The sequence below is a fragment of the Zingiber officinale genome, chromosome 2A, assembly GCF_018446385.1.
Source record: "Zingiber officinale cultivar Zhangliang chromosome 2A, Zo_v1.1, whole genome shotgun sequence".
NCBI classification, from domain to species: domain Eukaryota; kingdom Viridiplantae; phylum Streptophyta; class Magnoliopsida; order Zingiberales; family Zingiberaceae; genus Zingiber; species Zingiber officinale.
The window spans coordinates 139680308-139752396 of NC_055988.1; the positions used below are offsets into that span (position 1 = coordinate 139680308).

At 38.2% G+C, this 72089-nt stretch overlaps 1 long non-coding RNA gene across 1 annotated transcript; it reads left to right on the plus strand.

Annotated features, from left to right (window-relative positions):
• Positions 1 to 37099: 37099 nt before the first annotated feature.
• Positions 37100 to 39412, plus strand: LOC122040084. Its single transcript, XR_006128500.1, has 2 exons — positions 37100 to 37330; positions 39162 to 39412. It is a non-coding gene; the product is annotated as an uncharacterized LOC122040084 (long non-coding RNA).
• Positions 39413 to 72089: the final 32677 nt, after the last annotated feature.

A 72089-nucleotide genomic window follows, 5' to 3' on the forward strand; every position in this document is an offset into this window, starting at 1 on the left:
TTTAAAATCATATTTTATATATTAAATTGGTCGAATATGCTCTATATGATTTTAAATCACATGTTTAATTTTAAGATAATATGTGATTTTAAACACGTACATTTTGAAATTTAAGTGGTAGGAATTCCAAATGTAGTTTCTAACCATATTATGGTAGAATTATAGCCACTACTCTGCCTAGATATGGTGGAAAATTACTATTTGAGTTTTCAAACTCTAATATGATGGATGAATTTGTTAGTCTGACCCTACTTCTATAAGGGTTAAGTTAGAGGACCCGCAACCACTAGAAGTCAGATTTTTGGGTTGCTTGCCTGAGCTCTTTCTGATTTATCCAGGCAGATGATGGAAAACTTATATGGGTCAGGTTAGTCGTCCCAGGTTTAGTGTTACTCGATTCATTATTTTTTTTAAGTTAGAGGTCAAGATATCAAAAATCATGAAAAAATTTTAAAAAAATTCTCACTACGATGAAAGTTTCTGATGATGGCGAAAGCTCCTAGAAAACTAAGAACATCAATAAAAGTTATAAGGGAGGTCAAGATGGACTTGGTGAAACTCCTCTTACACAGATCTCGACAAAAAAGAGAAGACGACGAAGAGAGAAGTATACTAGTAGGAAAAAAGAAATGAGTGAGTACTTGTGCCCGCATGAGCAAACACCCTTTTATATTCTCTTAAGAGGGTTAGGATAGTCCTCACCAGACACTCCGCACATTTCTTATACGTCAACCCATATCTTTGGATCATGTCCGTACCATGCACGTTTACCCACGTATTGTGAACGTGTATGTGCCACATTTACCACTTGCCTGTTTGTTGATTCGAATCTCTTGTCGAATTTAGCTCAAATTGAACTAAGGTTGCATAGCTCCACCTTTCTATTTGCTAGCCTGATCCGAGCTTAGTCTTGAGCTCAACGGGCTTGATTCAAGCTCGACCAGGAGTCAGGTCGACTAGTGATGAGTTCGACTATGCGTTGATCTAGTTTGACTTGAGCTAGTCGTCAATTAGATCAACTTGACTTGAGCTTAGTCATGAGTTGAGCTGAGCTGGATTTTCATTGACAGGAACCTAGACTCGCCAAATAGCCCCTGCCGTCTCCACCACATCAATTGTCTTATGCACTACATGAAAGGTTTAAGTCTCCACTAGGTGGACTTACACTTGAATTAACACCAACAACAATTGACATTAAGGATACCCCCAATTAAGTAATCTAATGCTTGTAGCATGAAGGGAGTTAGATTATTAGATATGGATTTAATATGTAGATTTAATAACCTAGTTTGTTAATATTAATGAATTGTTAACGGATATGGATTTCATTGTGGATGGTCCCTATAAGATGAGCTTGGAATATATAAAGAAGAAGCTTAATTGATTTGGGCATCATCTTGAACATTGGTATCAAGAGAGCTTCTTCTTCCTTGAACTCTTCCCCATTGAGAACAAAATTCGGTTGTCACCCACTCCTATAGAAGATCATTCCATACTTGCAGGAACTCCATTAACAAGTAAGGTTCAATGGCTCTTGTAATGAATTAAGGTTAACCTTCGTATGCCATTGGAATCAATTTTTAGTTATTGCCTTATTGATGATACATAATTAGATCCTTAGATGCATCATGTGGTCTCATTTCAATACACTACTAGAAAACTAGGCTTTTGAAACAAAAATTTTAAGACAGTGATAAAATTCGTCTCAAATACTAAGTAATTAAGACAGTAATAATAGATGTCTCAAAATTTTACATGGAGACATTAACTTTAAGACAGTATTTAAGATTTTGTCTCAAATTCAATTAAATAAGACACATAATGTAACATACCAAAAATGTAAATAAGGATATACTAACTAAAATTTTGTTAGTTTAAGGAAAATAAATATAATCCAGTATATAATTTATTAGGAAATAAGTTTATATGAATTTAAGATATTTACTGGAATTTTTCTAGATTTTAAAGCAATCATTTTATATTTTAAAGGTTAAAATTGGGTAAAAAATAAAGCCCATTAATACCTAATTAAAGTGAGGTGTTAATTAAATATATATATAATACCTAAGTTTAGAGCTAAACCTAGGTTTTAATTGCCTAAGGGAATTCCACCGCTCACCTCTCACGGAATTGTAACGCCCGAAAATTCTCAAACTTGCATTAGAATTATTTTATGATTTTTCTGAAATTTTTAGATATTTTTCCGGAATTTTTCCGAGTAGCGGAAGTAGCAAAAATAATTAGAACCGCAAAATATCTTAAGCGGGAATCGAACCCGAGACCTATAGTGTAAGGGATAATGCTAGTAACCAGTTGAACCCAGCAGGGCCGTGCTGAAAGAAGAGGGAATCAATTATATTTATAATTGATTTTTGGATGAATTAATTAGTAAATATAAATAAGGATTTAAGTGAGAAGTTTTAGATTATTTCTCACCGTAGTTTTTCCTCACCCGAAACCTAAAACCGCCGCACCTCTCTTCTTCTCCTCTTCCTCACGCACGGCACACCAAGCCAAGGGGCAAGGGAACATCTTCCAGCGACGACTCCAACACGAAAAAGGTTCTTCTCCGCGAGAGGAACGCGAGGACGTAAGCGGTTCGTCGAACGGAGCAGTTTTCCGGAAAACCTAGCGGATAGAATCGTAAGAAAACCTTGCGATTGAGGTAAGAAACCCCTCACCTGCAGTATAATTGCTCTCGCTTGTTAGTTTTGGCATTAGTTCAGTAGTTCTACAGTTTTCAGTTTTAGGGTGTGCTTTTAGTGCACACCAAGCATTCGGTAGAATGCCCAGTTCAGAAGGATGCACCAGTAGGCGTCCTAACAGCATGTAAAATGTATTAGAAACATTTTATTCAGCTTATTATCAGTTATTACAGCTAAATGGATCAGATATCCATTGGGTGGGCTCCCACAGTAGCCTCTAGGTTCAGATAACCTAGCTCTAGGTTCAGATAACCTAGAACAGCAAAGTAAAATAAAACAGTATTCAATATTTTATTCAGTTGGCACTGTACTTGGATCAGATATCCATGGGCTGGACTCCCACAGTCGTCCCTAGGTTCAGATAACCTAGTAACCCTGCTGGATTCGGAACTTGCAATCCCGGGTCTCGTAGGGATGCGCGCACAGTAGGTACAGTTGCCAGGGCCCCAGCAGCATGTTTAGTATTTTCATCTATTATATGTATAGTTTTCAAATTTGAAACCAGTGATGAGAACACTAATTTAGCTTTCAGTTCAGTTCAGGTTCAGTTTTCATGATTTGAGTTCATGTACAGATTTAGATATATGCATGACTAGTTCAGTTTCATGCTCAGTTTATAAGTATGCCATGTTCAGTTTAAAGCATGTTTAATTTATATGTTATACCATGTTTCAGTTCCAGTTTATGCTTTTATATACCATGCCATGTTGTCATGCTCAGCTCGGTTTTCAAATAGCATGTTTTAAAAGTCATGAAATGCATCGTTGCATGTTTTTGTGAGGTAGATGGTTTCTTACTAAGCTTAAGCTTACAGATACTATTTTCCTTATACTGCAGATACAGGAAAAAGGAAAATGGATTAGCAGTGGAGGCTGGAGGTCAATGCAGATGAGGATGTGTGTGGAAGGAACTGGAATAAAAGACCATCTGGGGATTTAGCATTTACTTTAGCACTTTTCAGTTTATTAGTTCAGTTTCATGTTTTAAGTAATTAGAACTTTTAGAAATTCATACTCTCATGCACTTTAAGTTGTTAAAATGCCATGAACTAGTAAACCTTTCTTTAGCTTAAGTTTAGAATTGTTCTTACATGTTGCTAGAATGTTTATTATGCATTAGATAGTGGTAGTGTGAAGTTTTGGCACGAATCAGTGCTGGAAATAAGAAATTCTGATTTCGTTTCAGACTATCAGAACCTGGATCGGTCAGCAGACCGATCCAGTGCCATTCCTTCTCCTAGATCGGTCAGCCGACCGATCCAGATGGATACAGTAGCCTACTGTATCTCCCTGGAACGGTCAGCCGACCGACATCGAGCAGGTATTCCAGGCGTCTCCGGTGCACGGATCGGTGCAGATCGATCCAGACACACTGATCGATCGCCGGCCGATCCGACCTCTGTTGGATCGGTCCGAACCCGATCGAGAAACCTGAAGCGAGGCAAGTTTGATCGATTCGTGGATCGAGCAAAGACTAGCTGGGAAGTTAGATTCGAGTTCTAGCTCGGATGGGAGGTCAAGTATCCTCCTCGGCACATATACCCTAACCGGAAGGTCTTGAACCCTTCCTTATAACAGCATGGGTGTTGTCGGTTTAATAGAGTCAACTAGTGAAATTTTATTTTACCCGGTTTCTGTAGCATCAGTAGCCTAGGTAGCGATCCGGCTCACGACTTAGTACCCAGGAGTGGTTACAGAGTGGTATCGAGCAAGTTCCTCACTTCCTACACACACATCGACATTGTGCCTCTGACTTCCAAGTAAGAACATCTCTCACTCGGTTTTGTTTCGCTTTCATATCGATTATATGTGCTTTCATGTTTGCTCTCATGTTGGTAGTTAATTAATTCATGTTTATAATAGTATTTAACATGTTACCAGTAGTTAACTATAACATGATAGCCTAGTTATATATATATGTATTCTCTGCTATTTAGAAAATGGTACAAGGGCGTCCGGCTAAGAAAGCATCGGTGAGCCCCAAGAAGCGATTCGGTGCCTCCCCGGACCTTGACACTAGTGGCTCACTGGCGATTAGGCGAGCGGCGAGATAGCCTCCTTAAAGGCTAACCAGCAGACTACCCCCAGTCACTCCAGTGCCGAACCTCACGACTCCGGTAATCACGGAGGTTGTACCGGCTCGACTGCGATGCCGGTCAGTAGCGATGGCGAGGGGCTAAGAGAAAGCTTACCTTATCGGTGGCGAGAGAATTAAGCGAGAACTTCTCGGGCACCGGTGAACCATGCGATGCTCGGGCATGGTTTAAAACATCTGAAAGCACGATGAAGCTTCTAGACTGGCGAGCACGGAAAGGTGAAGTGTGCCTCCTTATGCTTAACAGGACGCATGTGGTGGGGCGGATTAAATCGAAGTGGCGATAAACCGGATGACATGGGCCAACTTGAGAAAGAATTCTTGAGGAATTCTTTCACATGCAAGTCGACGAAACACTATGGCGAGTTCTGAAATTTCGTCGGGGCAACCTATCGAGTTCGAAGCCGTGAAGAAATTCAATAGGTTGGCCCGTCTGTGTCCAACTAGTCAGCTCAGAGAAGGAGCGAGTACGGTTGATGCTGAAGATGCTCGGACGGAGATCGCGATGAATGTGGGTGGTGGCGTTCATAGGCCACAAACCACGGAGGAGCTAGTGAGTAGTGCTCGATCACTGAGCACTATCAGCACAGCATCACCCAGTGAAGCAGGTTTCCACAGAGGCCAAGGGACAAGTGGCTCGGTACTCGTGAAACAACGGGACATAACTCCAATGGAAGGGAAGCGCAAAGGCGGTGACCCAAAGGGGCCATTTGGAAAACATTCAGACATCCCAAGTGTGCTATTTGTGGAAACATCATCCGGAGTTTGCCGCAAAGTGCGAGTTGTTTTGAATGTGGAGGAAGGGCACATGGCTAGCGATGCCGAACAAGACGATCTTCCTCGACCTCGGCCGATACGATATGGAGCTCGGCCAGCGGCTACACGGATGTATCTTGCCTTAGATGGTCCACAGATCGGTCAGGGCGATTAGAAGCCCCCACAACACGAATGCGGATTTTCTCAGACCCGGAGAGGGCGTAGCAAATGCCTCGATAGTTGTCACAGTCGATTTATTTTACGACATAATGCAACTGTCTTATTCGATCTTGGGGCAACCCACTCTTATGTATCCGGCGTTTGCGAGAAATTAGCAACACCTCGGAGGTACTCAATAGTCGGTTCGACAACACTACCCTCGGGAGACATTATGGCATCTACACGGCTCGAGGCGGTGCAGGTCATTATAGCGAGAGAGAACTTTTGGTGATCGATAGTGCTAGAAATGATGACTACGATGTCATCTTTGGAATGGATTTTCTGATCAGATACGGTGCTTCTATAGAGTGCCATAAACAGAAGGTCATATTCAACGAAGGAGTGCAGTTTGAGTACATGGGAAAACTAAAGAAAAGCCAGGAAGTTTCTCTCAGACCGAAAGCACAGCAGCTAATGGATTCGGGATGCATGGGATTTTTAGCAAATATAGTCAACACCGGCCGGGACAAGAACCAACAGCTATCGGAGGTTCGAGTCGTTTGTGACTACCAGCAGTCTTCCCTGAAGAGCTAGCTTAGCACCAGACAAGGAGATTGAATTCGAGATAGAGCTCATTCCGGCACAAATCCAATTTCCAAGGCATCGTATTGCAATGAGAAGGAACTTGGGATCATTACATGAGCTTCTTGACAAGGGTTTCATACTCCTAGTCACTCACCATGGGGAGCACTGTGTTGTTCGTGAAGAAGAAGGATGGAAGCATGCGCTTATGCATAGACTACAGTGCCTTGAACCAGGTCACAATTAAACAGTACCCTCTCCCGGGATAGATGACCTGTTTGACCAGCTAAAGGGAGCCACGTTGTTCTCTAAAATTGACCTCAGATGAGGATATCACCAGGTTAGAGTCAAGAAAGGTGATATACCTAAAACAGCTTTCAGGACCAGATACGGACATTATGAGTTCGTAGTCATGCCTTTCGGTGTGACAAATGCTCCAGCTACTTTCATGGACCTCATGAGCAGAGTATTCAGAGAATACTTAGACAAGTTTGTCATCGTGTTCATCGATGACATTCTTATCTATTCGAGCACTCGGGAGGACCATGCGAGCATCGAAGACAGTTTCACTGGCTGAGAACGGTGTGCGCCAAATTCACGAAATGTGAATTTTGGCTGGACCGGTAGCCTTTCTAGGTCACATCATCTCCAAGGATGGTGTTATGGTAGATCGACAAGATAGAAGCGATAAATGGCGGAAGAGACCGAGGCGCCCGGTGAAATCAGAACCTTTACGGGATTAGCAGCTACTACGAAATTCGTGAGGACTTCTCCGGATAGCCTCCCAGCAGCTCTCACCGGGAAGAACAAGAAATTTCGGTGAACAGAGGACTACAGCTTCAACGAACTAAAGCGGAGATTGACCGGTGCTCCTATTTTAGCTATACCAGGAAACACAGACAGCTTCGACATCTACAGTGGCGCCTCTAAATTGGGATTAGGAGCGATGCTCGAAGCGGCAAGGTGATCGCCTATGCCTCCAGACAACTCAAGGATTATGAGAGGAACTATCCTACTCACGACCTTGAGCTTGCGGCATGGTGTTCGCTCTCAAGATTTGGAGACATTATTTGTACGAGCTCAGTGCGAGTGTATAGAGATCATCAAAGTCTGAAGTATTTCTTTACTCGGAAGGATCCGAATATGCAGCGCAGATGGTTAGAGCTGGTTAAGGATTATGACATAGATATCCTCTACCATCGGGAAAGCTAATAAGGTAGCGAGGCCTTTTCGGCGGAAGTCGGTGCTACCTTATTATCTTCAGACTATGTCACCACCCTAAGGAAGGAGATTACGACTTTTAGTCTCGAGCTTATAGTCGGGCGCTTTCCGCTATGTCCTTAGCATCTACCTTGCTTGATGATATCCAGACAGCTCGGGGCGGGATCACGAAATCGAGAAAATCAAGCAAGGGTTAGCGAATCGAAGTGGAGAGTTCGAGTGTCCGCGATGGGGTAGTGTATTGTGGTGGCAGACTTTGTGTTCCAGATCGGGAGGAACTACAAGCAGATTCTAGACGAGGCTCACGGGACTCCCTATGCGATGCATTCTGGTTCCACCAAAATGTATCGGGATCTAAAAGCGATTTTGGTGGCACAGGATGAGCGAGATATCGCCAGAATCGTCGACATCTGTCTAACTCGGAGGGTTAAGGCGGAACATCGGCGACGAGGAGGAGTTGCGGTAGATCCAGTTCGGAATGGAAGTGGGAGGATATCTCTATGGACTTCATAGTGGGATTACCCGAACCACGAATGGTTTCGATGCCATCGGGTAATAGTCGAGTTGACTAAATCGGCCCACTTCTTAGCTATCGAATATCCTATTCCATGGGCGACTAGCTCGGTTGTATCTCAAGGAGATTGTCAGGCTGCATGGAGTCCCACGAACCATTATATCAGACAGAGACAGCAGATTTACATCACACTTCTGGAAGTGTGTACAGTCAGCTATGGGCACCCAGTTAAAATTCAGCACAGCCTTCCATCCTCAGACAGATGGTCAGACGGAGCGAGTAAATCAGGTACTCGAAGATATGCTCCGGGCTTGTGCCCTAGATTTCAAGGGAAGTTGGTGCAAATATCTAAGTCTAGCAGAATTTGCATACAACAACAGTTATCAGGCCACTATCGGCATGACACCTTATGAGGCACTCTATGGGCGGAGGTGCAGATCACCAATCTGCTGGTATGAGAGTGGTGAGCAGAAGGAACTAGAGCTTCAGACAGATCTAGTAGCAGATACCACAGCAGCCATACAGCAGATTCGCCAGAGGATAGAGACAGCACAAAGCCGTCAGAAGAGCTATGCTGATACACGACGCAGACCCCTAGAGTTTTCAGTTGGGGATACAGTTTTCCTCAGAGTAGCTCCCATGAAGGGAGTCATGCGTTTTGGGAAGAAGGGCAAGCTAGCTCCCAGATATGTGGGACCATACCTTATCACGAAGAGAGTGGGCAAGGTAGCATATGAGCTAGAGCTACCTCAGGAGATGTCATCCGTCCACAACGTATTTCATGTCTCCATGTTGAAGAAGCATATTCTAGACGCCACCCAGGTGATTGAGCCCCAGTTGGTACAGGTCCGTGATGATCTCAGCTATGACAGTCGGCCTATTCAGATAATAGACCGAGCAGTAAAGAAATTACGGAACAAGGAAGTACCATTAGTCAAAGTCAGCTGGCAAAATCACACAGCAGCAGAGGCGACTTGGGAGACAGAGGCCAGCATGAGACAGAAGTACCCAGAATTGTTTTAAGTTCGGGATGAACTTTTTATAAGGTATGGGGGATTGTAACGCCCGAAAATTCTCAAACTTGCATTAGAATTATTCTATGATTTTTCTGGAATTTTTAGATATTTTTCCGAAATTTTTCCGAGTAGCGGAAGTAGCAAAAATAATTAGAACCGCAAAATAGCTTAGGCGGGAATCGAACCCGAGACCTATGGTGTAAGGGATAATGCTAGTAACCAGTTGAACCCAGCAGGGCCGTGCTGAAAGAAGAGGGAATCAATTATATTTATAATTGATTTTTGGATGAATTAATTAGTAAATATAAATAAGGATTTAAGTGAGAAGTTTTAGATTATTTCTCACCGTAGTTTTTCCTCACCCGAAACCTAAAACCGCCGCACCTCTCTTCTTCTCCTCTTCCTCACGCACGACACACCAAGCCAAGGGGCAAGGGAACATCTTCCAGCGACGACTCCAACACGAAAAAGGTTCTTCTCCGCGAGAGGAACGCGAGGACGTAAGCGGTTCGTCGAACGGAGCAGTTTTCCGGAAAACCTAGCGGATAGAATCGTAAGAAAACCTTGCGATTGAGGTAAGAAACTCCTCACCTGCAGTATAATTGCTCTCGCTTGTTAGTTTTGGCATTAGTTCAGTAGTTCTACAGTTTTCAGTTTTAGGGTGTGCTTTTAGTGCACACCAAGCATTCGGTAGAATGCTCAGTTCAGAAGGATGCACCAGTAGGCGTCCTAACAGCATGTAAAATGTATTAGAAACATTTTATTCAGCTTATTATCAGTTATTACAGCTAAATGGATCAGATATCCATTGGGTGGGCTCCCACAGTAGCCTCTAGGTTCAGATAACCTAGCTTCATCAGCTGATCCAACGCGGCAAGTAATGAAAGGTCGTTACTTTTATTCGATTTTGGATGCGTCCTTTAATGTTCTATGATAGAGTCCTAGTAACCTGTTTGAATACTGTTCCTTCGTTCTGGTGCCATTGGAAGATATATATTAACATTGGTTGCATGTTTAGTATTTTCATCTATTATATGTATAGTTTTTAAATTTGAAAAAGATTGAACACTAATTTAGCTTTTGCATGGTTGATCTTTTTTTAGTTCATGTACAGATTTAGATATATGCATGACTAGTTCAGTTTCATGCTCAGTTTATAAGTATGCCATGTTCAGTTTAAAGCATGTTTAATTTATATGCTATGCCATGTTTCAGTTCCAGTTTATGCTTTTATATACCATGTCATGTTGTCATGCTCAGCTCGGTTTTCAAATAGCATGTTTTAAAAGTCATGAAATGCATCGTTGCATGTTTTTGTGAGGTAGATGGTTTCTTACTATGCTTAAAGCTTACAGATACTATTTTCCTTATACTGCAGATACAGGAAAAAGGAAAATGGATTAGCAGTGGAGGCTGGAGGTCAATGCAGATGAGGATGTGTGTGGAAGGAACTGGAATAAAAGACCCTCTGGGGATTTAGCATTTACTTTAGCACTTTTCAGTTTATTAGTTCAGTTTCATGTTTTAAGTAATTAGAACTTTTAGAAATTCATACCCTCATGCACTTTAAGTTGTTAAAATGCCATGAACTAGTAAACCTTGCTTTAGCTTAAGTTTAGAATTGTTCTTACATGTTGCTAGAATGTTTATTATGCATTAGATAGTGGTAGTGTGAAGTTTTGGCACGAATCAGTGTAACGCCCAAAAATTCTCAAATTATTTTTAGAAATATTCTATGATTTTTCTGGAATTTTAGATATTTTTCCGGAATTTTCCGAGTATCGGAAGTAGCAAAAATAATTAGAACCGCAAAATAGCTTAGGCGGGAATCGAACCCGAGACCTATGGTATACGGGATAATGTTAGTAACCGGTGAACCCAGCAGGGCCGTGCTGAAAGAAAGAGGAACCAATTATATTTATATTGGAGTTGGGTTTAATAATCCGCTTAATATAAATTAAGAACTTAAGATGGGTTTGGTTTAATTTGGTTCGGCAGCCCTATCCTCACAAACCTCACGCCACTTTTCTCCAAACCCTCACCGACGCCAACCTCTCTTCCTCCTCTCCTTCTCTCGGCGCCACAACAAGGGAAGCCTAGGGTTCTTTCTCTAGGGCCCCAAGGACACTTTCCGGCGACGATTCCAACACGAAAAAGGTTCTTCTCCGCGAGAGGAACGCGAAGACGTGAGCGGATCGTCGAGAAGGTCATCTCCACCGGAATTCTAGCGAATAGAATCGTAAGAAATTACGAACAGGAGGTAAGAAACCCCTCACCTGCAGTATAATAGCTTCCGTTTGAGTTTTTATGCTTTAGTTAGGATGTATGCAGATTTTTATCGATATCTAGGGTGTTTTTAACTCTCTTCGCAGATTAGGGATTTAGTTGAGCACCTCTAGATGGGCCGGGCATGTCTTCCCTCTTCAGATAGGAGGTTGATGTTGTCGGGTGCCTAGAGGCAGTCTCCCTAATAGAAAGGAGAGTTAGGGCACACTAAGTGTTCGATAAAATAGCTAGTTTAGTAAAAATGCACCATATGCATCTTTAATAGCTCAGTTAGATACATTAGAAGTATCTATTCAGTATTCTCAGTTTATTACAGCTTATATGGATCAGATATCCAATGGGTGGGCTCCCACAGTCGCCTCTAGGTTTAGATAACCTAGCTCTAGGTTCAGATAACCTAGAAACAGCAAAATAAGCAATTAGTAGCTATATTCAGTATTTTATTTTCAGTGGCACTGTACTGGATTAGATATCCATTGGGCTGGGTTCCCATAGTCGGTCCCTAGGTTTAGATAACCTAGTTCTAGGTTTAGATAACCTAGTTAACCCTACTAAATTCGGGACTTGCAAACCCGGGTCTAGTTAGGGATGCGCGCATAGCAAGTACAGCTGCCGGGCCCAAACAGCATGATTATGTATTTTCACTTATTATGAATTAGTTTTCAAAACTCAAAATTAGTTATGTTAGTTGAGTTTGAATTCAGTATCAGTTAGTTCCAGCTCAGCTCATTATATGTTCAGCCTAGTTTTTCTATGATTTGGGTATGATAGCTCTATGTTCAGTTCATGTTCACATGCTTTAGTTGATAGTATGCCATGGCTAGTTTTGATTGCTATGTATTGTATGATATATGCCATGTTTTAGTTCAATCAGTACATATTTCAAATGACATGTTTTAAAAGCATATTGCATCGAATGCATGTTTTTGTGAGGTAGATGGTTTCTTACTAAGCTTTAAGCTTACAGATACTATTTTTCCTTATACTGCAGATAAAGGTAAAGGAAAGATGGACTAGCAGAGGGAGCTGGAGGACAATGCAAAGGATGGTGTGTGTGACAGGAACTGGAATAAAAGATCCTCTAGGGATTTGCGTTTAGCAAATTAGAAACTAGTTCTTCCTTAAGACATTTTCTTATACTTTGCTTTTTATGCATTTCTAGTTGTTAAAGGTTATGAGTTGATGAACCTTGCTTTAGCTTAAGTTTAGAATTGTTACTACATGTTGTTAGAATAGTTATTATGCATTAGGTAGTGGTTGTATGAGGTTTTGGCACGAAGCCGTGCTGAAATCAGAGTTTCTGATTCGAAATCAGAAACCCCTGATCGGTCAGCAGACCGATCAGGGAGTCTCTGATCGGTCGGTAGACCGATCAGGGATCTGGTTTCTGCAACAAAACCTTCTGTTCGCTCCCTGATCGATCCGTGGATCGATCAGGAGCTGGATCGCGACTCACTGATCGGTCAGCAAACCGATCAGTAAGCCACTGATCGGTCTCACTGACCGATCAGGGACCAGCTGGATCGGTCGGCAGACCGATCCAGCAGCGTACAGAAGAGGGCAGAAGCACGGAGGCTCACTGATCGGTCTACCGACCGATCAGGGTGCTCCTGGATCGGTCGGTAGACCGATCCAGCTACATACAGAAGCTATGGATCGGTCAGCCGACCGATCCAGAGTCTCCTTCCGTGCCAGTGTCGAGCTGGATCGATTCCTGGATCGATCCAACAGCCCAATCGATCCATGAATCGATTGGAATGCTTGATTACAGCTAGCAAGTCATCCGGGAGGCATAGATTGTCTTCCCTAGCATGTGTACAATTATTAGGTACATGTAGGGCGTTCAGTTTCAGCGTTCCCAGCAATTAGATTAGAAAAATTCAAATTAGATCAGTTTTTCGCACAGTCAGTACAGTACAACTGTAGCGATTCGCCTTACAGCCTAGTAGTAGAAGGTGGGTCGTTACAATCAGTGCTGGAAATCAGAAATTCTGATTTCGTTTCAAACTATCAGAACCTGGATCGGTCAGCAGACCGATCCAATGCCATTCCTTCTCCTGGATCGGTCAGCCGACCGATCCAGATGGATACAGTAGCCTACTGTATCTCCCTGGAACGGTCAGCCGACCGATCCAGCATCGAACAGAAGGTATTCCAGCGTCTCCAGGTGCCTGGATCGGTCTGCAGATCGATCCAGACACACCTGGATCGGTCCGCAGACTGATCCAGAAGGGCACAGAAGCAGGACAAGTTTGATCGATCCGTGGATCGAACAGCAGCTAGCTGGGAAGTTAGATTCGAGTTCTAGCTCAGATGGGAGGTCAAGTATCCTCCTCAGCACATATACCCCAACCGGAAAGGTCTTGAACCCTTCCTTATAGCAGCATGGGTGTACCAGTTGTCAGTTTAATAGAGTCAACTAGTGAAATTTTATTTTACCCAGTTTCCGCACAGTAGCATCAGTAGCCTAGGTAGCGATCCGGCTCACAGCTTAGTACCCAGGAGTCGGGTTGTTACAGGAATCCCCAATCCTCTTCCTCTCAACTTCACCGCCGCAACCCAAGCTCTCGATTCGGGTCGAGATCTTGGCTGATTGTTGACGCCACGCCGGTGATCTCCTCTGTGGACAAGCCTTCCTCTCCGTCGCGTCGTCCTGTGGCTAAGGCTCCTGGCAGTGGCAAAAGAAGGAGAAGGCAAGTACATCCTCTATAATGATATGGGATCGGTGAGGTAAAGGATAGGTAGCTAGGTAGGTTGATAAACTTGCCAACAAAGTCCGATTGATGGATTGTGTAAGAGATCGATTTCTTTCCGCGTTGTTCTTGATTCGGCTTGAGGTTTCGTTGATGTTCTTGCTTGGTTCGCATTGCTTCTGGATTTTTTTGCCAGTGCATTCTGTGGTGATGAGTTCGATTTTTCCCAGAGTGTTCTGCTCATGGTTCTTCTAGTGTCCGATGGGTTGTGATTGAGTTTGGATTCGATTTCTTATGTGAAGTGGATGTTACGAGTTTACTGTGTCACACTTGTTTGCTTAAATGCTTGACTAAGATATCGATTGGTAGAATGAGTTGTGATCGAGCTTTTGTGAAGTTCTAGATTCGGTTTCAGATTTCTGTCAGGTCTTGATTTCAGATTGGGTTTCCATGAGGTTTTTGCTATGGTTTGTGGTTGAAATGAGTTTTGATTGGTTTCTTCTTGTCAATTTGAGCTTGGAATCCAGTTTTTGGTAGCCTTGATTAGTTGCAATGATGTTAAATTTGTTTTTGCGCATCTGGAAGTTTTGGAAAAGGTAGTTGGGATTTTTATAGGGTCGGTTGTTTTCGAGAACACTGGATGAAATTGAGCTTTGATATGGAAATTACCTTTCGAGATTGTTTTGTTCCTTTGTTGTGGTTTTTTATTTCTGTTTTGGTTCTTGATGCTGCCCGTTTGTGTTCAGTAAAGATTGGATGAAATGGGAATGTTATGAGACTTCCCTGCATCGTTGTTTTTCTGTACCCAAGCAGCTGTGGATTTCAGTTTTCTTAGTTACCCTTAAGTGTTCTTCAATTGAGTTGGCATTGGGTTTCCTCTTCCTGGTAGTAACAAAGATGAGGGGTTTTTCTTTCAATGGTGTGCACATCTTCTAGTTAGCTGAATTTTATTCCATGATAGCTGAACTTGGGTAGTTGTGATCCATCAATTCTGTGAAATTTGAACGTTATTGCACTATTGAAGTTTAATGTAGTTGCTTCACCTAACTGCTTAGGAGGTGTAGAATTATGGAAGAACTAGAGTTGTAGTCCTTTTTTATTATGCATGAGTCTTTATTATTCGTTAGTTATCCTATGTTATACATGATTTATGAATTGTTGTGAATAGGTATAACGTGGATTGAGCATATTTTCTTATACGGCTAATTGGATGGGTATGAGCATATGTGGTGACAGTACGGGTTGGGTGCCCCGGGATGAGCTTCGGGAAGGGCCCTTCCAAATATGACTGATACTGTAACTTATGACTGATACTGGAATTTATTGTTAGTTTCGGCTATATGACTGCATGTTCTCTAGGAGGTACCTCTAGGGTCATGGGACTGTTTGACTGGCTCTATTAGTGGTTACTGGATATGTGACATACTCACCCCTATTAGCAATGTAGGATCTTTCACATATTGCATTTTTCCTTCGCTCTACTGTATTTGAGTTATGTTTCATGTTGGTGGGAAGCTTAAACCGAAAGGAAAAGCATTGGATGTGAAGGGAGGTGGCGTGAAAAAGAAGAAGAAGCATAACTATGAAATAGATTCCAAGACTGAAAATCAGGAACTTACAGAAGGTTGATTCTTACTATTTTTTTTCTCTAGAAAATATTTTATAATCATACCAAGCAATTTCAAGATTATTCTGTCCTACCTTGGCCTTTCATGAGATGTTCTTGTTTTCTGATGCTTATTAAAATCCACTTTATTTGAGAAGGGATGTAATAATTTTTTAAGATTGCTTATGGTATCATACAGGTGGGAGTTCTGGATTATCAACTGATCTAACTGAAGTCCTCACTAAAGCCGAGAAGGTTGGGTCTGATGGACAAGCCCCATCAGTCGATGATCACTTGACTCCAGCAGAAAGGTGATATATTGAATAGAGGGAGAGGATTAATGCGAAAAAGCTGGCGAAGACATCAAACAAGTCTCACCGTGATTGCATCCAGGATTTCAATCAGTATATGGCAAATCTCAATGAGCATTATGACATTCCAAAGGTGGGTCTGGGTTAACTATATGTGTACTATCTTGAACGAACTACTAGATTTAGAAATCAAAACATATCTTTACTTTATTTAAATAATTAACTTTTATAATAAATTTTGATAGTTTTGTGATACGTACATTATTTTTTATTTAGGTTGCAGATAATATTATTTCACATGAACAAGGAATGGATAACCAACAGGTACATTGGTACTTGTTTTCATAAGATTTTTTTTTAATTTTATTAACAATTTTGGTGATGTAGTAGTGTACATATTTTTAAGCTGTAGATAAATTTATTTTACATGTGCAACAACTTGAAAGGCACAAAGATATTGACAAACACATAAACCACCATTTCTTATTACGAGATGGAGAGGTTTGTTTAACTTGGGGTTGTTTATGTTGTATATATATAGTTGCAATAAAGAGAATTATGTGTTAGATGATGAGATTTCTTATTGAAATGTTATATTTATTGATTTTTTTTAACAGTATATATTATAAATCATCTTTACCTCTAATAAGAGTTTTTTTTTATGTTCAGGATTCTGGTGAAGAAGGATTATAGAAGTTATCTTTAGATCACGAGGAGTAGTTCTTTAGACTTCTTTTGTGTAACTTTCATGGGAATAAGTATTTTTTTATTATCAAATTAGTGATAGATATATAGATATTTCTATTATTGGATGAATATTGGATGCATTTCAATTAATGATTATAGAATTTTATATTGTGGATATCATTTTTAATTTATAAAAAGAGTTTTTTCTTTTGTTTTGAAATGATAATTTAATAAATTTAATCTAGATTAATTTGTATAATAAATGTTCTTTAAAGATTATTAATTTTTGTCATAATTGTTGCATCTAACAAGTTAAAATATTAGGGACAGTAATTTACTGTCTTCACTTCTATTTGAGACATCACATTACCATCTTGATTTAGTGTCTTTAGTTTTTCACAGGATAAGACATAACATTTGAGACAAAACAATAACTGTCTTAAATACTTTTGAGACAATTGAATAACTGTCTCATCACTGTCTTAAATAACATTTGAGACAGTACAACTGTCTCAATATTTTTTTGAGACGCTTGTATTAGGGACGACTACATTACCGTCTCATCACCGTCTCAAAAACATTTTGAGACACTAAATTTATAATTTAAGACATATTTTGCTGTGTCTCAAAAGCCTAATTTTCTAGTAGTGATATATCTATAATGCTTTCAATTGGTATTAGAGCTTAGAATTAGCTTATTATTGTCTTTTAAGGCATAAGAACTATTTTTGACTATTTGGTATATATACATGGATTTTACATTCGATTCCATTTGGATGAGTAAATCGATATATATCTATCAAATCTAGCATTAGATAGACTAGGATTTTAACCTAGATTTTGAGTTTTTTTTTTCATTATTTGAGAAGAACATGAAGTATGACAGCGAATTTAGGTTTTTTTGCCACCATTATCGAGAGAAAATTGATGTGTGCAAGTTGTAGAAATTGAATCTCACAACCATCAGTCAACTGATAGGCCAAAATTTAGGCACTCGATTGATTGACATCAGTTGACTATTATAAGATTTTAGTCAACTAATGTGTCCAAAATCATAAACAGAGAGTTTTTGATTCTATTGGAGCACTTGACCGATTTCTATCAGTCGACTGATGCTCATAAGGTCAGTCATAGACAATTGGAGCACTCGACCGATTGTTATCAATTGACTATTACAAGGACCCAATCAATTGATGCTCATAAAGTCGCGCACAGAATGCTATCAACTCAAATAAAGCACTTGACTGATTGCTATCAGTCAAGTGCTATAAGGTCCCAATCAACTGATACTTATAAGGCTGAACACAGAATGCTTTTGATTCGATTGGAGCAATCGATTGATTGTCATCAGTCGAATGGTGCTCAATAACTTGGGCATAGAAGCTTTCTAATTCGACTGAAATACTAGACTACTATGGTGCAGTTGACTACAGATATAAATCAGTTGGCTATTGTGCCTAAAAATTGGTACATACAGACTATCAGTCAATCGATGACATTACACAGTCGACTATCGATAGTATCAGTCAAATTATATCCGATATAGTGGATTGATACCTGTAAAATACCGAAAATAGGCAAATATTAATAAGGAAATTTTCCGGAATTTTTAGAAATTTTTCGGGAATTTTTCGGAGCTCGTATGGACGAGTTAACGGGGATAAAAACGGGGCCCGGAAAAGCCTGTTTAGGATACCCTGTTTTAACGAGGAAAAGTTTTAATTTTTCCTTTTCCTTTTCTTTTTCTTTTTTTTTTCTTTTCCTCTGGTTTTCCCCGACGCCGAACTCGCGTGCTCTTCTTCCTCGTGCGAACCCAAGCCCTAACCGCACGGTGGTTTTCTTCTTCCCTTCCACTTATATTTCTTCTCCTTTGCCGAACCCTCCTTCCCTCATCTCTCGCGACGCCGGCCTTCTCCACCCGACAGCACCGCCGGTGCTCTTCCTCCTCACTGAGCGACGCGCCGCCGCCACCCCTAGCCAACGCCGACTGCCGCCGACCGTGGCCTAGTTTTCCTTCTCACCGGCACTTGAGTACCACCGCCGGTGTTTCCCTTGTGACCGAGCACTGCCGACACCGAGCCTATCCCCTCTTCTGTCCGCTGTGCCCTAGCTAGTATCCGGCGTCGCACGAAACAGTGCCACCAGCCGGTCTCCTCTTTGACACTGTCGCTCTCCTTTTCCTCTGCGCTGCTGCCGACCCTGGATTGGGTAACTTCAGCCGCGTACCTTAGTCCCGAAACCGCCGTCGGCCACATCCCGATTGATCCTAAATCTGAGCAGATAAGGTGAGTTGGGTTGTGTAGGATCTGTGATTTCCACTGATTGATCCTTTTTCTGATCAGTCTGATTTCAGCAGTGATTCCAGCTTTGAGGTGAAGTTTTGTGCTGTGGTTGGACAGTCACTCCATACAGTGGCTATTGGTTCTTGTAACGACGGTGAATTTGAGGTAAGGTTTAGGATATTGAACTTTGAGTAGATTGATTATGTTTATGTTTGGAATAGGTAGATTTGATTAGGTTTGGATTTAATCTAATGGGTTGATTGGGGATTTAGTTGCTAACCCTAATTAACTATTAGATTTAAAAAGGTAAATTGAGGATATGTGATTAGGGTTTTACCCTAAATTTAGTCCTAGGGATTTTATTTAGCTGTTCTTATGAAGTAGCTAAATAAAATATTTGTATATTGTTTGATACAGGACTTTGAAGCGAGACGAGTATCTCGACGTCGTGGACCAGATTGGACTTTTCTATTTTCGGAGGCGGGTACTTTTGACTTATTGTCTTTGATATGCTTAGTAATGAAAATAATATGTTGCATGAATTGTGTTTCTTATTTGTTTCGGTTAATCACTGCCCAATACATGTTACCTGCTTGATTGTTTGTTTGTTTGCATCTCGTATTGATACCTATCTGATTTCACATGCTCATGGGTAGTGATATAACCATGTTTTACCATGTCAGGACCTAGGTTTGATACCTTATTTGATCAGTATACCTTGATATGATTTATTCACTATGGTGCCCATTGTTATATGCCTAGAGGTTGGTTTAGTATATTACCATGCTTAGTGACATGCACCATTTGCATGATCGCATGCTGTGCGATAGATTGCTCCATTATTGTCGAGCACTTTGTCAGTTTTCATCACTGTTCGGTGCTCTGTTGTGACGCTCATGGGTAGCGTGACACAGCGTGGTAGCACGTCAGTTTGACTCTTCCGGTGCTCCGTTGATCCGCTCAGGGGTAGTGTGACGCAGCGTGTAGCACGTTAGAGATTCCTCCCCGTCATAGTGTACCGGGAGATAAGAGCATTGCGCTCCCCCATTTATGATTTGGGGTAGGAGTACGTATGTACTCCGACAGCATCCCGTCCACTCGATCACTCATCAGGAGTAGTGTTGTTGAGTGCACGGTCGTCACAGCCCTACCCACTTGGTCCCACTTATGTTGTGAGTTGGCTGACTGGCGTCAGGGGTGACCATGACATTGACATCATATGCATGATGCATTTATTGTTTGTGATTGTGATTGTTGCATTTATATGCTGCATATTGTTTGGATACCTATGTTTGACATGCATACAGGTCTTCTATACCTTTCGGACTGTTTGTCCTTATACCGGGTCCTGGTTAGTACATATTCTCTCCTGTCTTCTTCGGTTTGCATTTACCTTTATTTTTATCAGGAGACTGTACGCATGATTAGTGCTAGGTGTTATTTCTTTACTTTGCATATCAATTGTACCTGCTGAGTGTTGGACTCACCCCGCCTCCATTGTTGTTATATTTCAGGATGATGCTGTCAGGAGAGAGTTCTAGTTGCTGGTCCCCTGAAGACCCGAAGACTTACGGATCTACTGGTTTTGTTTATTTTCTTTTTGACTATGTTATAGACTTGGTTTGTTTGGATACTTGGACTTTGTATGGATTTTGAGATGTTGATGGATTTTTGGTATGATTTGGATTTTATTCTACTACATGCCTGCCTGGACGGCAGAAGAGGTGAGTTCGTCGGATTTGAGCTTTACGAGTGTAGTGGAGTAGGGTGGATTTCGAGTCAGGGTATTATCTTTCTGTTTACTTATATAAACTGCGTGGTGATGGTTTATTTTGTTGTTATTATTCCAGCCGCATGTGGCTGAGGTATTTAGTGCTTGTAGGAAGTTTCAGATTGTCCACCGTACAGGGGAGATGCTGCCGAAATTTTCTCGGACAGGGACTCCTCTGGGGCGTGACAATACCTGTTTACTTGTGTTTTCAGCAATTTTCCTATATCTTTCTTCGTACTTGCTACTTAGTGTAGTTAATACTATCGCTAAAGCTAGAAATAAGTGTCTGGTACATGCTACGCAGTCCCGTTGAGTTACCTATGTTGAGTGTTCATATGTGTTTGGTATGAATTATTAAAGGTATCTTGTTGATTATGCCTCTGTTGTATGTGCACTTGAGTCTGGTATGTATTATTAGAAGTATCTTGTCGATTATACCTATTTTGTAATATGCACACGTGTCCAACATGTTTAGTTGGAAGTATCTTGATGATTATACCTATGTTGTGAGTGTACATGTATTTGTCGTGTGTTCACCTGTGCTGGTGTGTATCATTGGAGGTATCTTGTCGATTAAACTTGTGTTGTGGCATGTGTATACATGTTTGATGTGTACTATTAGAGGTATTTTGCTGATTATACCTACGTTGAGTGTTCACACATGTCTAACATGTACTGTTGGAAGTATTTTGTTGATTATACCTATGTTGTGTGTACATACGTGTCGGATATGTATTGTTGGAGGTATCATGTTGATTATACCCGTGTAGTATGTGCACACGTGTCTGGTGTGTACTATTAGAGTATCATGTTGATTATATCTATGTTGTTGTGTGCATATGTATCTAGTATGTACTATAAGTGTTGCTGCTTATTGTATATATTGTATGGTGGATACCTGTTGGATCTATTCATATCTATAGACTTAAGTGATAGATTGGTCATGTACTGGTTTTACTTATGTTGATAGAGTTGTTGCATTGATGATGATTGTATCAGTATCATGATTATTTATATCATGTTTATCATTGCACTATATGCATGCTGATAACCATTGCTCTCTTGTGATATGAGCTAGTTTGATGGCCATTGCTCCCTTATGATATGAACCACTACAAAAAAATACAGTTTTATCGACGGAATTATCCGTCGGCCTTCCGTCGGTATAATAGGTTACCGATGGATTACCGACGGGAATACAGTTGTCGGTAACCGATTTGTCGGAAAGGCCATTACTGACGGAAATAGGACCTTCCATCGGTAATAACATACCGACGGACCATAATTCCGTCGAAATCATTGCCGGAACAGTGATGTTTGTCCAGGAATAAACTACCGACGGAAGATGGCTTCCGTCAGTAATTACCGACGGAAACAACTGTTCCGTCGGTAAGTACCGACGGAAACTGGTGTTTCCGTCGGTAATATATCGATCTACCGACGGAAACACTTATTTCTGTCTGTAGATTTTTCCGATATTTACCGACGGAATCTAATTTCCGTCGGTATTCCGTCGGTAAAGTAAAAAAAAAATTCCAGATACTGCCTGTTTTGGCAATTTCCATATATACAAATTCCAAATATACAAACCATCACAGATATAATTTATTACAATCAATCCACACAAACATATATAATCCACACATAAATTAAAGCATCACATTTACACAATCCACAGTTAAACAATCATAACATTCTAACACTTCATTGATGCAACTTCATACAAACATATAATCCACACTTACATCGTATATATATATATAACAATCACATATAAACAATCACTTTTACATAATCGACACTTAAACAATCACAATATCATAACAATTCATTTATATTGTTAGAAACAATTATAATCATGTAAAACAAACTAAACTGAATAATATACCATAGTGCATATATAAATACTGTCAAAATGATACATACCATAGTGCAAAGTTACAAAATACATACCATAGTGCAAAGTTACAAAATACATACCATAGTGCAAAGTACACAAAATAATACAAGAATGAAAGATAATGCTAGAAATCCCTGTCAAAAGACAAATATGAAATGATCATGTTGATATATAAATAAACATTTTTGCATATATGTATATCGAATTTTATATATAATAAAATGATACCTGAACAAAAAATGAGCATATGATCATATGAAGAGCCAGTATGTAAATAGAGCTGAACATGACTCCTGAAACATATATTAATAAAATATTTAGAAATTAAATGAACATATTATACCAAATATAAAAATGGAATAAATATATTACCACGGTCTATCTATGATAAATAAAAAACTAATAAAGTGTAATTGAACATATCTCAGAAAATGCTAATCATCACCGGCTGATGGATCTTAAGTCTCTTGTGACTCAGAACCATGTGACCCCTGGGTGAAATTAGCCACGATCTGGCGCATCTGGGCCATGAGATCATCATTACTCTTGTCACTATCAGCTCTCCTCTTCTCCTTATCAGCTCTCCTCTTCTCCTCATAAGCTCTCCACTGATCCATATCGGTCATCCTCTCATCCATTGATTTCAATTGAGTGCGCAGTTCTTAATTTTCATGTCTTAAGGACTACATCTCACTAGATGAAGAGGAACTAGCACGGCCGACCGGATTTCTCAAACAATCAAATGCAACTTTTGCTTGAGAGCCCAGGCCATAGAGGGTAGAGTTTTTTGTCCTTCCACCGACAACATCATAATAAATCTCATTTAGAGCGTCGGTGGATAGAGATTGTGAATCTCCCTCTCTACTGATGGCTGAGATGCCTGAGCCACCCTTTCAGTCATTTGTTGCTGTAAACAAATAAATAATATCCAATTTAATCAGTATTGTTGACTACTAATTAAGATAGAAATGAACAAATGTAATAAAGTTAATAATCTTACATGGAGAGTCTGAGATCGAGAATCAACAAATGATCCATCCTTCTTCTTATGGGTCTTGAGAAAGACCTCCATACATGTGGGTTGTCGGGCAAGCTCGCGTTCCTATACACAAAATATTTTTGGATAAAATTATACAAGTTTGCTAATAAATACATAATTTGTTACAATATATAACTTTAAATTTTACTCACCAGATCCATGGTATGCTCTACAATAGATCTGGATCCTGACGTATGCCGAGCGGTTCTGGTGCTTGTGCCACCTGGTTCTATATTTCTATTTGCTTTTGCCTTTTCAGCATTTGCCTGCCATCTTTCTGCAGCTTAGGTGGCCGTCCATGCATTCCATATCGCCTCGGAAACATACGCAGGTCTAACACCCTTCTTTCTCATGTAATACATATGGTCTCTGTATAGTTTGGCACAGTATGTATTCCATGTAGATTTAAATTCTTTTTCATGCCCATCCTCCCATGTATACATTTTCTGCAATTATAAGTTAAGCATTTAAGTTAAGTGATAACTATATTAACTATAATACCAAATATATTAAATTTACTTACCACAAATTCATTATAGTAAAATAGCTTCATATCCTGGTCTACATGCCTCCATGTAGTACCAGACGCGCTGACTCGTTCTTTGAATTTTCCCGTGATATATGTGGCAACTCGGTGGCTATCTGGAGTGAACTTGCACAAAATAATTTTACTCATCGGAACCAGGTTGAGATACTGGTAAAAATCTATAACTATCTATTTGCTCAATAATTTCTTCACTTGAAACATGGGTTGGAGGAGATTTTCTGATTACAACATTTTTTAAAAAGAATTTCTTATTTCGCCTAAAAGAGTGATCAATTGGTAAAAATTTACAGTGATTATCAAACAAAGATACTTTCCCACTGTAAGGTAATGAAAATGCATCAGAATCTATCATACAGTGTGGACAAGCTAATTTACCAGCCGTGCTCCATCCCGACAACATTGAGAATGCTGGAAAATCACTGATTGCCCATAATAATGCAGCATGCAGCATGCAATCTAAAATTAGTTTTACTTGCAACATTGTAAGTCACTGACCCTACATTCCATAATTCATTCAATTCGACAATCAGAGGTTGCAAGAAAATATCTATCTTCTCTTTTGGATTTGTTGGACCAAGAATAAGTACTGTAAGGAATATAAATTCATCCTTCATACATATCCATGGCGGTAAATTATACGGTATTAATATAACTGGCCAAGATGAATATTGTTGCCCTGACGGACCAAATGGCTGAAATCCATCAGCGGAAAGTCCCAGTTTCACATTACGTGGTTCAATTGCAAACGAGGGAAATAAAGCATCAAGATGTTTCCATGCAGGGGAATCACAAGGATGACACATCAGCGCTCCATCGTGCTCATGTTCATGATGGCACATCATGTGGCAAGCTGTAGCAGTAGATGCATACAAACGTTGAAGTCTAGCGGTTAACGGAAAATAATACATCACTTTCCAAGCAATTTTTTTCTTCTTCTGCCCTAGTATACGAGTACCATGCTTATAACGAGGGTGTGTACAGATTTTGCATTCACGTAGATCATTGTCTTCATTCCAAAATATCATACAGTTGTTTATACAATAATCAATTTTCTCTACAGACAAGCCTAAACCTTTGACTAATTTCTTTGTATTGTAAAAACTATCAGTCATTATGTTATCAGCAGGAAGCAATTCTGACATCAATTGACATATGTCATCATAACATCTTTCTGGAAAATGATGTTCTGCTTTCATATTCAATAACCTAGTAGTAGCTGATAACTGAGAATGACTAGAGGGAATGCCTTCCCACACTTCTCTTTCACTAGCTTTTAACATATCATATAGTTGCTGATATTCATGTGTTGGTGTTTCATCTATATTGGAATAATAAACTGCAACATTCATCGCATCGTGAACCATTGACTGCATTACAATATCATTAGTTGAGATATCAGGAGTAGTATAAGTTGTGGCAGATGACATCCCACCAGAAGGTCCAATTGATTCATACACATAAGGCTCCCTGTGACAATACCAATTATAGTAATTTGGTACAAAACCATTTCTACATATGTGAACCTTCACGGTATCCTCATCACGAAAAGCTCTATTCCTACATTTCTTAAGATTACACGGACACCGTAACTCATCACCATTCATACATTTTGGATGACTCTTAGTAAAGTTCACAAATTTTTCAACTTCAGCAATAAAATCATCTCTAATAAACTCATTTTCCAAATGATTGTACATCCAAGCTTTGTTCATAGACATTTTGACCTTAAACTAATAAATTGAAAATTAGCAAATATTAACGTACAAACACATTACAAATGAAATAACTATATTATGTTACAGGTTAATATACGAATATATCTAAATTAAACTATGCTAAATAATATCAAGTACAATTTACTAAAATATACCTGAAAATGTGTAGGTCAACCGGAGAAGAGTAGCAGATGCTATCTGTTTACAAAATAAAAATACCTTAGTACAAAATTTTACTAAAAATTAATAAGTACAAAGCATAAACTATTACTACCGACCAACACAGCAATGTCCAACGCAGCAACGATTACCAAGGCAGCGTCTGGAACAGCCGACTCACTAGCAATCGGCACAGCGGCCAGCGGGCCGCTGGCGGCCGGCACATGCAGCGGCCCGCTGCCGGCCGCCACAGCGGCCCGCTGCCGGCCGGCAAACCCGCCACCGAGGGAAGGGGAACGATAAAAACCCAAAGAAACAGTGAGATTCGACTTACCGGCCGATCAGAGGAAAACCTAGCTAGATCGCCGTCGTCGTTCGTGCGCGTGGAAAGAAAGGGTCGACCGCGGTAGGGTTATTAAGGCATGTTTACTGACGGAATGCTTTTCCGTCGGTAAAACCTAAGTTTACTAAAGGAATACTTTATTCTGTCGGTAAACTTAGGTTTTACCGACGGAATAAAGTATTCCATCAGTAACATTAAAGGTTACCGACGGAAAGTTTTCCCCGTCGGTAAAACTGTATTTTTTTGTAGTGAACTAGTTTGATGACCATTGCTCCCTTATAGTTGGAGCCAGTTGACAGTGATTGTTATACATCTGGACTTGCATGTATCCTGTCGTCCAGCGCTCCCACTCCGTTATAGGTTGAGGTCAGAGCCAATGATTATTATACATCTGGATTTGCATGTATCCTATCAATTAGGGTTCCCTTTCGTTGGAGGTTAAGGTCAGAGTCAATCGACGGTGAGTGTTATATTCTAGGCTGCCCACAGTGATCTATGATAGAGTGATCTCACGCAGTCCGTAGCTAGATAGCTACTTCTTGTCCGCCCATGGTGATCTTTGATAGAGTGATCTCGCGCAGACATGAACCCTGACATTTCGGACTACCTATAATGATCTGCGGTAGAGTGATCTCACACAATCCCTAACTAGATAGTTACATGTCTGATCACTTATATATTTATGGTGGAGCGTTGCTCCCACGTATGATGGTTTGTTTGTGGTTTTATACTTGGGTTATTATACCCTGGGCTACTCATAGTTATTTGTGGTAGAGTGATCTCGCAGCCCGTAGCTAGATAGCTACTTTCTGTCCGCCCACAATGATCTGTAGTAGAGTAATCTCACACAAACAGGGACCTTAACATTTCAGACTAGCCACAGCGATCTGTGGTAGAGTGATCTCTTGCAGTCCCTAGCTATATAGCTAGATGTCTCAGGTATTTGTATTGCTTGTGGTGGAGCGTTGCTCCCACATATATTGTATTATTTGTGGTGGAGCATTACTCCCGTATATGTTGTATTGCTTGTGGTGGAGCGTTGCTCCTATATATGATGTATTGCTTGTGGTGGAGCGTTGCTCCCACGTATGTTGTTTGCTTGTGGTGAGTGTTGCACTCACATATGATGTATTCTTGTGATAGAGCATTACTCTCACATATGATGATCTATTACTATTATATATACTGATACATGGTTAGACTTTGTGGTACCCAAGTTGATCATTATCTAGCTCTACTCATTGCATTATTTATAGTTGAGTAGGTTGCTCATGTTGTAGATGCATGCCGTATTATTGGTGTAATTGACCTCTAAGGTTTTAATGTCCGACAAATATGTTTAAGTATGTTTAATGGAGTTTGATCATTAGAAGTCCTAGTCATGGCTAGGCAAGGATGGGAAGTCAACCGAGCGACTAGTCCAAACTGTGGTTAGGCAAGGGAAGTCCTAGTTGTAGGCTAGGCAAGGAAAATCTCAGTATATCATGGAAGCCAAGTGGATTCAATAGGTCTGGAGGACCTGCTCCCTGGGTAGCCGAATATTGAGGCAAGGGAAATCTCGGTAGATCGTGCAAAGACAGGTGGATAGTGTTAGTGCAGCGGAGACCGGCAAGAGGGGGGTGAATTGCTGAAAACAAAAAGTAACTATACCCTCCTCGTACTTTCAACTCAGTTAGTACAATAGTTAACAAAATAATAAAACAGTAAAAGAAAGACACAGAAGAATTAACCTGGTTACAATCAAGGAGGTTGTTAATCTAGGGCGATGAAAAAGCGCACTAGAAGAATCTCTCCTTTGCTGAAGGCGGAGAAGCCTTTTACACTTTCAAAAGCTCAGAACTATTGCTAGGAAACACTACAGATTGAATGCTTGAGTTGTTGTAAGCAATTCCTAGCTCCAGGGGCCTTTTTATAGCTCCTGGAAAGTCTATCCCGAGGGTCCAAGGCGCCTCCAGCTCGGTCAGCGGATAAAACTTTATCCGCAGCGCAAACGGTCAAAACAGACTGTTGAAGGCGCCTTGAACAGGCTTGAAGGCGCCTTCAAGCTTGTTTAAGGCGCCTTCAAGCTTGTTTAAGGTGCCTTCAAGCTACAGTAACTTCTGCTACAGTAACTTTCTGCTATAGTAATTTCCAGCCTCTTTTGACTCCTTTTCTTCTTCGCTTTGGCTTCCGAAGCTCCGTTCTTTTGGGTGATTACGGCCAACTAGAATAGGGCTCACCCGAACCCAATTCCCGGCCTTCTCCTCGAGCAGGCTTCCGTCCGGCTTAACATCCCTCGAACGCCGCACACGCTCTTCACGCCCACCGGAGTACTCTTCCGCAGCTCTCTCGTCCTTCGGACGCACCGAGCCCGTCGGCTCCCTTCCCGTGTTGTCCTTCTCGCTAGCTGCGTCTTCCGCTCGACTTGTGCTTCTAAGCTCCTGCACACTCAGACACAAGGATCAAATACAGCAGGACCTAACCAACTTGGTTGATCACATCAAAACTACCACAGGGTCCAACATATAGGTCTCGAGGACTTGATCCCTTGGTAGCCGAATACTGAGTCTTGGTGAGTGAAGCCAGGTGGAGAAAACCCTAGGGGGTGGTAGCCTTAGGTCTTGGTGAGTGAAGCCAGATGGAGAAAATCCTAGGGAGAGATAACCTTAGGTAACGAGAAGTCGTGGAGGAGTAAACTCCAAGCAAGGTTGATCGGCGGATCTTAGTGATTCTAAGTTTAGTTTTACCATAGCATTCGGTATTACTATTATTGCTGCTAACTAATGTAATATTGCAGGAAAGACCTTAGTGGATCAGGTGATCAGACACTGAGCAGAGAAAGTCCAAACAAGTTTGGAGGACCAATGTTTGGCAGGTAAGTTGAGGTAAGCAACTGGAGGAGTGACAGTGAGATTGTGTTTCTGTTACGAACAACCTAAGGTCGCTGATCCAACTGAAGAAACCGAGAATGTTTCCAATTTGAGATCAAGACAGTTCTACTGTCTAATACTACTCATACATTCTACTATTCATATATAGTTGTGCTAAATTTGTTTTGCAGGAATATTATTGTTATATCGACTAACTTTGTGTTGCAGAATCATATGACCCCTTGAACTTCAAAGGGTGGTTAACTTTTGGCTCAGAACTCGGAATCAGACTCTGTAAGTGGCCACACATCCAGTACTCAGAAACCTTCATTTTGCCAAGGGTTAAGTCGACTGAATAGGAGGTTCAGTCCTATTCAGTCGACCGAACGAAGGTTCGATCGACCAAACAGGCAAAATTGGCAAAACAAATCAAGCTCGCAAACATGGTATCATAGCATGATCGGTCGACCGAAAATGAGGTTCGGTCGACCGAACAATGAAAGCATTAGTAGAGCATTAAGTGCAAATCTCAGTGAGAAGGGAAGTTCACCATTCGGTTGATCGAACAAGGTTATCGGTCGACCGAACCATTAAAGATCAGTTAATGCTCGAAGATTAGATCTTAGCGAAGAAGGAAGGGAGTGAGTTCGGTCGACCGAACCTAGGGATCGGTCGACCGAACATCGATGATTCTTATAAAAGAGAGCTTGAGGTCTAAGGCTGTGTAAGGTTTTTGGTTCAAAATTAATCACTGTGCAAGCTTCTACTGATCATGCTACTGCTCTACAACTCGCAAGTTGCTCCATCCAGAAGTGCCGACCAAGCTTCGTCTTTTGTTATCGTTGGCACATTTATTTATACTTGCATTGTACTTAAACTCTTACAAGATAGTAGGGTGTTACTATCTTGCATATTGTACGCATTGCTTCTTTCCGAGGTTTTCAGAAAGAAGGGCTTTAGTGGATTGCCCATCGGTGCGGTCAAGGATCGCAGGCCTTGGAGTAGGAGTCGACCTAGGCTTTGAACCAAGTAATCGAACTGAGTATTTTACATTCCGCTGCATATTCTGATTGTTTTTAAAATACGATAAGAAAAGTTTTAAGCGCGATATTCATCCCCCCCTCTATCGCACTATTCAGATCCAACAATTAGTATCAGAGCCTCGTAGCTCTAAAAATACTTAACCATTTTTCAAAGCACTTTTAAAACTTTTCTTTGTACTTATTTCTTTTCTTTTTTAGAATTCTCTCTCTTTTTTTTTCAGCACTACTAATCGCAAGACGAAAGTCTTGGAAATATTTTTCTTTTAATTTTTTGATTGCAAGAATGTTGATGTCATATCAAGAAGGGCGAAGCATCTACGACCCTCCACCGTACAATCAAGTCAACTTCAATTCTTGGAGGCAAATGATGGAATGCTTCATTGGAAGCAACAATTTTAACAACTGGATTGTACTGAGATAATCTTCTCAAAGCTCAGAAGCAAACACAAAGGTAATAGACATATTAATTAGTGTTTTGCCTAACAAAATTTTGTGTCAATTAGAAGATTACAAGAATGCATTCGAGTTATGGACAAAATTGATCGAGCTTCATGAGACTCCGTCGAGGCTAGAAGATCAAGGTGAAAGTGAGCTTGAATCAGAGTTTGAATCTAGAGAGCTATCCTCAGAGCCAGGCCTAGAAGAACAAGACCAAATCAACTTCATCGCACTAGTGGCTAAGGAGGAGGCCGATGGATCTGAACTCGAGTTAGAACAAGTGTCCAAGTCCGAATCTGAGATGACAATGGCCAAGGGGGAGAATCCTAACAAGGATTCGGAAGGTAAAATTGTCAATTCTAAATTTAAAGATCACATAACATGTTTTGAGTGCAGTAAAAAAGGACACTACAAAAGCCAATGTCCAAAGAACCGATCTGCACAACCGGAGGCAAAGGAGGAACCGATGCCTAGAGTCCGGAAAATGAAGGACTACATCGAATGTTTCAAGTGCAAAAAGATGGGACAGTACAAATCTCAATGCCCGGAAAGAAGAGCCAAGGATACAGGGGGATCAATTAAGGTAAAACAATTTATTTTACATGAAAAATTGCATGCTTTTTGTTTGAATTGTTCTATGAATTTAAAAAAGCATGAAAATCATACATTAACATTACTTAACAAAACTAATTTAATTAATAAAGATTTAAATAATTCAAATGTAATTAAAATTGATCATACCAACCCAAACCTTAATCAAGACCTAGATCTAATTAATCAAAATTTATTTATCAAGATAATTTGAATTTAAATCAAAATAATAGTTATCTAAAATTAATTAACAATAAACAAAATTTAATTAAAAATTCAGAAAATAAAAATAAGAAATTAAACTATAAATTAAATACAAAATTAAATTTTAGAAAACTAGAGTAACAAAATAATCTTTTGAAAAATAAAATTGATAAACTAGAAAACATTATTAATAATTTTATAAACTCACAAAATCTAGATTTAAGCTACAAATCAAAACCAAATCTAAAATAAAACTTCTATAAACCTAATTATAATCATGTATCATTTAATTATAAAACTAATCAATAGTAACAATAATATTAAAATAACAATAATAAAACAACAATAACAACATCAACAACACCAACAATTAGTATCATGCATGACTTGTTTGAATTGTTTGAGTTGTCATGATCATGCATACTTATCTGTTATATACCATGTCATACATCTTCTCTTTATGTTGTTAAGTCTAGAAGGTTAGTTATTAAAGGTTTACCAAACCCTAACAACATAGCATTGGAATGGATTGGGATGATAGTACGTCAAGGAAACTTTGTCAAAGACATGTCTAGGCTGAATCCTGTATATTCTACCTAGTGCACTAGACTTAGTGGATCTGACCAAAACTATCCCAGTCAAACATGGGCTAGTTAGACCAAAACTTAGTATTAAGTTTTTTGGGCAGGACTATTTCAGAAAATATTCAGCAAATGGTCTACCGTTGATACACAAGAAGGTCATATGTCTTGTCACTGAACTGAAAATTTATCCTTAGGAAGCTTGCTTAATTAACCCAAAGCTAGGTTTGAATCTAACACGGGTTCAATAACCTTTTCCTAAATAATCTTTCAATTAAAATAAAACTTAATTAAAATTATTTTAAAACTTAATTAAAACTTAATCCAAGTTATTTTAAAACTTAATTAAAATTTAAATAAAAAATTATTTTAAAACTTTAATTCAAATATTAAACTTAATTATGAAAACCTAATTAAATTTAAATTACAACTTTAAATCTCAAATTTATTTAATATAACTAAACTTAATTTATACTAAAATTTAAATAAACTTAATCTAAACTTAAACTTAAATTAATTAAGTGTAATTTTAAAAGCAAACTAAATCAACTTTAAATTAAAACTAAATAAATTGATTGATTAACCCTAATCTTTAACTAATTTACATTAATAGACATAATTAATCTTTAATAACTATAATCAATAAATAAAATACTTTAACCTTCACCAATATTAAATCAATAATTAATAAGTTTAACTTAATTTTATTAATCATTAACTTTACAATTTAACTTAATTAAATCTTAATGAATTTCAACTTGAAATCTTAAGTTTAATCAACAAATTAAGTACTTTAACATTAAACAAATTTAAATTAATCTTTACCTAATTAATTTATAAGAAACTAATTAAATTAACCCTTAATTAATAATAATTCATGATCAATTAAACCATAACTATTAATTATGAAACTTTAATAAAAATTAAAATAATAATCATTAATTAAAAAAATTATACTTAATTAACTTTAAATTAATCCTTGATTAATTAGTTAATCCTAAACTAATAAATTAACAAAACATTATTAATTCAATTAATTCATGCTATAGTAATAATAATGTTACCATTAATATCAATTTAATTAATCTTAATAATTTAACCCAAATTTAACTTAAAATAATCAAAGTTAAACTAAAATTCAAATTTTTAAAGTCATCTCACATAATTATAGAATTACCATATTTGAAAATTTAGAATGGGTGAGACGCTAAGAAAATTAAATTTTAAAATATTTTTTAAAAATGTTTTTGAAAACCTATAAATCTATTTTCTTAAAAATATTTTTAAAACTTTGATTGATGATCTATTGGGTGTATTATATATAAATTATTGTTCATCACCTAAGTCTTTAAATCTCTAAGTCACTCATGACACTTAGACACATATAGAAAAGTCTTTCTTGTGGGTAACAAGGATATCTAAAAAGAATGCCTAATTAAGGGGGAGACACTACACTGAAAAACATACTGTCCAAACTAATTTAGGTCTTTCCAAAATAGTATTATTATGCTTAGTTAGACTCATTAGAGGATCATTTTTAAGAAATACTTTTATATTTAATCAAAACATTGTACTTGTATATAGGCACATACCTAATTTTGTTATTTATTTGATTAAAGTGAGAGTATTATTATAATCAATTTAGAACCTTAAATTGATGATATTTAAAATCTATACCATCTGCGTAAAAATTATCACCATTCTACTCTTAGTGTAATGAGATTAAGAATTTCAACTGCTCCCCTTGATATGCTCCTCAAGTACATATTAACTAGATGATACATGTACTTATGCTTAAATAGGATAATTAACCATTCTCACAATTATATTATGTGTTAGTTTGAACTTGGTATACACAATTAACCTAACTTCTAATACTTGTACATGTTAGAAATCTTTTAAATTCAATAAATCATATAATTAAATAACATATGAGATCATTTGGGGGAGAATTCTTGTACCATCACAAATTTGAAATAATTTTGATGTTGTGCATACTAAAGAGAATATGTTTGATAATATTTTATATGTCATAATTGTGGACATAAAAACAACTAAATATGTTAGAAAATAAAAACTATTTGCAAGTTTAAGAACTGAAATTCTTAGATGGTAGATTGAGCGTCTTACTTCGATGATTTGTTTTTGAAACCATCACATATGCTGTAAATTCTTTACAACATTCCAAATGAAACTAGGGCCACCAAACAAAATTGTCAATGAGTTTCTGAAATTCTCAATTTTCCTCCAGAGGACCACCCTCCTTAATCTTTACCAAACTAATTAACCATTAATTAGTCTCTTAAATTCTCAACTTTCTCCCTAATTAGAAATTACCTAGTAACTAATGTAGGAAATAGAGTTGAGTAGTGTGACGACTAATTATTAAGGAGCTGGGATAAATAAAAAAACGTACATAGGTAATATTTTTTTTTAGGGTTGATCTAGAGTCCAGGACAACTCTACTTAAGATCCGTCATTACCTCTAAGCTTGGATGTATGTGGACTCACACACACTTTATACTAATCACTATTTCTCACAAATATTAATGGACAAAAATTAAAAGGGAACTTTAAATTTTACAAATCATCAAAGGACGCTCCCTTTTCAACCAAAAAACAAATAAAAATCAATAGGATGTCCTTTTAATATTTTTATTCCGAAAATATCCCTCAACCTAGCATTATTGTAGAAGCTACTATAATATGTAGAAACTACTGAGTTATTATTATAACATGTAAAAACTATTGAACAACTACTACAATGTATTTAAGGTGAATTTGGGATTTATGATACAAGGTTTAGGGACTTTGGATATTATTATATCAAAATACGATATATGAACTTGGTCAAAATTATTTATTTTATCAAAATCACTTTAAAATGATTATAAAAACTATTATATAATTGCTATAACCCTAAACCTTAAACTCATCCTAAATATGTTGTAATAATTATTTGGTAGCTTGTACATAATGTAAACTAGAAAGCCTAAATCTTAAACTCTCCTAAATACATTGTAGCAATTATTTGATGGTTTCTGCACGTTATTGCAGTGCTAGGTCAGAAGAATATTGTTAGAATAAAATTATTAAAAGAGCACCCATTTAATTTATTTTGAAAAAGAGATGTCCATTTAATATTTGTCTCCGCTGGCCTTTTAATTTTTGCCCAATATTAATGGCCGCAAGTGAGATCTTTACTAGTTGTTTGGAGCCCAACCAATCGAAATATATTTAAATAAATATATTGTAATAATTAATAGAACGAATGCATAGATGAATGGAGAGTCATTAATAGGAAATTAATCAGCATATATATTGGTTGGAGTGAGGAGACAAATTTATTATGGTGTGTGCTGTGTTGGTTGTACTTATAGTCTGCTTAGTGGTGATATTAATTATTATGGTCCGAAGAGCCATTGTTTTTCTTAGCTGTCTCTCTCCTCAGCCAACTCTGACAGTATTAATGGTCTCTCTTAATTAAGCTCCTCGCCCAAAAGCGGTGACTTGGAGAATTCAATACTGTGCCCTTTTTATTTAGGGCGCATAATTGTTTAATTAGGTGAATTATATATTAAAAATATTTTTTTAATTAATTTTTCAATAAAATTATAAATCTTTAGAAAAACATAAAAATAGTCATGTAACTTTTCATATTTGCAAGTCGAATGGTACTTGACAGACGAAAAGAAGTCTGAGATTCTGAGTTAAATATAGAGTTAGGTCAACAGATATGCATTCTTAGTATCAGGGATCACGAAAGATCTCATAATCTTGGATTTTGAGTAGTCTTTTACCTAGATATTTATTCAACCAAAGAAAATATCTTTTTAAGGTTATAATTAATATTGACTAGCAAAGAACACATTCTGCTTACAAGCAAATTGTTGAAAATTTTATAACTATTGATGGGAGATGGATTTCCTTGGCGTCGATCCAATAGTTGGATTCAGTTAGTCATTTCAATAATGAGTCGATGATTTTAACCGGTGGAACTCAATATGACGATATAAATCTTGTCCCATTTAAACTCTCAACATATCTTTTCAGATATCGAGGCACCATTTTCAGATAATAGGCGTACTCTTCTCGGTATTGTCGTTACCAATTTAATCTCGTAAGTCATCAAGTTATCCTTTTGGATATCGGCACACCCCCTTTAGGTAAACTTATCCTTACATATAATAATATTAAGGTTGAGGTGAAGACTAGATTTTCTTTCCTTAAGACAATATTGTCTCATCTTATAAGATACAACGACTTATGTCTCGAAATAAGAGCACTCCAAATTTCGATCCTTGTTGAACTTTCAAAGCCTTGAAACTCATAAGAGAGGAGAGGGAAGAGAACTCAAGAGGAGAATTCATAACTTGATTTTTGAGTGTGTTAAATCAAAGAAATGGATTTTCTTTTATAAGGATGAAGGGTTATTCTTAAGAGGTGAAAGATTTCTTCTGAGAGGTAAAAAGATATGGAATGTATCTTTTTACTTAAACCTTTTCAATTATCATTAATGTAACGACCCAATTTTCCCTATTTCAAGTTCTAAAAGTCCATAAAAATATTTGGAAATACTTTTAAAATATTCTAGAGATTTTTAGGAATTTTTAGAGTATTTTTATGTAATTTTTGGAGGTCGTTTAGTAGGATTACAAAAAGAAAGAAGTTTTAAAAAAATAACGTTGAAGGTGAGATTCGAACCCACGACCTTGGGTCGGACTGACCCAACCGGACACGACCCAACCAGCTGAGATACACGGTTTTGTTAACCTTATATGGAGTGAATAATATTTAAGCAGTAGTTAGTGAATAGAGAATAAATAGGAAGAAAAATAGTTGCAGCCGAGACTCGAACCTGCGAGCCGCGCTTTAAGCAAAACACAGCCAACCAACTGTGCCAACGAGTTTTGTTAATTAAGGAAAGAACGGATTATATTTAAGGTATAGTTAGTAATAGAAAACCTAGTTATAAAGGGATTAAGTTTTCCCTTTCTCGCCGAAAACCCTATTCGCCCTTTCTTTCTCTCGCGACGGCGCGCGACGGTCTCGGGCGGAAACGCAGCAAGGTTAGGGTTCTTCCTCCGGCGGCCGGCGAGGGGTTTTTTCCGAGAATCCTTCTCATCCTCGTGATCTCCCCGACGTGGAGAGCCCGTGGACGCGTAGAAGGTGCTGTGATTTCGAGTCTCGCCGAATCCTAGCAACCCTTTTCTTCGGTTGTAAGTCCAAGAACGCTCGGTGAGTTGCTTCTCACCTGCAGTAGGAGTTGTTTTCGGACCTCGTTCTTCTCGGTTTTGAAACATGCTGTGGGATTATGGTGTTGTGCTTTTTGCCGTGAATCTCAAAGAATAGGAAAGAATTTTTAGTTTAAGCATATAGTTTAGTTTTGCCTCCTCTATTAGATTCTTTTGGTTTTCTTAAACAAATACAGATTGGATTTCTGTTTTCGTTTTGTTCTTCCTTATTGCTAGGATTGGTTTATTTTTACGTTTGCTGGATTAGCTGCCTCTTAAATTCTGCTGGGAATTGGTTACTTATGTTACTGTGTTGCGGTATTAATTTGATGCTGGGAAGGATCAGCAAAGGTAGTAGAATTCTTTTGTGGTTTAACAAGTATGCACAGGCTTGTAGTTAGAAAATTCTGTTATGAGTTTTTGTAGTTTAACAGGCATGAACAGCCGACCCTTTAAGCATCCCAGTATCTAATTCATCACTGATTTACTAATTAAGAATAGCCTCTTATAACTAGCATTTTTTTGATTTGTATTTCCTTGTTTTAATGGGCATGAATGGATATATCTATAGTAGCATGCAGATTAGTTTTCCTTTCCTTGCTACCATATTGAACATGAACAGCTTAAGCTTAAAGTATGCATAATTGATCTTTTTTTTAGCAATTCAGTTCTATTTCTTGAGCATTTTACAAGTACGAACAGCACTTTGTAGCAATTCAGATTTAGTACTTATTGTTGATTTAGTAGCATGAGCAGCCTTGCCATTTTTAAAGTATCAGTTTAACATGAACAGTAATGATTCCTATCTTTAGTCTTTTGCTATTGGACTAATATGAGAAGTTATAAGCTAAGAAAGACCAAGACTTTAACTTGATCTCAATTTCAGAAGTTTAAGATCAAAAGCGCACACAAGGTGTTTGCTTAAATGCCAAGTAAGGGCAAGTATAAAGAAGTTATATAAGAAAGTATTTTACTTTTAAAGGGCATGTACCGGACACAAGATCCAAGGGATGGGCTCCAAGTTGCCCCTAGGCACATGGCCTAGAAGTATCTTAGTAGTTTCGGGATTAGCTACCTCGATTCTTATTAAGAATGCGCGCAAAGTGGTACAATGCCGGGCCCAAGAGAAGTTGATTATTATTTTCAAGTATTAAAGTATAAATTTTAAACAAGTGAAATAAAAGAATAAATTTAGAGTAAATGAAGTAAGTTTCACTTTGTTTTAAAGATCAGCCGGTTTAGCTTTCTTTTATGCTAAGCAGCTTTTACATGTTTAGTTTCTTACATGTTATTTATTTGCTAGTTGATGAGCATGTTTAGCTTTACATGTTCAGTAGTTTTACATGTTTAGTATCTTTACATGTTCAGTAGTTTTACATGTTTAGTATGCTTCTTTTATTAGTTTATGAGCATGATAAACTACACATGTTTAGTATTTCAGTTAGTATGCTTCTTTTATTAGTTTATGAGCATGATAAACTACACATGTTTAGTATTTCAGTTAGTATGCTTCTTTTATTAGTTTATGAGCATGATAAACTACACATGTTTAGTATTTCAGTTAGTATGCTTCTTTTATTGGTTAGTGAGCATGAGTAGCTATACATGTTTAGCTTTTCAGTTAGTTGATTTCTTTGCTATTTATGAGCATGAGTAGCTATACATGTTAGTTTTTCTGTTAGTTGGTTTCTTTGCTATTTATGAGCATGAATAGCTTTACATGTTAGCATTCAGTTTTAGCATGTTTTTATTTGTATGCATGCATATCGAGTTTTTGTGAGTAGATAGCGCTCACTAAGCTTTATGCTTATAGACTGCACTTCCTCCTACTGCAGATAAAGGAAAGGAAAAGATTTAACAAGGAAGGCGACAAGGTGGTGGTGATGGAGGTGTGTGATGGCTGGACTATGGGGGAGATCAAAAGTTTACTAAGGAATTATCAAGACTTTTCTGTTTAGAGTTCTTTAGTTTCCTTTAAATGTTATTATGAGTTAAGATTGTTATTAAGTTTATTCCGCATTTGTAGTTGGGTTCTACTGTATGGAGTGGTATTGTTGTTTGCTATCGTTAGGATAGTTTCCTCTTTTTTTGTGATATTATACTGCGTGGTTGTGAAAATATATGTTCCAGCCGCCTGTGGCTGAGTATAGTATGTTTGTATTTTTGATTTGGTCACCGGTACAGGGGAGACTCTGTCGAAATTTTTCGGTAGAGTTTTCCTAGAGATTTATAATAAACCAGTTAAGTAGAGTAGTAGATAAGTAACGGTCACTCTTAGAGAGTAGTAGTAGTAGTAAGAAGGGTGGTTGTTACAGTTGGTATCAGAGCAGGTCCATTTTCCAGCAACACACACATCAGCATCATCCTTGCCGCCTTCAAGTAAGAAAGTATTTAAGTTCTTTCTTTATTGCTTTCTTTTATTATTATTATTTGCAGTATGGATGGATTGTTTATAAGTGATTGAGTAAGATAAAAGTTTTATTTTATTATTTTTTTTATTTTTTTTTTTTTAGCTATTTCCTTTCTTAATATATAAATGGGTATGTTTAGAAAGGGTAGAGAAATCATCAAATTTTCTTATTTGTTTAACTAGATGTCGAGAAGAGGACGTCCCCGTACCGCTCGTGTTGAGGACCATGTTCAGGAGAATGAGGTGCCAGGCTCAACTGAGCCCAATCTTTCTGAAGTTGTTGCCCAACTTCAGAAACAAGTAGCTGAACAGCAGCAAGTAATTGCCAATCTGATGGCAAATCAGCAACCAGTCCCTCCTACTCCTCAAACAGTAACTGTGGAGACTCCAGTGGTAACTGAGGTTCCACCAGCTGCCCAAGGAGTCGTCACAGCACCCCAGAGACAAGAAGCCTACCTCATACAGTGGCTGAAACTAAAACCAGAGAGTTTCTCAGGTACAACTGAGCCCTGGGATGCCCAGGCTTGGTTCAAAACACTGGAGAGCATCATGGAGCTTCTTGACTGGCCAGAAGTCGAGAAAGTCAAGTGTGCCTCCTTCTGCCTGACTGGAGACGCACGCATGTGGTGGGAGAGAGTCAAAAGCAAGAGGGCAGTCAATCAGATGAGATGGATTGATTTTGAGACAGAGTTCTACGACGAGTTCTTTCGCCAAAAGATCACCAACAAGCACTACGAGGAGTTTATGGAGTTCAGACAGGGGGATCTGACAGTGGAGGAAGCAGTTAAAAGATTCAACAGGCTAGCTCGTCTCTGCCCAGAACTAGTAAGTACAGAGAAGGAGCGAGTCAGACTAATGCTCAGAATGCTGAAGCCTGTGATATCACTTAATGTGAGCAGTGGGACTCATCAACCCCTGACTGGAGAAGAGTTGGTGAGTAGAGCCTTAGTAGCTGAGCACTACCTGAGCAGCATGAAGGCACAAAGAGAGCAACACAAGCCAATCAAGATGGAGACCAAGACTGGGGGAAATCAGAAACCCCAGTCAAATAATCAGAACTGGAAAGGCAAGGGCACTAAAAGAAAGCAGTGGAATTCAGGAAGTAACCAGAAGGGAGGACCAGAAATCAAACAGACTAAGCTCCTTCCCTGCCCTAAATGTGGGAGAACACATCCAGGAGCCTGTCTTTTGGGTAAGACTGGATGTTATTCTTATGGTCAAGAAGGACACATGGCCAAGCAGTGTCCTAACAAGTTCAAAGCACCCCAGCCACAGCCAATACAATATGGAGCCAAGCCTCAACTACATTATATGCCTGCAACTCTGGAAGGACCTCAGATCAGCCAAGGAAGGTTGGAAGCTCCACCAGTTCCAGCCTTTGACAATGCCAGAGTATTCTCCCTTACCAAAGAGGAAGCTGCTAGTGCCTCCACGGTCGTAACAGGTCAAGTAGTTATTTTTCAGCATATAGCTACTGCACTATTTGATACTGGGGCGACCCATTCTTTTGTATCCATACCTTTTGCCAAAGAATTACAGGTACCTACAGAAAGCATGAATTCCAAGTTCCTGACAACCCTACCTTCTGGGGAAGTCATGGAATCTAGTCAGTGGCTTCGGTCTGTACCAGTCAGAATTTCAGACCGAGAGCTATGTGTTAATCTGGTAGTCCTCGCTATGCAGGATTTCGATATCATTTTGGGTATGGATTTCCTCAGCAAGTACAGTGCTTCAGTGGACTGCCGCAGAAGAAAAGTGATCTTTAGTCCAGAAGGTGAACCATCCTTTGAATTTACAGGAGTACCAAAGAGGAAGACCCAGAAATTCCTCTCTTCTCTCACAGCTCACCAGATGTTAGCTAAAGGGTGTGCTGGTTTTCTTGCATTCATTGTGAGTACAGAGGAAGAAGAAAGACCTAAGCAGGAGGAAGTTCGGGTAGTCTGTGAGTATCCAGAGGTGTTCCCAGAAGAGCTACCTGGACTACCTCCGAATAGAGAGGTGGAGTTTGAGATTGAACTGGTTCCTGGTACCGGTCCAATTTCAAAAGCTCCATACCGTATGTCCCCAGCAGAGTTGAAAGAGCTACAAGAACAACTTCAGGAGCTGCTTGACAAGGGTTTCATTCGCCCTAGTCACTCACCATGGGGAGCTCCTGTGTTGTTTGTCAAGAAGAAGGATGGATCTATGCGGATGTGCATAGATTATAGGGCTCTAAATCAGGTGACCATCAAGAACAAGTATCCACTGCCCAGGATCGATGATTTATTTGATCAATTGAAAGGTGCAACAGTGTTCTCCAAGATAGATCTGCGCTCTGGGTACCATCAGTTGAAAGTGAAGGAGAGTGACATACCCAGAACAGCTTTCAGGACCAGATACGGACACTACGAATTCGTAGTCATGCCTTTTGGTGTGACTAATGCACCTGCAGTCTTCATGGACTTGATGAATAGAGTGTTCAGAGAATACCTCGACAAGTTCGTCATTGTGTTCATAGACGACATTCTAGTCTATTCCAGAACTTCAGAGGAGCATGACACGCACTTGAGAATAGTTCTGCAGACCCTTCAACAAAAGCAACTCTATGCTAAATTCTCAAAGTGCGAGTTCTGGTTGGAACAGGTGGCATTTCTAGGTCACATTGTTTCAAAGGAAGGTATTCAAGTAGATCCAGCCAAAGTAGAAGCGGTCAGCAACTGGAAGAGACCCAAGAATGCCAGGGAGATCAGAAGCTTCCTTGGTTTAGCTGGGTACTACAGGAAATTTGTGGAGGACTTTTCCAGGATAGCCTCTCCACTTACAGCCCTCACCAGGAAGGACAAGAAGTTTGAATGGTCAGATAAATGTGAGCAGAGCTTTCGAGAACTCAAGAGGAGACTGACCAGTGCTCTTATCCTGACAATTCCAGAAAGTGACAAGAGTTTTGACATCTATAGTGATGCTTCCAAGATGGGCTTAGGAGCTGTACTCATGCAAGAAGGAAAAGTCGTAGCTTATGCTTCCAGACAACTCAAAGACTGTGAGAAGAACTACCCTACTCATGATCTTGAGCTGGCAGCTGTGGTTTTTGCACTTAAACTCTGGCGACATTACTTGTGTGGAGTTCAGTATAGAATCTTCACAGATCATCAGAGTCTTAAGTACTTCTTCACTCAGAAGGACTTAAACATGAGACAGCGCAGGTGGCTGGAGTTGGTCAAAGATTACGACTGTGAGATCCTCTACCACCCAGGCAAAGCTAACGAAATGGCAGATGCACTAAGCAGAAAATCCAGTGCATCCCTGATGTCTTTGTCATCATTAGCCCTACCACTGCAGAAGGAGTTGTCAGATTTTGGTATGGAAATTATTTATGGGCAACTCTCCGCATTGACCATAGAGCCAACCCTACTTGAGGATATACAGAGAAAGCAAAGTGAAGATCCTAATATCCAAAAGATCAAGCAAGGGATACAAGAAGAAGGAAATTTGGAGTTTCGAGTATCAGACAGTGGAATTCTTTATCAGGGGAGCCGCCTTTGTGCCCAATGATGAAGAGCTGAGAAAGAAAATTTTAGAAGAAGCTCATAGTACACCTTATTCCATGCATCCTGGTCCTACCAAGATGTATCAAGACGTGAAACAGAGGTTCTGGTGGTCTGGACTCAAAAGGAATGTTGCTAAATATGTCAGTACCTGTCTGACATGTCAGAAAGTCAAAGCAGAGCACCAGAGACCAGGAGGAGTCCTGCATTCTCTTCCAATACTAGAATAGAAGTGGGAAGACATATTCATGGACTTTATAACAGGTCTTCCAAGAACCACAAATAAATATGATGCGATATGGGTAATAGTAGACAGAAGAGTTATGCTGACACACGCCGTAGACCACTTGAATTCCAAGTAGGGGATTCAGTCTTTCTTAAGGTCGCTCCTAAGAAGGGAGTGATGAGATTTGGCAAGAAGGGCAAATTAAGTCCTCGTTATGTGGGACCTTACCTGATCACAGAAAGGATTGGGAAAGTAGCTTACAAGCTGGATTTACCACAAGACACGCATGTCAGCAATACACCATGTGTTTCATGTCTCCATGTTAAAGAAATGCCTCCACGACCCTAGCCAAGTGATTGAGCCTCAGTCAGTGCAGATCCAAGAGGATCGTAGTTATGAGAGTAGACCTACACAGATAGTGGATAGAGCAGTCAAGAGACTAAGAAGCAAAGAAGTACCACTAGTGAAGGTCGTCTGGCAGAACCAGAAGCACGAGGAAGTCACTTGAGAGCGGGAGGACAGTATGAGACAGAAATATCCAGAGCTACTCTAAGTTCGAGGACGAACTTTTTATAAGGTATGGGGAATTGTAACGACCCAATTTTCCCTATTTCAAGTTCTAAAAGTCCATAAAAATATTTGGAAATACTTTTAAAATATTCTAGAGATTTTTAGGAATTTTTAGAGTATTTTTATGTAATTTTTGGAGGTCGTTTAGTAGGATTACAAAAAGAAAGAAGTTTTAAAAAAATAACGTTGAAGGTGAGATTCGAACCCACGACCTCGGGTCGGACTGACCCAACCGGACACGACCCAACCAGCTGAGATACACGGTTTTGTTAACCTTATATGGAGTGAATAATATTTAAGCAGTAGTTAGTGAATAGAGAATAAATAGGAAGAAAAATAGTTGCAGCCGAGACTCGAACCTGCGAGCCGCGCTTTAAGCAAAACACAGCCAACCAACTGTGCCAGCGAGTTTTGTTAATTAAGGAAAGAACGGATTATATTTAAGGTATAGTTAGTAATAGAAAACCTAGTTATAAAGGGATTAAGTTTTCCCTTTCTCGCCGAAAACCCTATTCGCCCTTTCTTTCTCTCGCGACGGCGCGCGACGGTCTCGGGCGGAAACGCAGCAAGGTTAGGGTTCTTCCTCCGGCGGCCGGCGAGGGGTTTTTCCGAGAATCCTTCTCATCCTCGTGATCTCCCCGACGTGGAGAGCCCGTGGACGCGTAGAAGGTGCTGTGATTTCGAGTCTCGCCGAATCCTAGCAACCCTTTTCTTCGGTTGTAAGTCCAAGAACGCTCGGTGAGTTGCTTCTCACCTGCAGTAGGAGTTGTTTTCGGACCTCGTTCTTCTCGGTTTTGAAACATGCTGTGGGATTATGGTGTTGTGCTTTTTGCCGTGAATCTCAAAGAATAGGAAAGAATTTTTAGTTTAAGCATATAGTTTAGTTTTGCCTCCTCTATTAGATTCTTTTGGTTTTCTTAAACAAATACAGATTGGATTTCTGTTTTCGTTTTGTTCTTCCTTATTGCTAGGATTGGTTTATTTTTACGTTTGCTGGATTAGCTGCCTCTTAAATTCTGCTGGGAATTGGTTACTTATGTTACTGTGTTGCGGTATTAATTTGATGCTGGGAAGGATCAGCAAAGGTAGTAGAATTCTTTTGTGGTTTAACAAGTATGCACAGGCTTGTAGTTAGAAAATTCTGTTATGAGTTTTTGTAGTTTAACAGGCATGAACAGCCGACCCTTTAAGCATCCCAGTATCTAATTCATCACTGATTTACTAATTAAGAATAGCCTCTTATAACTAGCATTTTTTTGATTTGTATTTCCTTGTTTTAATGGGCATGAATGGATATATCTATAGTAGCATGCAGATTAGTTTTCCTTTCCTTGCTACCATATTGAACATGAACAGCTTAAGCTTAAAGTATGCATAATTGATCTTTTTTTTAGCAATTCAGTTCTATTTCTTGAGCATTTTACAAGTACGAACAGCACTTTGTAGCAATTCAGATTTAGTACTTATTGTTGATTTAGTAGCATGAGCAGCCTTGCCATTTTTAAAGTATCAGTTTAACATGAACAGTAATGATTCCTATCTTTAGTCTTTTGCTATTGGACTAATATGAGAAGTTATAAGCTAAGAAAGACCAAGACTTTAACTTGATCTCAATTTCAGAAGTTTAAGATCAAAAGCGCACACAAGGTGTTTGCTTAAATGCCAAGTAAGGGCAAGTATAAAGAAGTTATATAAGAAAGTATTTTACTTTTAAAGGGCATGTACCGGACACAAGATCCAAGGGATGGGCTCCAAGTTGCCCCTAGGCACATGGCCTAGAAGTATCTTAGTAGTTTCGGGATTAGCTACCTCGATTCTTATTAAGAATGCGCGCAAAGTGGTACAATGCCGGGCCCAAGAGAAGTTGATTATTATTTTCAAGTATTAAAGTATAAATTTTAAACAAGTGAAATAAAAGAATAAATTTAGAGTAAATGAAGTAAGTTTCACTTTGTTTTAAAGATCAGCCGGTTTAGCTTTCTTTTATGCTAAGCAGCTTTTACATGTTTAGTTTCTTACATGTTATTTATTTGCTAGTTGATGAGCATGTTTAGCTTTACATGTTCAGTAGTTTTACATGTTTAGTATCTTTACATGTTCAGTAGTTTTACATGTTTAGTATGCTTCTTTTATTAGTTTATGAGCATGATAAACTACACATGTTTAGTATTTCAGTTAGTATGCTTCTTTTATTAGTTTATGAGCATGATAAACTACACATGTTTAGTATTTCAGTTAGTATGCTTCTTTTATTAGTTTATGAGCATGATAAACTACACATGTTTAGTATTTCAGTTAGTATGCTTCTTTTATTGGTTAGTGAGCATGAGTAGCTATACATGTTTAGCTTTTCAGTTAGTTGATTTCTTTGCTATTTATGAGCATGAGTAGCTATACATGTTAGTTTTTCTGTTAGTTGGTTTCTTTGCTATTTATGAGCATGAATAGCTTTACATGTTAGCATTCAGTTTTAGCATGTTTTTATTTGTATGCATGCATATCGAGTTTTTGTGAGTAGATAGCGCTCACTAAGCTTTATGCTTATAGACTGCACTTCCTCCTACTGCAGATAAAGGAAAGGAAAAGATTTAACAAGGAAGGCGACAAGGTGGTGGTGATGGAGGTGTGTGATGGCTGGACTATGGGGAGATCAAAAGTTTACTAAGGAATTATCAAGACTTTTCTGTTTAGAGTTCTTTAGTTTCCTTTAAATGTTATTATGAGTTAAGATTGTTATTAAGTTTATTCCGCATTTGTAGTTGGGTTCTACTGTATGGAGTGGTATTGTTGTTTGCTATCGTTAGGATAGTTTCCTCTTTTTTTGTGATATTATACTGCGTGGTTGTGAAAATATATGTTCCAGCCGCCTGTGGCTGAGTATAGTATGTTTGTATTTTTGATTTGGTCACCGGTACAGGGGAGACTCTGTCGAAATTTTTCGGTAGAGTTTTCCTAGAGATTTATAATAAACCAGTTAAGTAGAGTAGTAGATAAGTAACGGTCACTCTTAGAGAGTAGTAGTAGTAGTAAGAAGGGTGGTTGTTACAATTAAATAATTCAATTGATTAATCTGATTAATTATTTACTTAATCTATTATAAATATTAATTAATCAATTAATTATATCACAATCGTGATTAATTTTTTAATCAATCAATTAATAAAATTAATTATAATTTCACACACCTCAATGGTTCTGCATACTCGATTTAGCGTTCATATAATCTCATACTTGAATTCAACTCGTGTGCGAGTCAAATTTCCGTTGATCATATCAGACCATCCTTTCGTTAAACATTAATTTCTCATTCATTCAAGAAATTGATTTACGATGATCTACTCGCGAAGTAGCCATCTTATCCATATTGATTTATTAGTCACCAAAATCAATTTTCCAGCAATCCCCCACATACACATACATGAATGGAAATTATAGATAAGTTTCAAGTCTCACATAAGGGTTTTATCAAAAGTTTATCGCATCAGAAGAGGTAGCTTGTGAGTTTAAATCTTCCATAGTGGAATATGATCGGATTTATTTGGCTGTCCAATGAACTATCTTGAATTGTTCAGCCGTTGGTGTAAACCAAGATAATCATATCCTGCCCCTAGGCCTTTACTAGTTCTCTATCATGTCCATTTTAACCATGGATAAAGTTTGGGATTCATAAGTGTTTCATTGAAGCGGCTCGTCTTCACACTTATATAGGTAATCTCCTATTATGAGTATCCTGTAATACCATATTATACACTTTACGGTATAATATAGGTGTGAGTTTAAACCTTCTATATATAGTGGAATACAATCGGATTTATTTGGCTGCCCAATGAACTATTTTGAATTGTTCAGTCGTTGGTGTAAACCAAGATAATCATATCCAACCCCTAGGCCTTTACCAGTTCTCTATTATGTCCATTTTAACCATGGATAAAGTTTGTGATTCATAAGTATTTCATTGAAGCAGCTCGTCTTCACACTTATATAGGTAATCTTCTATTATAAGTATCCTGTAATACCATATTATACACTTTATGGTATAATATAGGAATCATTAAAAACTTTTGTTCATCCTTTACTCATTTTACATGTTGCATCTTTTGTCTCTAGAAATGAGTTGGAGTATTTACTCCTAGGTGCCTCAAATCTTGTAACCTAGTTATTACTTTTGAACTATAATCTTGGGATCTCTAGTCAACATGGTTGGATTACCTCTACTTGATTTAAATATTGAATTTTAGACTTATTCCCCTAGACATGCAGTATAGTCTGATCTCTCGATAGACCTTTTTTAACTAGCGGATCCACACAATTCTCCATATTCAATGGAAATTTCACCACTAGAGATCTATTACTTTAATGATATTAAGTCATTTTAAGACTTACCATTTTACACTAGTATCTTTCTCATAATTTCTTAGATACCATAATGTATCATATATATTGACACACATCGATGCATTTGATGTAATTAATTCTTTGTGCCCCAAATTTAGATATTTATATCCAAATACCCTCACATTTATTGGTTCACCCTCACATTTATAGGTTTTATTGGAAGGTTTGTAACCTTTCAATGTTGTATAAAGATTTTTCTTTTTTATTTCACTAGGACTTGTGGTTTGTCGAGAGGACAACTTCTCCTATAATTTTTAGGATAAACCTAAAACTTATCAACATAACTTTTATCACCATTGTTGAATTGAGGTGAATTTGATATAGTTGATTATTGGATGTTGCTCTTTCTCAAGAAACATTCCTTGAGCAATATTCTGCATTCTCTCCCTCAATCACCATAAATAATCTTGCTTAGTTGATTTTTCTAACCACATTTCTAGTGTTTTTAAAATACTTCAAATGCCTCAATCTTACTTAAAAGAAAGTATCCATAACTCTAATCTTTTAATTTCACCAAGTTAAAAATTGGGGTTGTCTAATTAGGATGATGACTAGATTGCACTTGTTCTCAAAGTGCTCAATCTATAAAATATGCATTACTTGGTCTTCCAATTTCATCAAGCTAGAGATACAATCATTTGATTGGAGTGTTAACCAGGATTACATTTACTCTTTAAGAGACACTCGACTCAAGAAGTATAAATCCCTTGGTCTTTCAATCTTATTGAGCCAAACTGTGGTTGTCTGATTGAAGTACCGACTAGGATTGTTTTTACACATCAAGAGACACTCGACTCAAGAAATATACATCCTTTGGTCTTCCAATCTTGTTGAGCCAAAGTTGCAATTGTCTGATTGGAGTGCTAACCAGGATTGTATTACCCTTCAAGAGACATTCGACTCAAGAAGTATATATCCCTTGATCTTCCAATCTCATCGAGCCAAAACTGTAGTAGTTTGATAGGAGTGCTAATCAGGATTGTATTTACTCTTTGAGTGACACTCAACTCTGTTAGGGTCGATTTGTAGCTAGAGGGGGGGGGGGGGGGTGAATAACTCATCACACTTCATTTGTTTGCTTGATGATGATGATATGCAGCGGAAAGAATCCGAAACAAGATGCTAACACGTAGATTTACTTGGTATCCACCTCAAGAAGAGGTGACTAATCTAAGGATCCACACACAACACACTCTCCACTAATAAAAGCACTCCTTCTCAGTAACTACCGAAGGCGGAGAAGCCTTGTACAATCTCTCAATACAACAAGAAGACAAGAAGAAGCAAATACAAAGAAAACCTTACAAGATTTTACACAAATGAAACCCTAGCTAGCTTCTTCTTCTTGTGTGAAACGACTCTTGACCTTGGAAGTACAACAACACTTTGCTCCAAGAAGCTTCAAGAACTGGCGTAAACTTGTGAGAAATGATCACAAGAAGTGGAGAGTAAAGAGCTATAGAATCACCGCGAGAGAAGAAGGCTTTTGTGTGCTTTCCTTTGCAACGGTCATATCTCAATCGATTGACCAATCAATTGGGGAGGTTTGAATCGATCAGCTGATTGATTCAGAGAGCCTTTGTGCTCTTCTAGAAACTATCTGAATTGATCGACTGATCGATTCAGACTTTCTCGCGATTGCGAGAGAAAACCAGCCTCCAATCGATCGACCGATCGATTGGGGTATCCAATTGATCGGCTGATTGATTGGGTAGCATTCTGTGCTCATGATTTTACTTCCCAATCGATCGATCGGTCGATTGGACCAGCCTTCAATCGCAGTCCACCTTCAATTGATCGACTGATCAATTGATTCACAGTTCAATCGATCGGCTGATCGATTGACCTTCCTTTGACATGCTTAACTCAAGTCCAAGGTTCTCAAACCTAAAATCCGATCAACCGTGACATGTTGGGACTTCTTCATGCATAACATCCGGTTAACCTTGACCTATTGGGACTTCTTCACCAAGTGTCCGGTCAATCCTTTGACCCACTTGGACTTTTCTTCTCGTGCCAAGTGTTCGGTTAGCTTTGACCCACTTAGACTTACCGTCTCGTGCCAAGTGTCTGGTCTTCCATGACCCACTTGGACTTCCTTCCACTAGATGTCCGGTCACCCTTGACCCATCTAGATTTCCTTGTGCCAAGTATCCGGTCACACCTTTGACCTACTTAGACTTCCCAACACTAGGTGTCCGATCAACCTTGCCCCACCTGGATTTCCACGTGCCTGGCTTCACTCACCAGGTCTTTGCATCTGCCTAGCTTCACTCACTAGGACTTTCCATCTGCCTAGCTTCACTCACCAGGACTTTCCATCTGCCTGGCTTCACTCACCAGGACTTTCCCACTGTCTGACTTCACTTACCAGGACTTTCACCTAGCTTCACTCACTAAGATTTTCCCACTGCCCGGCTTCACTCACTGGGACTTTCACCTACCTAGCTTCACTCACTAGGTCTTTCACATGGCTTCACTCACTAGGATTTCTCAACTGCCTAGCTTCACTCACTAGGTCTTTCAGCTGTCTAACCTCTAGTTAGGACTTTCCTAGTCAAGTATCCGATCAAACCTCTGACTTACTTGACTCTTCTTCTCATCTAACTAATCAGTCCTAGACCAGAGGAGAATTGTATCAACAATCTCCCTAATCGAATGATTACTTCTGCAATCTCCATATATTGTTAAACATCAAAACCTAAACATCAAAACTCAAGCTTGAGCCAACTCATGCTTAGTCAACCTGGTCAACCTTGACCCAAGGGATATTGCACCAACAATTTCTCTTTTTTTGATGTTGACAATACCTTTAAGTTAGGCTAATCCCATAGCCTCAACTTCTCTTCATGCCAAATCATGAATGAGGGTTTTCTTCATTCTCTCCCTTTCCTAGAGTGCAAACTCCCTCTTAAGGTAATGAATGCCTAACTTAAACCCTACATTCTCCCCCTTTGGCACACATAAAAAACTCTTTCCCTGAAGAGTTACTCATACGTTGTTCACAACTTCACTCATTATTTATAATACCACAATAAAGGTCTCATACCTTTCATTGTGTCCAATGCTCAACCTTGAGCATTAAACCATTTCACAATGCTCATCTTAGAGCATTTTCTCTAAAGAAGGTAAACCACCTTCCATGGTTTTAAAAAATAATTTTCATGCCCTTAAAGAGTGGCTCTCACTAAAGACATGTTCCAAACTTCTATCATTGTACCAACAATAACTTGGAATCCCTAAACCTTTAGGAAACCCAAAAACTTGAAGTTTTAAGGTTTAAAAGATTCAATATTGAAACCAACCTCATCCTAAACTTTAATCTAGTGTTCCTTAATCAATTCTCCTTGTTTTCATCATGAAAACTATCTTTAAATGTATAAATATATTTCAAGGGGCTAGGAGTGTTTAAACAGACTAAAAATGACTTAAAGTGCTGAAATCAGACTTTTCCAGCCAAAATCAACCTTTTCAATCGATTGGGCTGGGACTCAATCGATCCACTAATCGATTTAGCAAGGTTCTATTCGCAGAAAATGCCTTTGAATCAATTGCCCAATCGATCCAGGCATGAATGAATCGATCGGTTGATCAATTCAGTGAGCTTCTACTCATGGAAAACATATCCCAATCGATCGGCTGATCGATTGGGGCTCTGATTTCCTAAAATTAATTTTAGCAAAATTCAGAAATGCCCTAAAAATTTTACAAAATTTTAAAAATCATGAAACTTCTTGTAGATATTCTTTATGATATATACTATCATGGAAAAATAGTTTTCTAGGAAACTACACCTTATTTTCAAAGATTGACACAAAATTGAAAACTTGTAAAACTTCAATGTTTCTTTCAAGTTTGTGTCTAACTTTTCAATGATGATTACTATCAAAAGATAGCCTTCACCAAGGTTTTCCAAAGTATATTTAAAATAATTTTTAAAACCAATTTCTAACCATATTCTTCGGGCTCAATGCACATGACTTGTACATTAGCTTTCCTAATGATTGGAGTATACATACTTATGTGTTTTGATGAAGTCAAAACTTAATAAGATGCATTAAATCAACATCTTGAGTCTTGTTCATCATCCTAGCATCTCACTTGTATCTAATGTGTACTAAAACACATACAAGTCACCTTATAGTCTTTGTGAGATGCAGATTTTAGTTTTTCCCTAAACTAGGGATCATGCAGATCTATCTAGGTATTTTAGGAATTATGAACATTCACTCAAGATATCACTTGTTAATAAATGCCATTGTCCTTAATTACAAGGAAATTAAAATGATGCATGATGATTTATGGTATACATCAAAATAAGTAATTTTCAAAAGAAAATATACTATAGGTATATGATATATATATGACATGACATGACATTTTTATTTGTTTTTCATAACAAGTATGAATGCAAAATATGATGCTATGACATATGATCGGCAAACAAAGCATGAAAATTTAGCATAAATAAAATATACCTAGACATTCTATCTAAGTATCCTAAATCCTTAGCTAAACTAAAAATGATCCTAGATTTCCCTCATTTTCTCAAGAAAATGCCAAAACCCAACTTGGCATTTCTTTTGATTTTCCTCATTTGTGCCACTTTAAATTAAATCCACTTTCTCAAAGTTTGGCACATTTTACTCTTCCAAAGAGTAATCAATTAATCCTCTTCATTTTCAAAGGTTAACAAAAACCTTGAAAATGCCTCAAGTGCCAACTTTATCAAGGTTGGGTTAACCACCCTACCCATTTATAGTTGACACTCTCTAACCCATCTAGGGCATAGAGAATATGCTCCTAGGAACCCAAAACCTATTGGTGCTCCTTGTATGCTCTAAGTATTCACTAGGGATAACTTCCCTAGCTACCTACCTAATGACTTTTAGGCTTCTTAGAAGCCTTGGTCACTTTCTCTAGGTTAACTCTAGGGATAGCTTCCCTTGTGACCTTCTTGGAGACTTTCTTTGACTTCTTAGAAGTCTTAGTCACATTGCTCTTGGCAAAAATACTTCTAGGGATAGCTTCTCTTATATCTTTGACTTGACGCTTAGACCTAGGGTTGATTCCATAACTATGTGGAACCCTATGATATGAAGACACATTCTTCTTGGCCTTAGATTTGTATCCCAAACCTTTATGGCCATAGAATGACTCTTGTTTATCTAAACCTGGGTTTTGCTCATTTTGACCCTTAAGAATATTTTTCATTTTCTTTAGGGTCTTTTCTAATTTATCAAGCCTTGGCCTCAAGCCTTGGTTTTCCAACCTTAAATCCTTAGATTTTGGTTTTTCTTGATTCCTATGAACATTTTTGTTTTTAAGCCTATATCTAAAATCCTTAGAGTTATTGCCTAATTTGTTTTCTACCCTTCTAACTTTAGGTTGTGTGGTTTTAACTTGATAAGCTACATGTTTTTCCTTAATTCTATTATGCTTCCTATTTTTATGATGAATAGTATTAAAATGATATAAACTAGACCTAGCATGCTTTTTATCATGACTTAAAGGGATAGGCTCAACAAATGATACCTTGGGGTTGCTTTTGAGAGCTCCCCCATGACTTGAGCTTCCTCCCTTGACCTTGACCGGTTTCTTCCCCTTTGGACATTGGCTCCGATAATGTCCTTTTCAATGGCACAAGAAACACACAATGTGCTCCTTGCTTTTCTTTGTCACGAGGTCGGTCTCCTTGGGCTTCTCCTTGCCCTTAGGTGCTACTTGACCCTTTTTCTTGGTCAACTTAAGGTACTTACTTTTGTAATGCCTTCTTTCCCTACACTCAAAGCAAATTATATGATTTTAATTATTAACAATTGAAATTGTTATTACTTTGCTTGTAAGGGTGGCACATGATCTTCCATTTGATTTTTCTTGATTTGTGGAGGTGACTGTTGGTTGGTCCTAGGAAGATCGTACTGGTTCCAGTGTATAAAAATTTTGTACAAGTCCTGAACCTTTCCTAACAACCTATTGTGTTCTTTAGAAATTAAATTCGAAATCACAAACGGAACTTAACATTATTGATTCCAAATTTAACTTATCTGTTCTTAATGGTTTAGACTTGGATCACAAATGATGCTTAACATTATTGATCCAAATCCACCTATGTTATAAATTTAATTAAATATTAATTTCTATAATTAGCTTCCAGGACTGCATGGCGAGGTACTAGGCCTTCTTGGGTATGGGATCATCCACCACCGCCTAGACAAAGCCTTTTAAAGAAATCTAATATTTAATTTCCTTATATAACTCTAGATTTAACGAAAAGGAACAATCGAATCACAAATTCTAAAAAACAAAACAAAAGAAATACAACTTCGAATATCTAATCCGAAAATCTAGAATCACTAGCCTCTTGTGTTTGGAATTCATACAAAGAAAACTAGTATGATACGGAAAACAATTACTAGTTATATCTTTCTTTGTAAGCAATAACCTCTTGATCTTCTACCATATCCCTCTTCTTATCTCGGATGTTGTGTGGGCAACGATCTACCGAGATGAGAACCACCAAGCCTCCTTTCTTCTAGCAAGATTCGACCACCAACCAATGAGCTCCAAGGGATGCAAGAGCAAAGCCTCCTTTCTCTCCTTCTTCTCCAAGCTAGAACCGGCCACTAAGGACTCCTTTTGTGTTGATGCCGCAGGCCACCAAGGAGAAAGAGAAAAGGAGAAGAGCAAGGAGCTTATGGCTGGCCACCACCAAGGAAGAGAGGAGAGGAAAATAGAATAGAGTTATCACTCATGAAGGCACCCCTCCCTCTCTTTTATAATCCTTGGTCTTGGAAAATAAGGAAAATTTAAATAAAAACTTCCTTATTTTCTTTGCCATGAAAAGGAAAATTTAATTGATTAAAAATAATTTCCTTTTCTTACATTAAGTGGACGACCACCTCATAGCTCCAAGCAAGGAAAGTTTTAATAACACAAGAATTAAAACTTCCTAATTTGCTTCCAATATTTTAATAAAAATTTCTCTAATAATTTTTCCCTTCATGGTTGGTTATAAAATAAAATTTTATAAAAAAATCTCTCTATTAAAACATGTGGGTGATTTCCAAAAAGGAAAGTTTTCTCTAAAATTAAAATCTTCCTTTCAATTTACAAATAAGGAAAGATATCAAATCTTTTCTTAATCTTTTGTAGAAACTTATAAAAGGAAATATTTAATTTTAAAACTCTCTTTTAAATCATGAACATGATTATAAAGAAAGAAAGTTTTATCAAAAATTAAAATCTTCCTTTTAACTATAAATAAGGAAAGATATCAAATCTTTCACTTAATCTTTTGTAGAAAGTTATAAAAGGAAAGATTTAAATTTTAAACTCTCTCTTTTAAAACCATGATATCCACATAAGAAAAGATTTAAAATAAAATCCTTTTAATTTTATTAGGGTCGGCCACAACAAGCTTGGACTCCAAGCTATGGCCGACCCCCTTATCTTGACTCAACCCTTGGCTTAGACAACCCAAGCTTGGACTCCAAGCTTGCTTGGCCGGCCACCTAAGGGTGGGTAGGAGGTGGGTATAATTCTCTATATACAAGAGGCTACGATAGGGACCGAGAGGAGAATTGGTTTTGGTCTCCCGATGAAATTAAGCTTCTCGTATTCGCCCTAAACACCCAACTTAATTTCATCAATAATAATTCATACCACTAAAGAATTATTATTGAACTACCACACCAATCCCAAATTACATTTTGGGCTCCTTCTTATTATGAGTGTGTTAGTCTCGCTGTGTTTAAGATGTCAAATGCCCACTAATTAAATGAGTTACTAACAACTCTCTTTAATATCGTAGTCCAAGAGTAGTACCACTCAATCTTATTGTCATGTCGGACTAAGTCCACCTGCAGGGTTTAACATGACAAACCTTATGAGCTCCTCTTGGGGATATTATCAACCTAGATTACTAGGACACAATTTCCTTCTATAATCAACAACACACACTATAAGTAATATTATTTCCCAACTTATCGGACCTTTTGATTTATCGAGTTAAATCTCACCCTTTGATAAGTTAAAGAAATGAATACTAAATATATGTGCATGTTATTATATTAGGATTAAGAGCACACACTTCCATAATAACTAAGGTCTTGTTCTTTTATTAAGTTAATATAAAAAGAACTTACCTTAAATGGTCATGCTCAATACACTCAGAGTGTACTAGTGTAATTTTATAGTTAAGATAAACTAATACCAAATTACACTACGACTATTCCAATGGTTTGTTCCTTTCCATCTTAGTCATGGGTTACTGTTTATAATTTATAAAGAACTGATAACATGATCTTCTATGTGTGACACCACACACCATGTTATCTACAATATAAATTAATTAAACAATTACACTTAGCATATAAATGTAGACATTTTTGACCAATGTGATTCTTTATTTCAAAATAAATATTTACAAAAGCTAAGCTTTTAGTATACACTCTAACAGTGACACCATCTTCTTCTTCTTCATTTGACCCGGAGGTAGAAGTCTCTTTTTGCTCCAATGTCACTGAATGACTCTCCCCCTCAATCCTAGAGGTAGAGGCCTCTCCATCTTCATCCTCTTGCACGTGAAACAAAAAGTATGCTCTCTCTTTGCTCTTTTGGTTGCACTCCTTTGAGGATGAAGCTTCTTGGACTTCTTCTTCGGAAGTTGAGCATCTCTCAATTTTAGAGTCCTCTTCCTCTTGATCTTGATCCAATGAGTCACCCTCTTTGGATTCTTCTTGATTTGGTACAGTGGAGGGGACCTCATGGAGTTTAGTCAATTTGCTCTATAGCTCATTGACATCTTCAAATTCTCCTATTTGCTTCAAAATGTTGCTCAGCAATATGTTGACCAATACTTTGGTCACTTTGTTATTGGCCTCGCTTCTTTGAATTTGCTCTTGGCTCCTTTTACTTTTCATGAGAATTTTCCCTTTTGAATCTTTTGGAGCTTCAAATCCTTCCATTAGAGCATACCATTGCTCTATCTCCATCATGAAGAAAATTTTGATTCTTGATTTCCAAGAATCGAAGCTTGTCATTGTGAATGGTGGAGACACCCTTGTGTCGAATTCGAGTCCATCTCAGAATTCCATCTTGAAGTTGAGCCTTTGATGAAGTCTTTGACTTGTTGAAATTTGCTTCAACTTCTTCTCCCTCTACCTTATTGCCCTTTCCGGTGATGATTCCGGTGAAGAGTGACTTGGCTCTGATACCACTTATTAGGGTCGATTTGTAGCTAGGAGGGGGGGGGGGTGAATAGCTCGTCATGCTTTGTTTGCTTGCTTCATGATGATGATATGCAGCAAAAAGAACTCGAAACAAGACTCATAACGCTAACACATAGATTTACTTGGTATCCACCTCAAGAAGAGGTGACTAATCCAAGGATCCACACACGACGCACTCTCCACTAATAAAAACACTCCTTCTTGGTAACTACCAAAGGCGGAGAAGCTTTGTACAATCTCTCAATACAATAAGAAGAAAAGAAGAAGCAAATACAAAGAAAATCTTACAAGATTTTACACAACTGAAACCCTAGCTAGCTTCTTCTTCTTGTGTGAAACGCCTCTTGACCTTGGAAGTACAGTAACACTTTGCTCTAAGAAGCTTCAAGAATTGGCGTAAACCTGTGAAAAATGATCGCAAGAAGTGGAGATTAAAGAGCTATAGAATTGTCGCTAGAGAAGAAGGCTTTTGTGCACTTTCCTTCGCAACGGTCATATCCCAATCAATTGACCAATTGATTGGGGAGGCTTGAATCGATCGGCTGATCAATTCAGAGTGCCTCTATGCTCTTCTAGAAACTGCCTGAATCGATCGACTGATTGATTCAAGCTTTCTCGCGATCATGCGAGAAAACTAGCCTCCAATCGATCGACCGATCGATTAGGGTACCCAATCGATCGGCTAATAGATTTGGTAGCATTTTGTACTCACAATTTTATTTCCCAATCGATCGATCGATCGATTGGGTAGCCTTCAATCGCAACCCACCAATCAATCGACTGATCGATTGAATCACAGTTCAATCAATCAGCTGGTCGATTGGCCTTCCTTTGACTTGCTTAACTCAAGTCCAAGGTTCCCGAACCCAACATTCGGTCAACCGTGACCTGTTAGGACCAGGGGTGTAAATGAACCAAGCCACTTGCGAGCTATTCAAAGCTTGATTCGATAAAAGCTCGTTTGAACTCGTTTAATGAGGCTCGTTAAGATAAACAAACCAAGCTCAAGCTTCGCAATATTCGGCTCGTTAGCTCGTGAACACGTTCGTTAAGCTCATTAAGCAACTTTTAAATAAAAATAATAATAGTTTTGATATTGAATTTATAGATTTTACACTCTACTTATAAAAAATATATACAAATATATTAAATTTATTTATTAGAATAAAATTATAAATTTTAATAATAATATTATAATTTTCTCTAAATATATAATTTAGTTTTTAATGAATATTTAAATTTATGATTTATATTTATTAAGCTCGTTTAGGCTCGATAAAAGCTCGAATAAGCTCGTGAGCTATGAATATATTTGTTAAATAAAGCTCGAGCTCGGCTCGATTATAAACGAGCCAAGCTCAAACATTCAAGAGTTCGGCTCAGCTCGGTTCAATTACACCCCTAGTTGGGACTTCTTCATGCTAGCATCCGGTCAACCTTGATCTGTTGGGACTTCTTCACCAAGTGTCCGGTCAACCCATTGACCTACTTGGACTTTTCTCCTCGTGCTAAGTGTCTGGTCAACCTTGACCCACTTGGACTTACCATCTCGTACCAAGTGTCCGGTCTTCCATGACCCACTTGGACTTCCTTCCACTAGATGTCCGGTCATCCTTGACCCATTTAGATTTCCTTGTGTCAAGTATCCTGTCACACCTTTGACCTACTTAGACTTCCCAACACCAGGTGCCCGGTCAACCTTGACCCACCTGGATTTCCACGTGCTTGGCTTCACTCACCAAGGCTTTGCATCTTCCTAGCTTCACTCCCTAGGACTTTCCATCTATCTGGCTTCACTCACTAGGACTTTCCATCTGCTTGGCTTCACTCACCAGGACTTTCCATCTGCTTGGCTTCACTCACCAGGAGTTTCCCACTGTCTGACTTCACTAACCAGGACTTTCCCACTGCCTGACTTCACTCACCAGGACTTTCACCTAGCTTCACTCACTAGGATTTTTCCACTGCCAGCTTCACTCATCAGGACTTTCACCTACCTATCTTCACTCACTAGGCCTTTCTCCTGACTTCACTCACCAGGATTTCCCAACTGCTTAACTTCACTCACTAGGTCTTTCACCTGCCTAACTTCTAGTTAGGACTTTTTCAGTCAAGTATCTGGTCAAACCTCTGACTTACTTGACTCTTCTTCACATCTAACTGATCAGCCCTAGACCAGAGGAGAATTGTATCAATAATCTCTCCAATCAGACGATTGCTCCTGTAATCTCTATATATTGTCAAACATAAATTCAAACATCAAGACTCAAGCTTGAGCCAACTCAAGCTTAGTCAACCTGGTCAACCTTGACCCAAGGGATATTGCACCAACAGACTCAAGAAGTATACATTTCTTGGTCTTCCAATCTCATTGAGCAGAAGCTGTAGTAGTTTGATTGGAGTGTTGGCCAGGATTGTATTACTCTTTAAGAGACACTCGACTCAAGAAGTATATATCCCTTGGTCTTCCAATCTTATTCAGTCATAGCTATAGTCGTCTAATTAAAGTGCTGACCATGATTGCATTTATACTTGTAAAGACACTTTGACTCAATTTCTTAGTCAATTGCAACACATGTAATGTAATCCTTCTAACTCATTTATTTTGACATCCACTTAGGTCTCATTGAGTTAGACTTAAATCTAGCTTTTGGCCAAGTAGGTTTGATCTTTTATCTGAAGTCTTTCTTTAGTCTTCTTTTTGGATAGTTTAAACTCACTATCCTTAACTTTGTGATTTTAGTCAAACAACCCCCACAAAGCCTCGACCATCATAGTTATATTATACCCATGGTGTAATTTTATTGTCCATCCTTTTAAGACATGGTTCTTGCATAGGAAAATTCTATTCTTCCTTGCAAATAATTCTCTCATTGCTTAAGGTTCACTTTTAGATGTGCTAGGACATCCTTTGATAGTAATCTTAAAAAGTATATTTCCTTCAAGTAATACAGTGTCTTTTACTATCATCGCTTGAAGACGATTACAGAGAATTTCTCTTATTTCTCTCTAGTAGAAGTGGGACCCACGATCGCCATAACTGCAAATTTCATCTTAAGATTGTTAAAATTTTATAACTATTGATGGGAGATAGATCTGCTTGGTGTCGATCTAATCGTTGGGTCTGGTTAGTCATCTCGACAATGAGTCGATGACTCTAACTGGTGGTGCTTGTATGATGACATGTGCTTTGTCCCATTTAAACTCTTGACATACCCTTTTGGATATCGAGGCACCCTTTCAGATAATAGATGTACCCTTCTCGGTATCGTTGTTACTGACTTAATCTTGTCAGTTGTCGAGTTATCCATTTGGATATCGACATACCCCCTTTGGATAAACTTATCCCTATAGATAAGAATATTAAGGTCGAGGTGAATGCTAGGTCTTTTTTTTCTTAAGACGATATTTCCCTGCCCAGGTGCTTATGATTTATCAGCAATCATCTCCTAAGATATAACGACTTATGTCTCAAAATAGGAGCACTCTAAATTTCAATTCCGATCAAACTTTGAAAGCCTTGGAACTCTTAAGAGAGGAGAATTCACAACTTAAGTTTTGAGTGTGTTGAATGAGGTTTCTTTTATAGGGATGAATGTAGGGTTGTAAACGAGCTGAGCTGAGCCGAACAATAAGAGGCTCAAGCTCAAGCTCAGTTCATTATCCCTGAGCTCGAGCACAGCTCTAGTTCGATTCGAGCTTTAGTTCGAGCTCATTTAAGATAATTAGCTATATATATATATATATATATATATATATATATATATATATATATATATATATATATAAAAGATAAACAAGTCTCTTAACAAATATATTCGTGATCCTCTTAACGAACACATTCGCGAGCTCACAAATCAAATATTATTAAGCTTGAGCTCGCCTCGATAATATTTTTAAGCTCAAAATCAGGCTCGAACGAACTTTTTTCAAGTCGAGACCCGAATAGCTCACGAGTTGCTTGACTCGTTTATACCTCTAAATGAAGGGTTACTCCTAAGAGATGAAAGATTTCTTCTAAAAGGTGAAAAGACATGGGGTATGCCTTTTCACTTAAACATTTTCAATTATCACTAGTGATCGTGCACACATGTTGCATGAGCTAGGCCCCTTATACTAGGTGGGGCTAGGCCCCTTATACCAGGTGGGGCAATGCAGGTAGAGATTTGAGGGAGAAAAAAAATACCGATAGAAAATAATTTTAATTTTTGAGTATTGCCCCTACTTTATTTTTTTAGTGGGACAAGACTCTAATATTTTTATAATTTTATACACCTCTAGGAGTATAAAGCCAAGAAAAGTATGCTTTCTAACATCTCCGATCTAAGGTATAATACCCCGCAGCTAAGTCTCGAACTCTATATCTCTGATTGATTAATGAGAATTTTTTTTAACAATACGCTATAGCTGAGTCTCGAACTCTAAATCACTGATTGATTAATGAGAAACATTCCCAATAATACACCGCAATTGAGTCTTAAACTTTAGATCCTTGAAATGCGTTTGTGGAAATTACTAATAAACCTTAAAATTATTTTCGGTGTAAACAACAAGGAGCTTAATATAGTTTTATTTTGGGCTTCACTAAAATTTATTAGTAAATGGGGCATATTCTTAAATAGTAAGATTAAATAATTCAATTAATTAATCTAATTAATTATTTACTTAATCGATTATAAATATTAATTAATCTAATTAATTATTTACTTAAGCTATTATAAATATTAATTAATTAATTAATAAAACAATTATGATTAATCTTTTATAAATTAATTAATCAATAAATAAAATTAATTATAATTTCATACACCTTTCTAGTTCCGCATACTCAAATTACCATTCATGTAATCTCATCCATGAATTCAACTCGTATATGAATCAGACTTTCGTCCAATTATATCAGATGATTCCTTCATTAAACGTTAATTTTTTATTCACTCAGAAAAATTAATTTATAACGATCTACTCATAAAATATCTATCTTATCCCTATTAATTTATTGGTCACCCAAATCAATTTCTAGCCGTAATTATATGTCAACTTGATTCGACTGAAGGGAGTTAGAGTCGATTACAAACGTAGTTGATGGATACAAACAACATGCTTCTTATTTCATTTGAGTTAATTAGGCAGTCGAATGAATCACTATTTTAAAATTAAAACGTTTGAGTGAATCTTTATCACTTGAGTCGATTGACAGACTTTGGGTTGACTTGTTGAAATTTAAGTTAATTGAAAGTATTCTTTTCATCGATTAGAATCACAATAGACAAAAGATAAATCTGCAATCTGATACAAATCAAGCTATTGATAAATGTTGAGTCGATAAATATAACAACTAAAATACAAGGATCGGTATCATACTGAAAAAATTTCAGTGTCATCACTGAGTGCTCTGACTGATTGGACCAAAAAATCAATCAGACATGTTAGGCATATTACTCGGCTGGACCAAACTCTACGTTCAAGTATAGCGGCCAAGTGTGAGACGAATCACAACATAAAGTCCGACCAAACATTTTATCTAGATGGATGTCAAATCCCTAATATAAACCCGATTGGACATAACACTTGTCGGATCCACGGGGCTCAGCTCCACACTTTGTAGAGGCAAGGTTCCTAGTCGTCTACAGCTGGTCGGCCCAGCGCCAATCGGACTTACAGGGCCCTGGTCTCTACTTCAATGTAAGGTTTTCATCATAAACTCGGTTGACCCTAGCGCCTGTCAAACCTTAGAGGTTTTGCATTCCACTTCTCCGGAGCACGACTCCCAGTATATTTTTGGTTGGCTAAAAGGCCTATCGGACTTTTTCTAGAAGACAACATTGTCACAGCTGAATTGTAATAATATGTCAGAGAATATGTCATTACTCTGACATATACATACAATGAAGTCTTCCTCCGTATATAGGAAGACTGTCGTATATACTCCACCACCTGACATACTCTGACAACATTCTCTGTCGTCTTATTAAGGCGGAAGTTATGAAAAACGGTATAAAAAGGAGTATTTCCGTTGGCCAGGGAGGCACATGAATACATATGCTTCCTCCCACTCGCACATGGACACTATTATTCTACTGTTCATCATATTCTCTATTTCGCTAGATTACTAATTTAACTTGAGCGTTAGAATGTCTGTGCCATTGATCCCTTCCATAGCCTGGTGACTAATGCTTTATTCTCTTAATTCCTGCCTTTGCTGCGCAGGTTCGCTCGATGTCACTTTACTTCAACTTACAATCTTTATACGGTCAATATTAAGTCACCTCGACGTAATTCTAGAGTCAGTACATCATCTCTTCCGTTTTTAAATAGGATTACATCTATTGAAATTAAATAAAATAGTTGATTAAAATTTATCAAGATCATTTCAAACACTATAAGTAGATCAGGAATAAGAGGCGCCTGTCTAACAATAAAAGAGTTGTCAGTCTATAGCAACTCCTTTGCTCAATTTGTTTTTATTTAATATTTAATTTTTGTTCAACTTAAGGTTTTACATTTAATACTCTTTAATTTCTTTTACTCCAGATTTGTTTATGCTTTTCTGTTTTTTATCTTCCTAGTAAAAGCTTTTCTACAAAGTTTCTTTGACTCTTATATATAAAGAGAAATATGGCGCCATTTTAAGAGGTGACTCACATTACAAGTGCCTACGTAAGCTAGTAAGCTATGAAGTATGAACATGGATTCTAGAAGATATCATTGGGCTAGCATTAATGGACTCATTTTTGTTTGTCACATTTATCTTGATTGATGGGTGACTCATATTTAGATGAAGATTAATATAAATGATGTTATGAAAAAAAAATCTGTTAAAATTTTTCATAATAAAATTCTGTTAAGATTTTATATAACAGAATTATTGTAATTTTTCATAACAAAATTCTGTTACAATTTTACCGGGTCTAGGGTTTAACATTATTTATAGGGATTATTGTAAACATATTTCACAACAACAAACACAAGAATCATTAGATGTGATTCTCTTGTGTAGAGAGAATTCTAATAAAGCTTCGGCCGTTTTGTGGAGTAGACACGTCGTCGAACCATGGTAACTCTTTTTCTTCTCCTTCCTCGTGTTTGCTCTCCTTTTGTGCATCTTTGTCTTGTTGCTCCGCGCGATATTTTTTCTCTCTTCCTCTTCTTCTGTGTTTTAGAGGTTGAGAGGTGTTGCCCTCTCTTTGCGCAACAATTGGTATCAGAGCTATAGGTTTTTGGCGGATTTCTTCAACATGTCGGGGACGACTTTTGCAAAGTTTGATATGGTGATGTTTAACGGAACCGAAAACTTTGGATTATGGAAAAGAAGAGTCAAGGATTTGTTGGTGCAACAAGGCATGGTGAAGGCGCTAGGAGAAAGAAAACCGAAAAGCATGGAGAGATCAGATTGGGAAGAACTTCAGGCGAAGGCAATAGCAATAATCAGACTTTGTCTTACGGATGACGTGATGTATCATGTCATGGACGAAGAGTCATCGGTGACAGTTTGGCAAAAGCTGGAAAACTAGTACATGTCAAAGTTATTAACAAACAAGCTGTATCTTAAGTATAAATTATTCGGGCTGAAGATGACAGAAGGAACCGATCTGAGCCAGCACATCAACGTATTCAATCAGATTGTAAGTGATCTGAAGCGGGTTGATGTGAAGATCGAAGACGAAGACAAGGCGCTGATGTTGTTGAATTCTCTATCTTCTTCTCCTACGTACAAGAATTTGGTTATTACTTTGATGTGGGATAAGAAAACTCTCAAATTGGAGGAGATCACAAGTGCGTTACTAGGTTTTCAGCAAAGGAAGAAAACAAGCGATGAAATTTCTCAAGGGGAATGACTTGTAGTAAATAGTAACCAAGAGCGAGGTAGGAGTAAATCTCGACATGGATCGGGTAACAACAACAAGGCTCGTTCTAAATCAATAAGGAAGAAGGTGAAACGTGCTATAAATGTGGAGGCAAAGGTCATATCAAGAGAGATTGTCCAGAGATAAAGAAATATGTTGCAGAGAACAAAGGTAGTTAGGTAAAGTTTGCATGAGCTAGTTGAAGAAGAAAATTCAGAGAGTGGTGATGGAGATATGCTATTAGTTATGTCGAGTTCGGAGCAGCTGATAGATGCATGGATCTTAGACTCTGCATGTTCATATCACACGACCCCAAACAAGGAGTGGTTTGACACCTATAGGGAAGTGGATTCTGGTTCAGTGTTGATGGAAACGATACGTCATGTAAAGTTATTGGCGTAGGGAATTTCAGAATTAAGATGTTTGATGGTGTGATCAAAACTTTATGTGATGTCAGATATATACTAGAGTTAAGGAAGAACTTGATCTCACTAGGCACACTAGATGATATTGATTGTAATTACAAATCAGTGAGCGGGGTGATGAAGGTCAGCAAAGGAGCTCTGACGGTAATGAAAGGACAAAAGGTAGTAGGAAATATCTACATGTTGATAGGGACTACAGTTGTAGGTGGAGTTGCCTCAGTGGAGTCTGAATCAGACAGTACTGTCTTGTGGCATATGCGACTAGGGCATATGGGTGAACGTGGGATGCTAGAACTTCACAAGAGAGATTTGTTGAAGGGTGTCAAGACATGTAAGCTTGAATTCTGCAAATTTTGTGTTCTTGGGAAATAGAGCAAAGTGCAATTCAAGACGGCTGCAAACAAGATGAAGGGGATTCTGGACTACGTACATACGGATCTCTGGGGACCAGTCAGTGTAGCATCACGTGGAGGGCACTTGTATTTTGTGAGTTTTACTAATGATTTCTCACGAAAGGTTTGGGTATACTTTATGCGTCACAAGTTGGAAACTTTTGCAAAGTTTAAATTGTGGAAAACTGAAGTGGAGAACCAAACCAGAAGGAAGATCAAATGCCTTAGGTCAGACAATGGGATTGAGTACATGGATTCAAAGTTTTAGGAATTTTGTGAGCAACATGGGATAATGAGGCATTTCTTGGTTCACAGGACACCTCAGCAGAACAGGGAAGCAGAAAGGTTGAACAGGACAATCATTGAGAAGGCAAGATGTCTCAGGCTGAATACAAGTCTTGCAAAGAATTTTTGGGCGGAAACAGTTAACATGACATGTTATCTTATTAATATATCACCAAGGACAGCACTAGAAGACAAAGTATCAGAGGAAGTATGGACAGGGAATCAAGTAGATGTAACACCCATAGGATCCCTAACAATTTTATGAATTATTTTCCCATGATTAAAATAGGATTTACGTAGATTTTTCAAAAATAAAAAGGAAATAGAACCAAAAAGAGGCATAATCAAGGTTTGAACCTTGGACCTCTTGTTAGATGCATGTATGTGATAACTAGTAGCCCCAGCAGGGGTGTGCTGTTAGGAAGGGAAGGAACATTGTAGTTAAAGGTAAGGAAAGGCTCCCTTCACTTAGAAGGAAAAGTTGAGTTGCCTTCTTCCTCCCTAATGAAAAGATGAATTTGCCTTCTTCCTTCATTTAGCATAAATAAGAGAAAGGGAAAGAGAACTCCATTTTTTCTTCTCTCTTCTTCCTCCCTTCTTCTCTCCACCGAAAACCTAAGCCCTCACCTTCACCATTGCCGAAACCAAGCCAAAGGATTTCTCCCAGGGAAACTTCACAAAAGCAAGGGTACTTTCATTAGTAAACCAAGCGAAAGGAAGTAAGTATCTCCCTCACTTGCAGTACAAGTAGTTCCGTGTGTTTCATGTGTTGATAATGTTCAAAAACCTAGGATTAGGTTATTATATGTTTCGGCCAAGAAGGGATAAAAGCTTTAGAGGAAGTTTAAGACATCAACTATGCTTGTTTATTAGTCCTCATGATATGTAGACCATTATATGATGTTAGTATAAATTTTTCATGCTTCATGTTGCTTAGAAATTTCATGACATACTCTTAGGGTTTCGGCCAAAGAAGGACAAAGGGATTAGAGACAATTTAAGACCTCAACTATGCTTGTTTATTAGTCCTCATGATATGTAGACCATTATATGATGTTAGTATAAATTTTTCATGCTTCATGTTGCTTAGAAATTTCATGACATACTCTTAGGGTTTCGGCCAAAGAAGGACAAAGGGATTAGAGACAATTTAAGACCTCAACTATGCTTGTTTATTAGTCCTCATGATATGTAGACCATTATATGATGTTAGTATAAATTTTTCATGCTTCATGTTGCTTAGAAATTTCATGCCATACTCTTAGGGTTTCGGCCAAAGAAGGATAAAGGGATTAGAGACAATTTAAGACCTCAACTATGCTTATTTACTAGTCCTCATGATATGTAGATCATTATATGATGTTAGTATAAATTTTTCATGCTTCATGTTGCTTAGAAATTTCATGTCATACTCCTAGGGTTTCGGCCAAAGAAGGATAAGAGAATTAGAGACAATTTAAGGCCCCAACTATGCTTGTTTATTAGTCCTCATGATATGTAGACCATTATATGATGTTAGTATAAATTTTTCATGCTTCATGTTGCTTAGAAATTTCATGCCATACTATTAGGGTTTCGGCCAAAGAAGGATAAAGGGATTAGAGACAATTTAAGACCTCAACTATACTTGTTTATTAGTCCTCATGATATGTAGACCATTATATGTTGTTAATTTAAGTTTTTATGCTACATGTTGTATTCAAAAGTTAGAACCCTACCTTTAGGTTTCGGCCAAGATAGGAATATAAGGCTTAGAGCAAAGTTTTAAAAACCTAATCATGTTTGTTTATGCTTCTTCATGATGTATGATCTCTTATATGATGTGAGTTTAGGTTTTCATGCTACATGTTGTATTCAAAAGTTTAGAACCCTATCTTTAGGTTTCGGCCAAGATGAAATATAAGGCTTAGAGCAAAGTTTGAAATCTAACCATGCTTATTTATGCTTCTTCATGATGTATGATCTCTTATATGTTATAGTTTAAGTGTTCATGCTTCTTGTTGTAGTAAAAGTTTAAGAACCTTACCCTTAGGGTTCGGCCAAGATTGAATGAAAGGTTTAGGGAAAAGTTTTAAAACCTAACTGTCACGCCCCGGGAAAGTCCCTATCTGAAGAAATTTCGGCAGCACCTCCCCTGTACGACGGACAATCTGAAACATTTCTACATCCACAATATACATCAGCCACATGCGGCTGGAATATATACACAACAACACAGTTATATATATCATCAGCCCACTCGGCTGGAACAAAACCAACACAACGAAAAATGACAGAAATCAAATACAAACCAAAACACAAAAACTTCTAGCCGGCTAGGCTTACACAACCAACAACCAATACAAAATACCACATAACAACATCAACACTCCAAAAACAAAACCGGAGTACAGAGCTAAACAAACTGATACATAAACAAACAAAACATAAGTGAAACCGATAAGTCTTCTGATGTGACGTGGGGACCAGCAGACAAGATACTCTAAGCGACACCATAAACAACCTGGTACCTGAAAAATATAGTGTCCACAGGGGTGAGTTCAACAACTCAGCGAATACCAATAGACATGTCTAGTAAGATATATCTAACAGCAATAAACATGGAATCCAACTCCCTAATCATATTTAGGAAATATGCAAAACTGAAAGGTAATTGAGGAAGCTGTACTCACCACGAACTCCTATCCAGACAAAAGGGTCGTCAAACTAGATACACACTATGCCTCCTGTATGCATGTCAAACAAATGCATCCACCAAAATGCAGCACATAAGTGCAGCAAACACAAACAAATAAATACAATAAATGCATATGGTGCCAATGACATGGTCACCCCTGACGCCAGTCAGTCATCTCACACACAAATGGTGAGACTGAGTGGGTAGGGCTGTGACAACCATGCACTCTGACATCACTACCCCTAATGAGTGACCGAGTGGATGGGATGCTGTTGGAGTACACACATACTCCTACCCCAAATCATAAATGGGGGAGCGCAATGCTCTCATCTCCCGGTACACGATGATGGGGAGGGATCCCTGACGTGCTACCACGCTGTGTCACACTACCCATGAGCGGACCAACAGAGCACCGAACAGAGCAAAACTGACGTGCTACCACGCTGCGTCACGCTACCCATGAGCGGACGAACGGAGAACCGAACAGTGATGAAACTGGCGATATGCTCTATAATAATGGAGCAGCCTATCACGCAGCATGCAATCATGCGAATGGTGCATGAAACTAAGCATGACAATATCCTGAACCAAATCCACATATATATATAAAAATGTGTACCCTAGTACAAGTAAGTCAAGTCCACAGATCTAGGGTATACAAGTCCTCTATGGTATAACAACCTAGGTCCTGAACATATCCACCTCCATAAAATATGTACCAACAATATACATGGACCAAAGCAAAAAGTCTAGGTACACAGATCAGATATGATAGAAAAAAACATAGGTATTAGATAATCTAGATACACATGCCAGAAAATAAAATCCAGAAACCTAGTCCTAACCTCAGTAAGGTATGGTATGTCACTTACTCTAGGAACTAAGGTACTCATGGCAATAATCACGAAACGTAAACATGGATACATAACAAACACCCAACAGAACATGCTATGGGTAACAAATAATGACATACCAAAGGTAAACATGATTATTGCTTGTAGCTATAAAATACTATGCATATCAAATTGACAATATCATAAAAGATAAGTCAAGAGGTACCCGCCTTTAACTGTAGATCATGTCCAGAAATCCTACGTTGAGACGCTCGTTCCAAAACAAAATCCTGCGATCACATATGGTATGATATCACTAGTCAAGTAAGAACTAGTTAGCTAAATTCATCATAAACCAAATAGCTAACTTATCCCAATATGAATCAGAATCTATATATTAATTCCATTTCAATTATCAACACCAAATCTGGTAGTTAACCAATCTCATTAATCCTGTTAGGTTTAACTCAATCCATAACCTCTTATCATTCCACAACCCAATGTGTAGCTCATTTAAATTTAACTATTCCACATCATCTAGTTAACAACTAAACCTTTCCAATTTGAATCTACATTCATGTATAAATCAACAACAACTTACCCAAATCAATGCATTCCATTGCTATCTCATAGCTGGAGAAAGTTGTTGTTGTGAATGTCCAAACTAAGTATCCTACATTACAATTATCACAGTAACATCTTAACATTAGATCTAATTCCACCATTAATCCCAATATCTGAAATCATCCCAATTATGGCACAACAACCTCCTTACTAAAAGGAGTCTTACCTTTGCTTGACTCGTGATCCAGATATCCCGATCCATATTCATCTATTAGATTACCTTACGGTTGGTTACTGTCGAAGGCACTGCTTCTTTTCCATCTCTGCCGGAGGATGATCTTGAATACTCCTAGATCCGGTGAGAAAGCGTCGTTGGACCTCATTGTTCCAAATCTGGTGATGAGGAGGGGAAATCGGGTCTAGGGCTAGGGCACAGAAGGCTACGAGCAAGCATCAGAGATGTTGGCCGTCGGTGATCGGGTCGTGGCGGTGGGCTTCGGTTAGGGCACGACGTGCTTCCCTGATCTTGGCCGAGGACAACCCAATATGGCCGGCTTGAGCAGAGGAGTCGGTGAAACTGCATCTCTGTGAGGAGGAGACGGTAGGACCAATGGTCGACCAACGGCAATGGATCAGGGGGAACACTCGGCGACGTCGGGCAGTAAAGAGGAAAAAGGAAGGCGGCGTCGGAGATTAGGGCTCGGGTAGTTTTTCGTCCATCGATGCCTGTGGAGATGAGGTTAGGAGACGATAGTAAGGGCGTCGGCGGCGGCGCAATGAAGAGGGAAAAGGGGGTCGGCCGCGTGAGGGCTCGGGAAGAAGGAGGCTCGGCGCGACGGGAAAAAGGAACGGGCGATCGCGCGTGTGAGGCTCGGTGAGGGCACGGGGAGGAGAAGAAAATAAATAAGAAAAAGAAAAGGAAAATAAAATAAATAAATAACTAAATCTTTTCCTCGCTTAAATGGGTAGCCTAAATTGGCTCTCCCGGGCTCCGTTTTTTACTCCCGTTAACTCGGTCGTACGAGTTCCGAAAAATTCACGAAAAATTTCCAAAAATTCATGAAAAATTTCCAAAATTTCTGGAAAATTCCCTTATTATTATTCTCTATTTTCCGGTATTTTACATATTCCCCCACTAATAAAAATTTGGTCCCCAAATTTCGTTATCTACCATCAGCTAGTACTAACAACAGATAAAGAGTATAAATGCTGAACGGTAAATTAAATCACACACCTCAGTTGAAAAGATGGGGGTATCGAGCTTGGATCGTATCCTCGAGCTCCCAAGTAGCCTCCTCGTCGGTATGATGATGCCATCCGACTTTAACCAGCCGGATAGTTTTGTTCCGCAATTGACGCTCTTTCCAGTCTAGAATCCGTAC